Source organism: Loxodonta africana, chromosome 1 (assembly GCF_030014295.1).
Source record: "Loxodonta africana isolate mLoxAfr1 chromosome 1, mLoxAfr1.hap2, whole genome shotgun sequence".
In the NCBI taxonomy this organism is placed as follows: domain Eukaryota; kingdom Metazoa; phylum Chordata; class Mammalia; order Proboscidea; family Elephantidae; genus Loxodonta; species Loxodonta africana.
The window spans coordinates 56,689,605-56,761,120 of NC_087342.1; the positions used below are offsets into that span (position 1 = coordinate 56,689,605).

Here is a 71,516-nt window from a genome sequence, read left to right on the forward strand (position 1 = left end):
AGCTATTAGATCTATGCAGTAAATTAGACAGTATCACTTATCTTATGCCAAGAGTGCTATTTTATCTCAGATTCCAGAGGCTTGTGTAGCCTGTGTGTGCTGGCTGGGTCCCTGCCGAGGTTGCCCCAGCGGGTTAGGGCTGCATCCTGTGCTTGCCTTGTTTTGCTCAAGCAGCTTTGTCCTAAACTCCACCTCCTGTGCTGTGGCTGTCACGCCAGGGGGTCAGGGTGCTGGCGCTTTGTTTGCCTTCTTTCCCTGAAGCGGCCGCTTCCTAAATGCTGCAGCCAACCCTGCTGTAGACATGCCACAGGGTCAGGGGTGCGCCACTTTGCTTGCCTTCTTTTGCTGAAGCTGCCTTGTCTCAGGAAACTACTATCAACCCCGCCGCAGTCATGTCAAAGGGCAGCTCCAAGGAATCGTCGCTGCTTCTGCTTCTGCACTGACTCTCCCTTGCCCGTGGCTCAGACTGATTCTTTCTGTGTTTGCCTGATGCTCAGGGATTGTAGATTATCACATATGTAATCGATTCACTTGTTTTTTTGGGTCTTTGTTGCAAGAGGGTTCAGCAGAAGCTTCTGACTAGTTCGCCATCTTGGCCCCGCCTCCCAGGCTGTCATCTTTATGGAAGCAGATGGCCACATCTTTCTCCCTCAGAGCAGCTAGTAGTTTTGAACTGCTGACCTTTCGGTTAGCAGCCTAGTGCTTAACAATTTGTGCTACCAGAGCTCCTATGACAAAATTAAGCCATAGCTGGACCACGTACATATATTCTGGGGTATGTATATTTTGCCAAGAGTGATACTCCTGTACTTGCTGTGTGTCTATAAGTCGTATTTCAAATTCTGCTCTGAATGAACTTAGCAGCTTTTCCCCATCAGGCTCATTGCTCCTGAGAGATCTGTCCCCCAGCTGGTGTTGATTTCTCCCTGCAGCTCGGGGAGATCCTTAATCTTGCATGTTCTCCTTCTCTGTTGTGGTTTTTTTGTTCGTTTGTTTTTCTTTACTGAGATTTTAAAAGAGATTGTGCCTGTTCCCACTCACCTTTGAAAGATTTGTCATGTGTCCTTTCTTAAGCAGGTTGTGTAAAAATCAATTACTTGAGGATAGCTGGGGTCACAAGGAACAATTCTGTCTCCAGGGTCAGAGCCTTGATTTTGACATCCTTTCCTGTGTTGAAATCAGGGTGAGGGCCCCACCGACAAAAGCATTTGTTATTTGGGATGTGGAAAATGTTTGGAATCATCTTGATTAGCAGTTTTTCTCCAGGGCTGGTAAAGTAACTTGGTCTTGCCTCCTGCTCTGAATTGATAAGGAGCTGGAGACACTGGCCCAAACACACTGGCCAGTGGTGAGAGCAATTCCTCAGGGCCTGACTGCCGCTGTTGACCTCACTTTTGCAGAACCTTGCAATGGGCAGGCCTCTTGGCTTCTCATGGAGAGTGAAAGGATTGTATCTGCATAAGTGGAATAGAGAAGGGTGACAGAGTTATCTACTGAAGGTTGTTGTTTGGAGAGATACCAATATTTGCCGAATTGAAAGAATGGGCGTATGGTTTGGCGATTCCTCAAAAAGTGAAGCACAGAATTACTGAAACCAAAACCAAACCAAACCCATTGTTGTTGAGTCGCTTCCGACTCATAGCGACCATATAGGATGGAGTAGAACTGCCCCATAGAGTTTCTAAGGAGCATCTGGTGGATTTGAACTGCCAACCTTTTTGGTTAGCAGCTATAGCTCTTAAGTACTATGTCACCAGAATTACCACATGACCCAGCAATTCCACTCCCAGGTATATACCAAGAAACCAAACCCGTTGCCATCGAGTTGATTCTGACTCATAGCAACCCTATAGGAAACGTTGGTGGTGCAGTGGTTAAGTGCTATGGCTGCTAACCAAAAAGTCGGCAGTTCAAATCCACCAGGTACTCCCAGGTGTGTACCCAAAATACTTTTAAAACAGAGACTCAAACAGACCCTTGTACACCAGTGTGCATTGCAGTGTTGTTATTCACAATAGCCAGAACAACCCAAGTGCCCACTACCAGATGAATGGATAAACAAAATGCTGTATACATATGCTGTTGTTGTTGTTAGTTGCCATCAAGTTGATTCCGACTCATGGCGACCCCATGTGTGCAGAGTAGAACTGCTCCATGGGGTTTTCAAGGCTGCAGCCTTCCAGAAGCAGATCGCCAGGCCTGTTTTCCAAGGCGTCTCTGGGTAGGTTGGAATAGCTGACCTTTTGGATAGTAATCAAACACTTAACATTTGCACCACCACATGCATACAATGAAATATTTTTCAGCCATAAAGAGAAGTGAAGCTTTATTATATGCTGCCACAGGGATGAACCTTGAAAACAGTATACTGAGTACAATAAGTCAGACACTTTTTTGAAATACCAAGAATAGGGAAATACATAGAGACTAGAGTTTATTAGTGGTTACAGGGGGGCAGGAGGAGGGGAAATGGAGAGTTATTACTTAGTTTGAGTTTCTGTTTGGGGTGATGGAAAATATTTGGGTATGGGTAGTGGTGAAAATTGCACGAGATGATAAATGTAATTGTCATTTTAACACTTAAAAAATGTTAAAATGGCAATTTTTTGTTATATATACATAAAAACAACCAAACCCATGACTCATAGCGACCCTATAGGACAGAGTAGAACTGCCTCATAGGGCTACCAAGGAGTGGCTGGTGGATTTGAACTGCCGGCCTTTTGGTTAGCATCCAAGCTGTTAACTACTGCACCACTAGGGCTCCTTATGTGTGTATGTGTGTTTATATATATGTATGTGTATGTATATGCATACATATATGTATATGAACGCCCTGTGCCCCTGCACCCCATGCAAACACTGTGTACTATAGGCAGTGCACACTAGTCTGCACCTCTGCACACCCACACCTTGTGTGGCTTTCTTCAGTGAGCATACTTTCTCCAGTAGTTGACTTTTACAGAACCATGATTTTCTCCAGTGCTTGCTTACCCCAGAGCGTGCTTTCTCCATTGACTGACTTTTGCAGATCATGGTTTTCTCCAATATTGGACTCCTGCAGGGTGTGCTTTCTGTAGTGTTTGACTCCCACGGCAGTGCTGTTTTCTCCACCCTGGGCTTCTTCAGAGCGTGCTTCCTCCAGCTTGCAGTTCCAGCCATGTTCAGCAACCGGCAGCTTCCCTGGCATCTCAGGGGCAGATTCCCAGCAGGTCAACAGGCCAGGCACCTCAGTGACTTCCCTACCTTGAACCATAGCCTTGACCTCTCCAGCAAAGTCTGGATCTCAGCTAGGGGTCTGGGGGCCTTTTCTTCCATGGGAGCTCTAGCTCAGCCCTCAGGGTAATGACTGTTCCTTATAGCTGTGACTCCTGTGTTCTTTAGAATTCTCTTTAACGCCCACCAGCCAATTCCCCGTTACTTCAATCCTCGTTAACAATTCTTTATATTAAACTTCCCCTGTTCAAGCTACTGTACGCCTCTTGTCTTCTCATTGGTCAGTGCCCTATCTCAGGGTTTCTCAAGATCAGGAGTGGTGACACTTTGGAAAATTCTTTGTTATGGGGGCTTTCCTGTGCATTGCATGCTGTCTAGCAGGATCCCTAGTCTCTACCTGCTAGATGCTAGGAGCACCTTCACAGTTGTAACATAAAAAAAATATTTCCAGACGTTGTTAAGTGTCCCTTGGGGGACAAAATTACCCCTGGTTGAGAGCCACTGCCCTATCTCAAATCTCCCTTCCATCTCTTCTTATTCCATTTCCCTCTCACTTCTCTCCATGACATTTTCCACTGCTGCGTATTAAATTTCATGTTTATCTGTTCGGTGTGTGTCTCTCTGGATAGAATGTAAAGTACATAAATGTGGGGACTTTATTTTGTTCTCTGCTATAACTCCAGTGATCGGCTCCTAACTGGTGGACGGTTCGAACCCACCCAGCGGCACTGCAGAAGATCTGCTTCCATAAAAATTGCAGCAAACAAAGCCCTGTGGAGCAGTTCTACTCTGTAACACACATGGCCACCATGACTTGGAACCGATGGCAATGGGTTTGGTTTTTTGGTATAGTCCCAAGAGTGCTGCCTGAAACATTGCAGCAGCTCAATAAAAATGAATGAGTGAGTGGGTGTGAGGAGTGAATGTGGAGAAGGCAGGAGGAGAGTGAAGCGCTCTCCAAAGAAAAGGAGGAGATGTAGAGAAACACAGGAGGAAGGAACCAAGAGGCCAGAGGCCAGAAAAGCCTGCCAGAGGAAGGGTGGGGGTGAGGAGGCAGCTAGCAGTGCAAAGGATTGTGGGGTGAGTGAGATGCCTAATTGGCGCTTTGGTTAAGTGTTGCCATGTGGTGGACAACAGAACCCTCCTTTTACCAAACCTGTAATACATCACTCAAAAACCATTGAGTTGATTCTGACTCATAGCAACCCTATAGGACATAGTAGAACTGCCCCATAGAGTTTCCAAGAAGCGCCTGGTGGATTCAAACTGCTGACCTTTTGGTTAGCAGCTCTAGTGCTTAACCACTACACAACCGGAGTCATCTAATGAGCGTTTTTTTTCAGAGAATGAAGGCAAATTCTTTTTCCTGCCACAAGATGGCACTAGTTGAGGACAGACTCTTGAGGGCAGTCAGCCAAGCCGTGATGACTCAGATAAACACGTTAATCCACCGAGAACCTGAGTAACATAAATGCCAAGGACACTAAACCGGTTCGATTACCTACGTTGGTTTTAAGGTTTGCTTTCTCCCTGTGGAAGCGTGAGGACAAGTGGCTGGTAATGTAGGTAACATTGATTACATGAGAGTAATGAACAGTGCAGAGCCCTAATGAACACACACCACCACCTCATTCACAGTTACTTTTGAAAAACGAAATACTTTGTTTTTGCTCAACTGGTCTCATTCATTTAAATGAAATGAAATAATGGGTGTGAATGTACTTGCTAAAGTGCAGAGTTCCATAAAATTGGGGAAACATCTTGTTTGAGTTCTACTTTCAAATAAGGCTTTGAACAGGAACACATCAAAGTGTTTGTTGACCGTGAAAGTGAAAAGGGCTTTGTGCACCCTGGGGAAGGGATTCTGCACCTTTCTTTAATCCTTTAAGGAAGGAAGCCCTTCTCTTCTCCTCCACTTGGGGGTGCCACTGCACAAGACACAGAAACCTTTCTCCCTTTCCCCTGGATACAACCTCGTGTTGAACTGGAGGGTTCTCTGGGGCCAGAGAAGCTTCTGTCTACAACAACTCACCCAAAGTAGCCTCCTCTAGTGTGTATAATCAAACCTGTTGCTGTGAAGTCGATTCTGACTCATAGCGACCCCACAGGACCAAGAAGAGCTGCCCCATAGAATTTCCAAGGAGCAGCTGGTGGATTCGATCTGCCAACCTTTTAGTTAGCAGCTGTAGCATGTAACCACTACACTGCCAGGATTTCCCAAGTGCGTATAGGCAACAGAAATACGGATGCGGGGTGTTAGGAAGATGAGATGGGTAATGCTGAAGCTGTTTCGGTTTTCTGTCATATAAACGCATGCTTCTTAACACACTGTTGATATTTTTTCAAGTGGCCTCTGACAATATTTTCCATCTCAGGGTGAGAAATATAAGGTCCTTTCGACAAATACAGACCACAAACAGATGCTCTATGCTCAGAAAAGAAAAAATTGAAATGAAACACCTCACCATTGTATGGATTGCCAGTTTCTTTTGTGAAGGATGGTTTTAATAAGGGGTGTGCTATGTAGAGGAGCCCTGGTAGAACCGTGGCTGCTAACTGAAAGGTCGACGGTTCAAACCCACCAGCTGTTCAGTGGGAGAAAGATGTGGCAGTTTACTTCTGTAAAGATTACAGCCTTGAAAACACTACGGGATAGTTCTACTCTGTCCTGCAGGGTCGCTGTGGGTTGTAATGGACTTAACGGCACACAACAACAACCCCAACAGCAGCCCTATGTAGACAAATAAGAGCAAGGGCTCTACCTTTCCTTTCTTATCCTCTCCTGGTTGCAGGGGCACTCACGAGCTGCGACTTTCTCCAGGTCATGATGCCCTTCATTTCCCACAGAGGCTACATATCTCAAGAGATTCCTGCCTTGAAAATTGTCGCATAAGAATTAGGTACCGGTTCAAGTCTAGGACTTACAGCCTTTTAGTCAGGGACTGAAATCCCAGCTCTGCTACTTACCCAACCACTTATTGAAGCTCTCTGAGCCTCTATCATATGAAAATGGTGTGAGAGTCCACATCGTTCATTTTGGGAGGTGTCGTAGTCATCTAGTACTGCTATAACAGAAATACCACAAGTGGATGGGTTTAACAAAGAGAAATTTATTTTCTCACAGTCTAGTAGGCTACAAGTCCAAATTTAGGTTGTCAGCTTCAGGGGAAGGCTTTCTCTGTTGGCTCTGGAGGAAGGTCCTTCTCATCAATCTTCCCCTGCGCAGGAACCCTGGGTCCAAAGGATGCATTCTGCTGCTGGTGCTTCTTTCTTGGTGGTATGAGGTCCCCAACTCTCTGCTTGCTTCCCTTTCCTTTTTACATCTTGAGAGAGAAAAGGTGGTGCAGGCTATACCCCAGGGAAACCCCCTTTACATTGGATCAGGGATGACCGGGGTAAGGGTGTTACAATCCCACCCTGGCTCTTTAACATAAAATTACAATCACAAAATGGAAGACAACCACACAATACTGGAAATCATGGCCTAACCAAGTTGACACATATTTTGGGAGGACACAATTCAATTCATGACGGGAGGACCTGTAAAAATAAAAATACGTACCCTCCAGACATCCTGTAGCCTGACAACTGGAAGATCAAAACCGTCCCAAACTTTTTAGGAAATAACATGCTCGTAAATGACTAACAGACAGGATTATTGCCACCTGTGACCCCCAAGTGTTTTATGCCTAAAGGACCAATTCCTCAGGTCCTCCTCCCCACTGTTGAGACCACGTGACCACCAACTGCCTGTGTTTATGACTATGCCTTGTTTGAGCATCAGAATTGACTGGGTGGCAATGAGTTTTGTACCCTATTTTTAGAAATGTTAGCCCTTATATAAATCTTTAATTTCCTTGCTCTTGCTACATAAACCCTTGACTTTCTCCATTGGTGGAGCTTCGATGCTGGCCAGTGCACGAATCATTTGGTCCTGCTCCAATAAATTCATTATAATTTTAAAATTTGCCTTAATCTCTGAAGTCTTCTCAGAACTAAACAGTATAATGTGTGAATAATTAATTATAATATAATAATTATGGTGTTAATTATAATAGATTAATTACAATGCATGCATAATTATAGTACACAGAAAGCACTCAGTAAAGGGTAGTGATTATTAAAATTATTGTGCTTTAGCATGGATGCATTTTTTTTCTATCAAGTACCTGCAGTCAAAGGAGCCCTGGTGGTACAGTGCTCAGCTGCTAATCAAAAGGTTGGTGGCTTGAACCCACCAGCTGCTTAGCGGGAGAAAGATGTAGCAATCTGCTTCTGTAAAGATTACAGCCTTGGAAACCCTATGAGGCGGTTCTACTTTATCCTATAGAGTCACTACGAGTTGGAATGAACTCGACGGCAGTAGATTTGGTTTGGTTTTTGTTTTTGCTGATTGAATCAGACACGACTAGATATCTACTCTGAATTCTTGGGTATTTTTAATGATAAGGGTTGCTGCCATAGGTTGGGGTAGCAAAGAGCATAATCTATTACTTTTATCCCCCTGACCTGAACGTCCAACCATTTTCCTACTCCTCCTTCTCTCAACAACTACTGTGTGATGACCTACATTGTGTCAAAACAACTAAGTCATGAATCAAATCATTGATTATTCCAGTGTGTGTGGGAGGTGGGTGCAATCATAAGAACATTACAAATAAATTCTCTTTAGGCTTTGAGAAGTAACTAAATATCTTATTATGTATGGGTTGCTCATTAATTCAACCTCACAGATAAGTCCTGGGGGGAAATTATTATTATTATTTTTTGTTCCAAAACCTAGTTCTGCCTTCCTACCTCTGGTTCTGCACAAGAGATGAAAGAAAATTCTTAAAGCAGTAGAAATATTCTTATGGCCCAGTGACAGTTTAATAATAAAACACTTTTAAGATGTCTTCCTGATTGAGGCTGTTTGGTAATTGACTCACCTGACAATTACTGGAGTTGTTTCCACTTTGCTTGGTGAAATGCTTTACCCTCACATCACAGAAATGTATCTTGCCGTAGCTGTTAACCACTATGCCACCAGGGATTCTTCTGTCCCCTTAACCAAACCAAAAAACCCACTGCCATTGAGTCAATTCTGACTCATAGCGACCCTATAGGATGGAGTAGAACTGCCTGTTAGGTACAGTTTCCAAGGAGCACCTGGCAAATTTGAACTGCCGATGTTTTGGTTAGCAGCGGTAGCACTTAACTACTACGCCACCAGGGTTTCCACCCTCTGTCCCCTTAGCCTGTCTAATTTCTCTTCTTAACACTAATCGCATCGAAGATACAGATAGATAGATAGATAGATAGATAGATAGATAGATAGATAGATAGATAGATAGATAGATAGATAGATAGATAGATAGATAATTGTAACTATACCTTTAAAAAAAAAAAAAAGCCATAGCTATATAGAGGTCCTTTGGTGGCACACACAGTTTGTACTCGACTAGTAACCTGAAGGCTTTGTAATCTGCTTCCATAAAGATTATAGCCAAGAAAACCATATGGACCAGTTCTACTCTATAACGTATGGGGTCGTCGTGAGTTGGAATTGAGTCGATGGCAACAGGTATAAAAGCTATTGCTGTAGATATGTACATATGTTTATTTACATTTTGTCGGCCTCTCTGACTAGAACATAAGAGATTGAGGACTTTGGTTCACTGGTGTATCCTCACAGCATAGAAGAATGCCTGGCACAGAATATGTGGTCTGTAAATACTAGTTGAATAAATGAATGAATACCAAGTGTACCTAAGAACTGACTACTGTGATGCAAAAACTAATAAGACATGGTTCTGGCCTTCTAGAAGCTCACAATCTGGAAGAATTGGACCCAAAAGGACTATGGTGTTGTAGAAAGAACTTTGACACAATTAGTGCTTTTTAATCCAGAGAAGGCTAGACCTACAGAGCCATTCGTAAATTGTCTTCCATATTTGAGGAGATGACCGTGTGGAAGAGAGATTGGACTCATTCAATATGTTTCCCAAGAACATACCAATTGGTAGAAGGTACAGAGAAATAATTTTGGCTCAACAAAAATCTCAGAATTGTCTGAAATAGTTATGGAAGACTGAGCATCTTTGGGGTATTTAACCCTAGCCTAGAGCAATGTCTATCAGGAGGTGCTATCAGTTGCAATGATTCTCCAACCTGAGATGTTTTTAGAAACTCACTTTCCTGAGACCCTTTCCAGACATACTGAATCCGAACCTCCAGGAGTAGGTTCTAGGAATCTCTGTTTTATGCTAATTAGGGTTAGGCGATGAGGCTGTAGCTTGTCTGCAGACCATTGTTAAGGAACCATTGGACTGGGGATTCGGATGTCAGAGGAGGAGTTGGACTGAATGAGCTCAAACTTCTAAACATAATATTTTATAGTTCCAGAAGGTCGTTGAAGTTACTCCCCTCTTAATAATGGCAATAGAAGTAGGTGTAGCCTATGCTAGAGCTTAAATTACCAAAATAGGAAGCCAAGTCAAGAATGTCAGTATGGCCAATCTCAGATCAAAAGAAAAAAACGATTTAGGAGATAATATTGGAGCCATTATTCCCAACCCCTGAGCATAAAGAATGTGACCCAGCTGGAGCTGGACTCACAAAGACTCATAAAAATCAACTGGGCCCTGAGATGTAAATACAATAGCTAAGACAATCTGGAAAAAAAAAAAAAATCTCTTAGGGAGACAGTCACATAAACAGGGCATAAAAGCCACTACTTTGTTTTAATATTTAGTAAATAGTTATAAACTAACAAGAGGGCAGTAGCCACAATGAAAGGCCTAGGTCCAATATTTGCCCCTCCCCGAAAATATGCCAGACAGTTCCGAGCTGGGCTATCGTTCAAAATGGACACTTGTCGTGAATGACCAACATCCAAAAAGAAATTGGGGGAGTGAGACAGAGCCCCCACAGTGCTGTATTCTTTACCTGGCTCCCTCCCCTACAATGTTGTATTGAAAAATTGTTTCTTTTGCTGGGCTCCCCAGTTCCCCCAACTTTGCATTTGACTTGGAGGTTGTATGTAAACCCCATTGCGCCTGGGTAGTATGGTTAAGAATGTTGCTGAAGTAACTTGCATGAACCCCCTACTTGTAAACTCCTTTAAAAGTATCTTGCCTGCCCGCCCTTGGTGAGCAGTCTTGGCAGCAGCAGCTCCAGTTGACTCCTTTTCCTTGTGCTCCCACCTCAGTGCCTTGTTTATTGGCCAATAGGAGTCATGCTGAGCAGAAACCTTGGGTGTCTACCCAAGACCTCGGGTGTCTACCCGGTAACACCTATGTTTCCCTCCCCACAAAAAACAAAGTCCAGGAAAACAGGGGGAAAAAAAGTCTGGATGGTAGTCTGGTAGATATTTTAAGCAAATGTGGAGTAGAACTTTGTACATTCATTCTACCCTCCTGCAGAGGGTAGAAATGACTAGCCTTCAAATTCTCATTCCCAAATAGCTCACCTTCCAAATTACTGTATCGTGGTCAGGCTTGTAATGAATGTGTTCTATATACCATATTCCCAGCCCTTCTGGCTTGGAGAGGAAATGGAGCTAATGGGCTGGCTTCTTTTAGGGAGAATTACCAATGAGGAAAATGTGTCTGAGCCCAGCTGGAGAAGAAGGATTCCCCCTCAACCTAATCCTCACGTTACTTCCTGGGTCTTTTCGTGCCTTGTTTCAGACTTGGGGGAGGTTTAGCAATTAATGTGGGGTTATTTGCTCACCTTTCTCAGCCTTTAATGCAACAATTTTATTGTGGAACTTGGATAAGGTGGGGACACTTATTACTCAGGCCTGGTGATCTACTTCTGAAAAATTAGCCATTGAACACCCTGTGGAGCATAGTTCTACTCTGACACACATGGGGTCTCCGTGAGTTGGAGTCCACTAGATGGCAACTGGTTTTTTTTAGTTTGCATTGATTCATCCATAGTAAATGCTTGATGAATGCTACCTCTTGTGATTGTTACTTATTAAGTGCCAGAATCAAGTAAGAATACAAAGATGAGCAACCTGCAGTACGTGCCCTAAGGAGCTCAGGGTCTAGTTGTGATGACACAATCACAACAGTGTGATGAGAATTCTCCTAGAGTCCTCCCCACACGTGGAGGGAGAATGCACAAAGACGTGTGCCTCTGGTGTCCTCAACTCAGTCTGAGCAGGGATTATGTACAAGACTCCTCACCTGCCCCACTCTGGTCATTGACTGGCATGAGTTGGTAGACATGTTGCTTTTCCTTTTCTTTTTGTTAAAAAAAGAAAATTGAGGAAAGGCATATGCTTGGGCTCCAGGGTAATGAAGAAAAAGACAGGAGCGTGCAGGGAAATGCATGATGCTCTTCTCTCATCCGGTCTGAGGGGCTGGATCTACAGGGAGGAGGAGTACAAGCAGAAGGTTCAGGAGGCTTTTCTTGTAAGAGCTGGAGTACCAGCAGAGTGGTGTGACAAAATAAAGCACAGATAGGAGGGACAGCTATTTTCCCACCTTCCTCCATGGACCACAGGGCAGGCTGGAGAGGCAAAAGGGCCTGGAAGGACTGAATTCTCACAGGGCATCTGTTGCTGGCACAGAGATCAGGTGCCTTCCTCGAGGGAATTTGGGGCATTGTATATCCACTTGAAAACCAAAACTGAAGTTCACCCATGGAGCTATTGTTGAGCACATTTATGGTTGCCCTTATGGACCCATAGGAATAACTAGGGGGACAATTTGAGGATGACCACCACCTATCTGTCAGTTTGTCATACTGTGGTGGCTTGTGTATTGCTGGAAGCTTTGCCACCGGTATTTCAAATACCAGCAGGGTCACCCATGGTGGACAGGTTTCAGTAGAGCTTGCTAAGATAAACTATGACAGGTATGGTGATCTAGTTCTGAACGTTAGTGAACAAAAACCTTATGGACTACAACACAGTGTTGCCTGATATACTGCTGGAACATGAGTGCCCTAGGTTGGAAGGCACTCAAAATATACAGTGGTTGCAACGGTGAACTCAAACATACCAAAGATCGTGAAGATGGCACAGAACCAGCAACATTTTGTTCTGCTGTACATGGAGTTGCTGTGAGTTGGAGCCAAGTAGATAGCAGCTAACAACTATGATGACAATTTAAGGGTAAACTGAGGTCTTGGGCCAGCAGGTTAAGAAGCTAGTGAAAATCGTGTCTTTATGATAATTATTTTGTATCACAGCCTGGGGAGGCCACAGCCATTTGTGTTCTAGGAACACTGAGAAAGGAACCAGGAATGTATGAGAGAGGCCAAGGAGGGTGAGGCAGGGAAGCCTGCAAAAAGGAGGACATTTTGAGATGAGCTTTGAAGGGTGAATAGGAGTTTTGGGTAGGCTGACATGATTGGGGAGCATTTCAGGCACTGAGGATTTTCTCTTGCACCTTCCCTCCCTTCCTCCAACATCCAGTCTCAGCCCAGTGCTGACCCTTGCCCTGCTGTTCTCCTCTAGATATTTGTGGAACAGCACGGTTTTTGGGGTCCCTCTCCAGCCCAGTTTTCCCACCAGTATGCCCTGGAAGGCCAGTGTAGGCTGCTGAACCTGTCATTTGCCACTTGGCCCTAGGTGGAGCTTGGGGTTGACCTCAAATGCTAGAGCAGAGAGACGCTCTAGGAACTTCTCTGTCCTTCTATATGTTCACGTTACATATTTACATATGTACACTGTTATGGATTGAATTGTGTCTCCAAAAAAAAAAAAAAAATGATGTAGACGTCCTGGTCCCTGTACCTGTAAATATGACCCAGTTTGGAAAGAAGGGTGGGTCCTAAACCTAATCCTTAAAAAAGAGCAGAATACTCTGGTGACATAGTGGTTAAGAGCTACGGCTGCTAACCAAAAGGTCGGCAGTTCAAATCCACCAGGCACTCCTTGGAAATCCTATGGGGCAGTTCTCTGTTCTGTAGGGTCGCTATGAGTCAGAATCAACAGCGATGGGTATAGCCACTGAGACACACACGGGAGGATGCCACATCAAGACAGGTAGATGCATCTATGAGCCCAGGAAGACCAAGCTACTGGAAGCTGAGACAAAGAAGGAACTCCCCTAGGGCCAATGCCCTGAATCCAGACTTCTAGCCTCCAGAACTGTGAGAAAACAAATTTCTGTTCTTTAAAGCCACCCAATGTGGCATTTTTTGTTAGGGCAGTCCTAGATAACTAAGCACACACATAAAAACCAGTTGGTGTCCAGTTGACTCCAACTCATGACAACCCCATGTACGTCAGAGTAGAACTGCTGTGTAGGACTTTCAATGGTTGATTTTTCAGAAGTAGATCCCCCCAGGCCTTTCTTCCGAGGTGCCTCTGGGTGGACTTGAACCTCCAACCTTTTAGTCAGTGGTGGAGTGCATTAACTGTTTGCACCACTGAGGGACTAAGACACATACTGGCAGCACAATCTCTAACTAAAGACCCCGGTTTCCCTCTCCCACTGCCATCACTGCGGCAGAGGAAACAGGGTTGGGGTATGGGTGGCAGAGATGGCTAGAGTCCCAAACAGCTGCAGGGAAGGGCAGATGGCAGAGGGGAGCTGAAAGGAGATAGCCAGCAGCATACCACTGAAGACACATTTTAAGGATCCACTGAAGCCGGGCTGAGATGGTTCTCCCTGGGAGTCTTCAAGCGCGGAGCAGCAACAGCAGCCTGTCAGATTGATCCCTCTGCTGCTAGCGGAAGGGGTGATTATTTTTGACCAAAGGTGTCAGGAATCACAGGAATCTAATGGGCTGCCCAGTGTGAAGTATCAGGCTTGGGAAATCCAGCTGTACCTTTGCCCGCCTTCCAGGGGCACCACAGGAGCGCATCCTTCACTTTCAACAACACGCAGTTCTTTACATCTGTACCGGGGAGCTTGGCAAGCACGTGCAAAGATTAGAAGATGTTTTCTTCCCTGTCAAGCCTCCAATGGCCTGGATTTGCGGGGAAGTCCTGAGTTAAGCGTAGGGTATGTAGATCATGGTGACCTGGGTGGTCTTTCACATATGCCTACACAAAAATGAACAAATGGCAGAAAATGAAAAGCTTCGGTTTTGCTAAAGCAAAACGAGAACTGTCTGTGCAGTTGCACTGCGGTTCAGGCAGCGAATGGCTCAGTCACACATTTAAACTGAGATAAGCACTTCCTGTTCTGTTGAGAGGCTTCCCTGCTGCACCTGTTCAGGGGACCTCAGGGACTTCGCATCCTTGTACTCACGGTCCTGCAGATTTGAGCTGTGGACTATGCTCATTTGCCCCACCGTGTATTTGTACATCTTTCACCTGACATGTGGAGGAATTAGAGAGTGCCCTGTAGATGACCAGAGCCAACATCAGCTCATTAAGCTTGCCAAGAATCATTAATTATTGGCGCTGTCTTTAATGCTCTCTGCCATCAGGCACACATCACTGTTGCTCTGACAAGTTAATGAAAATACTTAATTAAAATCAGCCTTTCCTCTGTTTGGGGGCCGATCCAAGAGCTGTCCTGTTTCCCACCACACTGCAGACCCATCACTGAGTGAGCCTGGGAAGGCCCCAGCAAAGGACTATGGGGAAAACCTAGAGTGGGGCCATTGGGCTGGGACTCTGCAGGGGAAAAGAGTGGCTGGCTTTCTTCATCCCAGGTGGGGACACCTGGTACTCTTTCCCGATGCTCCTGTCTGAGAACATCAGTAAAGCCTAGAATGTGTCGTTGAAACCAGGAAGGCTTGTTAACAGGCAACATAATTTCAGTGGGAGGAATAGTTCCCACAAAACCCTATTGTACTGAGTTCAAGTTGACTTCTTTCTGCTGTGCTAAACTGAGATTCAAGCACATTAAGAAGGAAACAAGTATAGTTTGTGAGGAGCAGAATTCTAACCATTCAAAAGCCAATTAATGTCACTGAGGGCATGTTTGGGCTGGCTGATACAATGGAGCGGCCTGGGTTTTTGCTTTGTTTAGTAGTAGTACAGGCACTTTCTTCCAAATAGGTTATTTTCTATGCCTGAAAAAACTATTAAAAATGGAAGTTGGGTTCCCAGGCTAGCCCACAAAAGCTTCCTTGACCCACACAAAACTGCACTGCTGTTGTTGTTGTTGTTAGGTGCCATCAAGTCAGTTCCGACTCATAGCAACCCTATAGGACAGAGTAGAACTGCCCCATAGGATTTCCAGGGAGCGGGAGGTGGATTCAAACTACTGACTTTTTGGTTAGCAGCTGTAGCTCTTAACTGCTACCAGGGCTGGTTCGTTGGCTCTACTGGAAACACATGGCATGTTCCTGACCTTGTAGCAATGGCAGCCTCTGTACTCTCAAGAGGATGGCCCAACCCACTTGTTCCTGGAAGCAGTGGCCTGGCACACATTCGAAATGAAAATGAATTGAATGGATCAAATATAGTCCACTCTTTCATCTACTCTGCTTTGAGAATACCCTGGGGAGAGCATCCATTCTTTCATCTAGTCTTTGAGAATGCACTGGGGAGAGCACCCATTCTTTCATCCATTCTTCTTTGAGAGTGCACTGGGGAGAGCACCCATTCTTTCATCCATTCTTCTTTGAGAGTGCACTGGGGAGAGCACCCATTCTTTCATCCACTCTTCTTTGAGAATGCACTGGGGAGAGCACCCATTCTTTCATCCACTCTTCTTTGAGAGTGCACTGGGGAGAGCACCCATTCTTTCATTCACTCTGAGAATGCACTGGGGAGAGCAGCGAACCAAACCAGGTCCCTGCCCATGAGCACCTTACATTCTAGTGAAATGCCACCCTGTCCCAGCCACTGAGCTAGGAGGCAGGGAGACTAAGATGAATCAACCAGGATTTCTGCCTTGAAGGTTTGGTGAAGAAGGCAGATGAATAAATCAGCTATTCCAATACCATGTGAAATTTCTGTGCTCAGTCAGGGTCTGCCAAAGCTGCTTGGTGAACACAGATGCTCCTGGTTAGAAAGAAGAAATCAAAGCAGGGAGCAAGGTAACAATATCCGAGCAGCAGTTCTTGAATCGGGAAAACTCACAAAATAATAATTATAAAAACTGTGAGTTTCACTTACATGAAATATCTAGAATAGACAAATGTATAGAAACCAAAGTTTATTAGTAGTTGTGGGGAGGGGGGAGAAGAAAGGGGGAACATTCTTTAGGAAGCACTGAGTTTCTGTTTCTGGTGATGGGTATTTGGCAATGAATACTGGTGATGCTTGCGCGATATGATTCATGTATTTAGTGTCATTAAATTGTATTGTGAAAAGTCTTAAACTGGCAAATGTGGTGTTATATGGAGCCCTGATGGTGCAGTGTTTCTAACCACTGCCAGTTTCGCTGCTAAGTGAAAGGTGGGCAGTTCAAACCCACGGGCCACTCTGCAAGAGAAAGACGTGGCCATCTGCTTCCATAAAGATTAAAGCCTTGGACACCTGATGGGGCAGTTCTGCTGTGTCCTGTAGTGTTGCTATGAGCCGGAGTTGATTCATCGGCAATGGGTTTGGTTTCTTTTTGGTATATATATCTTTAGAACAATTTTTAAAAAGCTGAGTTTGCAAACACTTTATGTACTTTCAAACTGATTAGATCCTCACAGCAGCTTTGTATTTATTGTCATTTGAATTAATAAATTTAAATTTATTTATTTAAATTAATAAATTTGTATTCCTTATCATCCAATTTGTTTAAAACATTAACTGAGTGCCTGCTATGTGCCAGGCACTCTAGAAGGCACTGGGAGAGCAGTGAGTAAAACTAGGTCTCTGCCTATGTGCACTTACAGCCTAGTGAAACGCAGAGGCACTCTTGCCTGCCCTTGACTGGCTAGTGGTCACACAGCTAGTTAGGGAGGCAACTGTATTACAAGATAAGCCAAGCCCATTGCCGCAGAGTAGATTCTGACTCATAGTGACCCTATAGGACAGAGTAGAACTACCCCATAGGGTTTCCAGGGAGCGGCTGGTAGATTCAAACTGCCAACCTTTGGGTTAGCAGCTGAACTCTTAACCACTGAGCCACCAGGGGCGTCTGCTCAACCACCAAGCCGAGGACACATTTTCCTGACACTTTCCCCAGCATTCCCCAGGTAACTCAGATTGTCCTATTTACACAGCATCAACACCAACAAACAGGTGTTGTCACTAGACAGGTAGCAATGTGAGATTATCAGCAGTGCTAAGATGAGGGGAGATTTCAGATCCCAGAACGATGGTTTGTGTGAAAGGGACAAATCCTGGAGAAAAGGAAATGTTTCTTTTTATGCCTTACTAATATTGACACCTTGGAAAGGACTGATTTACACTAGCTCACAGTGTGTCCTCATTATAGCTTGTCCCATCCATCTATGATTGTTAGTGTTTTTAAGTTTGGAGTCATTTTGATTTTCATCAATATATTGTTGAAGCTCAGATGGTGGGTTTACTTGGCCTTTATTGTAGGCCTACACGCTGTGATGGCAGCTCAAATGGTCTCCACTGGACGACTAACCTAACATTTGGCAGTTCAAACCCACCCAGTGGCTCCGCAGAAGAGAGCCCTGGCGATCTTCTTCTGTAAAGATTACAGCCAGGAAAACCCTGTGGAGCACGTTCTACTGTGTCACACACGGGCTTGCTATGAGTTGAAATCAACTCGAAGGCAACAGAACTGGCCTGGGTATACACAGTGGCGCACTGATGAATGTTCAACAGCTGGCTCTCCTGGAAAAAAAGTATGCAAATATATATGTACATAATGTCATTATAAGTTTTATACAATAGACAATTATAAATATACAACATTCTTTGTTATAAATTCCATTTGGCTCATAGAGTCTCACAGAGTGCTTTTATTGATTTTTGCCGAGTCTTTGTATCCATGTTTAACCTATGGCTGCAGTTCAACCACGATTTGACAAAATGAATGAGACTACAAATAAATGTTTGATTACAATCCAATTCAGCAAAGAAATCACTCAGCTCGTTAGCAAATGAGAGTACAACTTTTCCTCACTTATGTACTCATGATCCGCCATTTTGCATTTACGACAATAGTAAAAAATCTACTATCTGAGTATTTTGCACATTAACAACGTAGGTCTGGCAGTAATGAATGACGAGGTATGAGGCAAGAGTAATGCTGGCTGTGATGGTTAATCCTGAGTCAACCTAACTGGGCCATCATTCTCAGTGTTTGGCAGTTATGATATAATTTAGCAGTTATGTAATGATGTAATTTGGCAGCTGTGTAATGATATAGTCATCCTCCATTTTGTGATCTGATGTGGTCATCCCCCATTTTCACATAACACCAATTTCGCATAACAACCTGGTCTTTGGAACCTAACCATGCCAATAAGTGAGGAGAGGATGTAGTACCAACATGGGTGCTGGTGGATGCTTTTGTTTACTTTGAATAAGACAATCGTGAAGCAGTGATGACCTGTGGGAACTTGACTCCTTCATTAATGATGTGAATGATTACTGAATCAGATCAAGGTCCTCAAGCACTAGAGATCATATTTCCTCAATTTTTTGATGCTATTCACAATGTGATAGCCACAGATATGAGACACTTTTAAGTTTAATCTGTGTCATTAACATTTTTTTCCATCACCTTCTTAAGTCTAGACAAGCAGCATAAGAAAAAATCAAGCCTTGATTTGTAACGTTTGCCAATTTCTGTGGCGTAAATACTCCTACCACGGCCAATTTCATGCTACAAACATGATGTCACTTAAACAGTTGGGAAGAGATGCTCAATAGCTTATCATTATGTAGTGTTTTCATGATTCAGGTATAATAGGTGTAGTCTCAAGAACTCAGATATAGCAAAATGTAATAAAATAATTATGAAGAGATGAGTTTTGAGTATTTATCATTTATTTTTAATACAATTTATTTAATTATAAGTGTACCTGATTTAACTTTTAAAAATTTTTAATTTTGCTTTCGGTGGAAGTTTACAAATCAAGTCAGTCCCTCATACAAAAATTTATATACACCTTGCTATATACTCCTAGTTGCTCTCCCTCTAATGAGATAGCACACTCCTTCCCTCCACTCTCTGTTTTCATGTCCATTCGGCCAGCTTCTGACCCCTTCTGCCCTCTCATCTCCTCTTCAGACAGGAGCTGCGCACATAGTCTCATGTGTCTTCTTGATCCAAGAAGCTCACTCTTCACCAGTATCATTTTCTGTCCCATAGTCCAGTCCAATCCCTGTCTGAAGAGTAGGCTTTGGGAATGGTTCCTGTCTTGGGCTAACAGAAGGTCTAGGGATCATGACCTCTGGGGTCCTTCTAGCCTCAGTCAGATCATTAAGTCTGGTCTTTTTATGAGAATTTGAGGTCTGCTTCCCACTGCTCTCCTGCTTCCTCAGGGGTTCTGTGTTGTGTTCCCTATTAGGGCAGTCATTGGTTGTAGCTGGGCACCATCTAGTTCTTCTGGCCTCAATGTAGTCTCCGGTTTATGAGGCCCTTTCTGTCTCTTGGGCTTATAATTACCTAGTGTCTTTGGTGTTCTTCATGCTCTTTTGCTCCACGTGGGCTGAGACCGATTGATGCGTCTTAGATGGCCGCTTGTTAATGTTTAAGACCCCAGAGGCCACTCTCCAAAGTGGGATGCAGAATGTTATCTTAATAGATTTTATTATGCCAATTGACTTAGATGTCCCTTGAAACCATGATCTCCAAACCCCCGCCCTTGCTACACTGGCCCTCGAGGCCTTCAGTTTATTCAGAAAACTTCTTTGCTATCAGTTTAGTCCAGTTGTGCTGACCTCCCCTGTATTGTGTGTTGTCTTTCCCTTCACCTAAAATAGTTCTTATCTACTATCTAATTAGTGAAAACTCCTTTCCTTCCCTCCCTCCCCACTCTCGAAACCATCAAAGAATATTTTCTTCTCTGTTTAAACTCTTTTTCGAGTACTTATAATAGTGGTCTCGTATTTTTTTTTATTTGTCCTTTTGCAACTAATTTCACAGCATAATTGTAATTTAATTTTTAATAATGGATTTAACAACTGGCTTGCAGAAGTCCTGGAAATTTAATAACTGGCTCTCACAAGCTGGTACAACCTGGCTCCAGCACACTACTGCCACATATAGCTTCCATTTTGGTGGGAAAGATTAGTTACTTATTGTAAGATGTATGACGCTTGGCTGCTGAAGTGAAAACATATACATAGTGCCCAGTACATATATGTTAAATGGATGAAGACATTTAGAAGAATATCTATTTGCTGTATTGAAAATGTACCCTGGTTTATTACCAAATCATGTATGTCATACCACATAGAAAAACTACATTTTAACTAGCAAATAGTCCCTGGGTGGTGCAAATTGTTGAGCTCATGGCTACTAATTGAAAGGTTGGCAGTTCAGTCAACCCAGAGGCATTTTTAGAAGGCCTGACGATCTGCTTCTGAAAGGTCACAGCCATGAAAACCCCATTGAGCAGTTCTACTCTGACACGTGGGGTCGCTGTGAGTCAGAATCAGCTCAATGGCAACTGGTTTGGTTTGGTTTTGGTTTAACTAGTGAATGCCGTACTTAATGTAATCAGTCACTGTCATGGACTGAATTGTGTCCCCCCAAAATATCTGTCGACTTGGCTGGGCCATGATTCCCAGTATTGTGTGATTGTCCACCATTTTGACATCTGATGTGATTTTCCTATGTGTTGTAAATCCTATCTCTATGGTGTTGATGGGGTGGGATTAGTGGCAGTTATGCTAATGGGGCAGGACTCAATCTACAAGATTATATTGTGCCTTTTATATTATATCGTGTCTTATATCTCTTTTGAGATATAAAAGAGAGAAGCAAGCAGAGAGACATGGGGGACTTCATACCACCAAGAAATCAGTGCCAGGAGCAGAGCATGTCTTTTGGTCCCGGGGTCCCTGTACCTGAAAAGCTCCTAGACTAAGGGAAGACTGATGACAAGGACTTTCTTCCAGAGCCAATAGAGAGAAAATGCCTTCCCCTGGAGCTGGTGCCTTGAATTCAGACTTCTAGCCTTCTATACTGTGAGAGAATAAAACTTCTCTTTGTTAAAGCCATCCACTTGTATTTCTGTTATAGCAGCACTGGATAACTTGGAGAGTCACTTTTTTTTTTTTTTGCTGTTGTGTGATTTTCTGTCCTTCTTCTAAAGGCATAGTTTGATTTCTGAAACTGCCTCCCACAATTTGACCCTACCTTGTTCAGTTTGGAAGAGTCACCATGAAAGAGCTAATTTCAAAATACCAGCTGGTTCCAAAGGTGGCTTAATACAGTGTCTTCTCAGGTAAAAAAAAAAAAAAAATTCCAGGTAAGCAGCTGCTAATTAGCTAGCAGGGAGCCACGTTCTGGAAGCCAGTCTTTGGGGACCTGTCTCATCAGCTACTTCAGGTTGTTTACAGTCAGAGACACTCACTTTTATCTCTTCAATTAATTAAGGGTGGAACCTTCTCAGCCCTGCTTTTGATTCACAAAAACCGAGCAACTTCCCCTATGCTTGCTGAGACGTTGTTCTTCTGTGAGTGATCTGTTGGTAGAGTCAGGAAGGCAACAACAGAAGGGAGGCTTGGAGCTGAGAAGAAGTCACTGCTTTGTGAGCCCAGAAAAAAGGTTGCCCTCTGTTGGAAGATGGGCAGGGACACACGGAGTGAGACTGTTCCTCTGTCATTCATTCATTCTTACTCATTCACTCATTCACCTAATGAATAAGTACCAGGTGCCTACCCAGAATCTGAGAAGTGTGAACTTTTCTAAAAATTAAAAAAACTTGCACTGATTTTTTCTTTGTTTGTTGTTGTTAGCGGCCCGTGCGAGGCAGCTCGAACTCGTGACGACACCATGTACAACAGAACAAAACGTCACCCAGTCCTGTGCCATTTCCATGATCATTGGCATGCTTGAGTCCGTTACTGTGGCCATTGTGTATTTTGAGTGCCTTCCAACCTAGGGAGGGTCATCCTGCAACATTTTATCAGGAAATATTCTGTTGTGATCCATAGGGTTTTCACTGACTGTTTTTTGAAAGTAGATCACCAGGCCTTTTTTCCTGGTCAGCCTTAATCTGGAAGCTCTGCTGAAATCTGTCTACCATGGGTGACCCTGCTGGTATTTGACATACTGGTGGCATAGTTTCCAGCATCATAGCAGCACACAAGCCACTACAGTATGAAAAACTGACAGATGGGTGGTGGGACTTTTTCTCACAGAAGCAAAATATAGTTATTGTAAGAGACACTCGTCTGTCATTTTTTCCTATTGTGGTGGCTTGTGTCTTGCTGTGATGCTGGAAGCTATGCCACCAGTATTTCAAATACCAGCAGGGTCACCCCTGGTGGACAGGTTTCAGCAGAGCTTACAGACTAAGACAGACTAGGAAGAAGGGCTTGGCGATTTACTTCTTTAAAAAATTGGCCAGTGAAAAACTTATGAATAGCAGTGGAACATTGTCTTACATAGTGCTGGAAGATGGCACTCAAAAGACAGCGGCTACAACAATGAGCTCAAACACAGCAACGACCGTGAGCATGGTACAGGACCTGGCAGTGTTTTGTTCTGTTGTACATGGGGTCACTATGAGTTGGAACTGATTCGATGGCACCTAACAACAACTGCAAAAGGCAATCCCAAAATACAGATAAGTGAAAACCAAAAAAAAAGTGTCTATAATTCATTTTCTCAAAGATATTCACTGTTAAGTCTCCCAGACTTTTTAGTGTATATGCAATATGCCGCTGCACAATTGGTATCGCACTTAACATAATGTTGTTTTTTTACTTTAAAATATACAGTAAAGAAAAAGATTTACTTTTAGTAAGATTTCTGTCTTCCCCCTTGGGGGGAGTACAAAATGTTCCCTGAGACTACACTGTCTTAGAGGGAAATGATGCTTCCTGTGTCCTGCCCACCTTGTAGAAATGCAGATTTGGAATGGAAGAAATCCAACAGTGGAGAAGCCTGGCAGATTCCCTAAGTGGAGCGATCACAGCTAATATCATCAGTGATGGGACAAGTCAGAATCATGTTCATGTGATGAGATACAACTCAAAGAACACCAGCTTCGTAGGTAGGCAGTATGCGATCAACAAAGCCCTGGGATTAGAGGGGCCCCACGCTTGGCTTAATGCTCTAGTACTGCCATCTTGAAATTCTTAATAATTTTTGAACAAGAGGCCTCATATTTCCATTTTGCGCTAGGTCCTACAAAGAATATAGCCGGTCCTGAACACAGCATCACTTCTATGATATTCCTGCCAAAGGCATATATCATGAATCTGATCGTGAGGAAATGTCAGACAAAACCAAACTAATGGAAATGCTGCAAAATTAGTTTCCTATACTCTTCAAACGTGTCAAGGTCATAGAAGTCATTGAAGGACTGAGGGACTGATTCAGGTTGAAGGAGATGAAACAGACATGACAACTAGCCACAATGCATGATTCTGTAGTGGGCCCTTTGGCCATAAATGGTGCCACTGGGACAACTGGTGAAACCCAAATGGAGTCTGAGGGTTAGGTGGTGGTAATGTGTCGTTGTTAATTTCCCCATCCTGATGGTTGTATTGTAGATACGTAGGAGAATGCTATTGTTCGTAGAACTTCCAAACTTAACTACTTGGTGTGATACGGTGTTATGTTGGCAACTTACTCGTAAACGGTTAAGGGAAAAAAAGCTCTTAGTCCTCTTTTTTCAACTTTCATTAAGTTTGAGTTTTTTTTTTTTTTTTTTGGAAGTGATGGAGAGAGGCTAGAGTGTTGAGGGAGAGAAAGGGTCTCTCTACTAATGTGGCATTTAACCAGAGACTGAATGAAGTGAGGGAACGCACTTCTAGTACTCTGGAGGAGGAACATTCCAGGCAGAGGGAACAGAATGTGCTAAGCTTTGAGGAGGGTTTTGTCTGGGGTGTTTAAGAAATACCTAAAACAGAAAAACCCAGTTGCTACCAAGTTGATTCTGACGCGTGGCAACCCCATGTGTTGCAGAATAGAACTGTGTTCCACAGAGTTTTCAAGGCGGTGACCTTTTGGAAGCAGATTGCCAGGACTTCCTTCTGCGGTGCTTCTCAGTGGGTTCAAACCACCAACCTTTTGGTTAGTAGATGAGCGCTTAACCATTTGCACCACCCGGGACTCCTGAGAAAGAGCTGGGAGGCCAGTAAGGTTGATGTAGAGAGAGGGAGTGGGAAAGTGGTCAGAGCTGAGGCCGGAGACGTATTGGGGGTCAGATCAAGGTGCTGGTAGGGACATTGGGTTTTATTCTCTGTGCTGGGGAGACAGAACAGGGTTTTGCCAGAGAAGTGACATGACCCAACTTACATTTTACAAGGATCACCCTGGCTGCTGTGTGGATAATATACTGTAGGAAGACAAGGGTGAAAGCAAGGAGACCTGTTAGTAGACTGTGGTGAAATGAGTTTGTGACCTTTGCCTTGGTTTTTTGGAAGAATAGCTCGAGAGATTTTTCCCCTAAGCCTGAGGAGTTACCTTTGCCCTAGTTTTTTACCCCAGAGGATTTTTTTATTTGTCCAGATTGATGTTTCCGGGGTAGGCTATAAACAACTGGAGGTTTGATACATTTTGTCTGGCCGTGGGCTGTAGCCTGCCCTGTGATTGGTGTGCACCTAGCAGGGATTGGTCTATACATAACGCAAACAAAGTTACCATAGACTATGCAAATGAAGTGTCTATGACCTACCAAGAAGGGATCGGTCAGTTTGCGGCCCTGGTGGGAGGACCATACCTTGAAATTGACAGGGAGTTTGTGTATATATACAGCCAACCCCACAGAGGTTTTTCAGAAATGAAGCAGACAGAAGCAGAAAGGAGAATGAAGAGAGAAGCAGCAGAAAGAGAAAAGGCAAGGCAGTTCTTAAAAGAGACATAACATGGGTCAGGGGCTGTAACACTAAAGATGGCAACAGGCCTGGAGGGGGCCTTGCAGCAGAGCCAGCAGTAGGGAGGCTGAAGACAGGGAGGCCTGTCCTGAGGGGGCCAAGAGAAGTCCATCCTCAGGGGGCTGACAGGAGGCCTGCATAGCCAAGAGGGTGAGTCTATGGCAGAGAGAAGGGCCTGCTTCCTTGGATGGCAGAGAGGAACTGAGAGAGCTGCCCTGCACTAAAGAAGGGAGATTTTGCCTACATGTTTCTTGATCTTGATCCTGATCCTGAGTTGTAGCCTGTTGATCCTGATCCCAAATATACCCTTTTACTTCCTTAATAAACCACTTACCTGTAAGTATGGTCCGTGTGTTCTGTGTGGCCTTTGCAATGAATTATGAAACCCAGCAGAGAAATAGAGAGTGCCATGGGAGGAACGGGTGGTGTTAGAATTGCTAAAAAGAGTGGTGAGCGGAGGTACGCCTGACCTCCCCAAAAGGATCAACTTTGGGCTGATCCTGGTCATTATCCTCCCCTGATTTGGGTTCTGATGCTATTACTACTACCGTTTCACAGAGACCATGGGGATACTTCATGAACAGCTGGGCTGCAGAAGCCCCCAGGAAGGCTGGGAAGAGCCACTGGGCTGCCCGCAGCACAGAAAGCTGGGATGTTTCAGTGCCCAGCAGCAACGGTGCCATCCCTGCTCACGTCTCTCATCCCAGGCTTCCCCTAGAGACCTGCCAAGAAGTGCTTTGACCAGAAGCTGCTTCCAAAGGGCAGCTCTGATCATGACTGGCCAGGAACATTGGAAAGCCAGCTGGTTGCATTTTTAATCTAATTTTTCTGTCATTTGGTACGAGTGTGAATGTGTCCTTTTAAATGAACTATTATTGAACCAAAGACAGTTCAGGGAGGAACATTATAGCCATCAGAGCTCATCTTGTTAACTGGGGCTGTCTTATGAGCACTTTAGTCCTGTGCAGAGCATACATTCTGAAGGCCCTTGCAGGAAAAAAGGGATCTTGAGATTTTATCTAGTCTTACCCAAGGAAGAAACCTGTGTACTGACTCATAGATCTTTGGAACTGAGAGGGGCATTGGTGAGGAGTGAGTCAGTCCTATCCCCTTTCTGGACCCACTAGGTGAGTGACAATTTTGTTGAATTTGTTTTGTCCCAAACTTCCCTGAAACAGTTATCAAGTTCTAATGAGAGGAAGACCCTGTACTAGTTTCCTGGGTGGCCGTAGCAAAGTGCGACGAATTAGGTGGCTTACAAGAACAGATTTATTGTCTCACAATTCTGGAGACTGGGAATTCAAACCACCATGTTGGCTGGGCCCTGTTTCCTCCTAAATCTTTGGGGGAAGATCCTTCCTTGTTTCTCCCAGCTTCCGGTAGCTCTAGGTTTTCCTGGCTTCTAGGTGCAGCGGCACTCCATCGTTGCGTGGCTCTGTGCGTCTCTTTGTGTTTCTTCTCCTCTTGTGTAAGGACACTTCTCAGATTGGATTAGGACCCACCCTACTCCAGTAGGAGCCCTGGTGGCTCAGTGATTATGAGTTCAGCTGCTAACCAAGAGGTTGGCAGTTGGAATCCACTAGCCGCTCTTGGAAACCCTGTGGGACAGTTCTACTCTGTCCTATAGGGTCGCTATGAGTCGGAATCGACTTGATGGCAATGGGTTTGGTTTTTTTCTACTCCGGTAAGACCTCATGTTAACTAAACTGATAACATCTTCAAAGACCCCTTTTCCAAAGAGGGGCTCATGCACAGATCCCAGGAGTTAGGACTCCAGCTTATCTCCTGTGGGATACAACTTGATTCATAACAGACCTGAACTTACGTCCTGCGAGTTCATCACCTCTGTCTTGTCCTTCCTCCTTGGAACACTCAAAGGTCTCGAGAACATACCTAAAAGACAATTTTAGGCTTCTTTTGTGTTAGTACAACAACAATATTTTAATATAACATGATTCTTTTCAAACATTAATGCATGTTTACAGTATTATGCATTTTTTAATCCAAGAATAGGCTCATGCATGTAGAGCAACATTTTAAAAATGTTTCTCCCCTACCTTTAATAAGCACAAGAGCTTGGCTGCTAACCAAAATGTCAGCAGTTCGAATCCACCAGCTGCTCCTTGGCAACGCTATGAAGCGGTTCTACTTTATTTGTCCTGTAGGGCCCCTATGAGTCTGAATCGACTCAATGGCAATGAGTTTTTTTTTTTTTTTTTTAAAGTGCATTTCAAATACGATCCTAAATCTCCGAGATAGTTAATCCCCAGTTTACAGAGCAGACACACAGAATGGTTAGAGGATGGTTTGCCTGGGATAGAGACAAAGCCTGTGACCTTGGCACAGGAGGTAGCTAGTTAAAGGAGAGTGATTTGCAGATCAGGCCAGGGGATGGTACACTGCCAAAGAGAACTCTTTCCACTCGTTTTGTTAGCTTGATAATGACGGAACTGGCCCATTTTCAGCCCACGGTTCTCTTATATTTGCTGAGTGGATGATTTAGTTTCAAATTTTGTTCTGAAGAGATTTATACAACTCAAAGGATACAGATGAAAATGTTATCTCCTTCCGTAATAATGTATAAGATGATAACTCTCAGGCAGATGAAGCCCTGTTAAATTCTCAAAACACACGAAAAATATTTAAGCCTTAAAATAATAGCACTGTCATGCGTTGAACATTTCAAACAATTTTCAGGAGAGATTAGGAACACTGCAGTACCTTGCTCTGTCAAAATTATTGACATTTCCCGTGACCACAATTTATCTTTATGTCTTCTTTTCCTGACAGCCATTCATAGGCATATTTACTTAGAAATCATACTTCCAATAAATGTTTGTCAGAATATCTGGGTCTTGACTATACTAACCATGTGACTTTAAATTTCCATGCAGATTAATTGTGCTCATGCGAAACCTGTACGTAGACCAAGGGGCACTCATTTCACCATACTTATTCAATCTGTATGCTGAGCAAATAATCCGAGAAGCTGGACTATATGAAGAAGAGCATGGCATCAGGATTGGAGGAAGACTCGTTAACAACTTTCAATATGTAGCCAACGCAACCTTGCTTGCTGAAAGTGAAGAGGACTTGATGCACTTACTGATGAAGATCAGAGACCACAGCCTTCAGTATGGATTGCACCTCAACATAAAGAAAACAAAAATCCTAATAACTGGACCAATAAGCAACATCATGATAAATGGACGGCATATTGAAGTTGTCGAGGATTTCGTTTTACTTGGATCCACAATCAATGCCCATGGAAGCAGCAGTCAAGAAATCAAACAACTCATTGCACTGGGCAAATCTGCTGCAAAAAAAAAAAAAAAAAAAAAAACTGCTGCAAAAGACCTCTTTAAAGTGTTAAAAAGCGAAGGTATCTTCTTGAGGACCAAGGTGTGCCTGACCCAAGCCATAATGTTTTCAGTCACCTCATGTGCATGTGAAAGCTAGCTAATGGATAAGGAAGACTGAGGAAGAAGTGATGTATTTGAACTATGGCGTTGGCAAAGAATGTTGACTATACCATGGACTGTCAGAAAAACAAACAAGCTTGCCTTTGAAGAAGTATAGCCAGAGTGCTCCTTAGAAGTGAGGATGGCGAGACTTCGTGTCATGTACTTTGGACATGTTATCAGGAGGGACCAGTCCCTGGAAAAGGACATCATAGTTTGGTAAAGTAGAGGGTCAGCAAAAAAGAGGAAGACCCTTCATGAGGTGGATTGACACAGTGGCTGCAACAATGTGCTCAAGCATAACAACCACTGTGAGGATGGCACAGGACTGAGCAGTGTTTCGTTCTGTTGCACATAGGGTCGCTATGAGTCAGAACCCACTCGGTGGCACCTAACAACAACACCAATATGAAATGTGTTACTAATCATCTCCATGAACAACTGCTTCCTTTGCCATGAGACCAGAAGAACTGGATGGTGGCTGGCTACCATTACTGAACATTTTGATCAAAGACTTCTTAGAAGAATCCTGGTACAGGATCGGGCAATGTCTCATTCTGTTATGCGTGAAGTTGCTATGAGTTGGAAATGACTTGAGGGCACCTAACAACATAACAACAGCATGTTAATATTCTTATCTGTGGGTGTAATAATAGCTTCATTTTACCTTAAAGGGTAGCTACAGGAGCCAAATGTGAAAGGATTTGTAAACTGCAAGCACTTTGTAAGTTATAAACTGATATACAAAGATAAAGGAGCCCTGGTGGTGCAGTGGTTAAGCTCTTGGCTGCTAACCAAAAGGTCTGCGGTTGGAACCCACCAGTGACTCTGCAGCGGTCAGCTTCTGTAAAGATTTATAGCCTTGGAAACCCTATGGGGCAGTTCTTCTCTGTCCTGTGTGTCACTGCGAGTCTGACTCAAGGCAACGGCTTTTTCAAATACAAAGATGAGATGCTATAATGTTATTATTGCTGTATGTATTTTTATAGCTTATGAAGTCAGGTAGGAGGAAAATGTCTGTAATGTTATTATTTTCATTTCAGGTATTTAAGGTCTGGAGAGATGACGTTATTTATACAATAATGTCTTAGAGAGGTGGGATCTGTATTACGCTTGGGTTTTTGAAGTCTCAGTCCAGTGCTCTTTATAATATAATGCTCTCTCTTTCCAAAGACTTCTAGATTTCCAGTAGACCATACTGTCAAGCATTTAATTACATACTTTGGCTAACACAGAGCTAGAACCCATGAGGAATACAAAATAAGCAGAAGGCATAGTCCTGTCCTCAGATTACCCAGAAAGCAAAAAATAAAACATATGTGTCAGCTAACAAGCTACATAGCAATCTTGGGGCAATAACTTTCTAGCTTTCCACCTGAATTAATCAGTTACCCTCTGAAGACAGGTTGGTGATCTCAATAACAGTTTTTTTTTTTTAAATAAACTCAAAGTAGACTTAGAGTCTTTGAAACTCTTCTTTTTAGTTAGTTTGGCACAGATGCTATTTTTCTTTATAATTTCTTCTACAATTGTCTTGGGGAAAAGAAGAAAAAAAGGTTTTCTAGTCCGAGGTTGATGTTGTGCTCCACAGCTCCTGCTAAACGTAAAAGGTTATGATGGAGAATGTTTGTGAATTTGTTCACTGATTTAATTAAAAACAGCCCATAATATTAAAATCTCCCCTGGAAAAGTGAAAGCAAAGTGGTTAAGAGCTCAGGCTGCTAACCAAGAGGTCATCAGTTTGAATCCACCGGCCGCTCCTTGGAAACCCTATGGGGCAGTTCTACTTTGTCCTATAGGGTTGTTATAAGTCGGAATCGACTCAACGGCACACAACAACAACAACGTTAAAATCTTCCCCGGAAGAGTGAAAGCCCAGTTTCTGCAGATCTTGCGTTTGCAACTGTGAAGGGGTCTTGAAGCTTCAGTTGTGTGTCTTTAGAGCAACTTTCTGGGAAGTGGCACGTGGGGTCTCGGGAGAGTGAAAGGCCTTCTTCACCTTTCAGCTTGTCATTCAATCTCACAGTAACTTAGGTAGCAAAACCTCTCTGCTGGAAGATAAGTGTTAAAATTCTGTCTTCCCTAGGCACCAGGGTAAAAGCCTTTGCAAAACTTACATACATAACAGATATATGTAAATGGGGATGGGAGGAAGGAGGAGAGGCAGGGAGAATGGAAGAACACACAGACACACTCGTCCTCCTGTCTGAAATTCACCGGCTGCCTGCTTACTACTGAAGCTCATTAATCAGAATGTCAGCTGTCTAATCTTAAGGGAAACTCAGGTTTTCTGTAAAACATTTTTGCTTTTTAATGAATCAACTTTAAAGAAGAAGATCTACAGTTATGACTGACCCCACAATCCAGTTCTGAGAGACTGTATATTAAGCGCAATCAGAATTTCCGTGAGCAGTTTGTCGTCGTTGTATGCCGTCAAGTTGATTCTGACTCATAGCGACCCTATCTGACGGAGTAGAACTGCCCCATAGGGCTTCCAAGGCTGTGATCTTTACGGGAGCAGATCGCCAGGTCTTTTTTCCTATGAAGCAGCCGGTGGTTTCGAACCGCCAGCCTTTTAAGTTAGCACCTGAGTGTTTAACCACTGAGCAACAACGGTTCCTTGAGTGGTTAAAGGAACCCAGTGATGAATTAAGTTTGTGAAGTACAGGACTTTTTTTTTTTTTTTAATTAAAAAAAATTTTTTTTAAGAATCACCCCCTCATTTTTTTGTTTTAAGTTGAGATTTCCATGCATTTGATTGTCTTAAAAGAAGAGACATAAATCAGCATATAGTGCTCCCAAACCAAATCCCAGCACTAAACTACACCAGTATAAAGGCCACTTTCAATGTTGTTTGACGAGCCATCCATACAAAACTGGAACCCCAGCTACTGAGAAAGGAGAGCCTACTTCCTCATCTTAAAACCAAGGCCTGTTCCTGTAATCAGCTCATGGCCTCCTTTCTCTTCTTTCTTCTTCCTACCCCCTAAAAGCTCACTCCCCACCCTGAGGTAAACTAGGTGATTTCAAGCTTTCATTTCTTCCTTTTAAACCACCTTTGACATTCTTATTTACCTGATTTCACAAGTGTCTACATTCTGTACAGGCTGTGTGTGTGAGAGATATGTCTATGTATGTATGTGATACATGTCTCTCTGTGTGTTTTTGAGTATGATATTTGTCTACATGTCTATCTGTGTCTTTGTGTGTGAATATGTGTGTCTGCATGTTATATGCGTGTCTCTGTGTGTTTTGACCCTGGTCTTTTCTCTCAATAAAACCAGCCATCTCCATAGGTACTTGAGACATGTGTAATACAACCAAATGTTCCCAAGCTTTACTGCTAAGTGGATACCAAGGAGATCACATTACCGTGAATACTGAACTCCCCTAGCTCGTTAACCCTTGTCCGTATCGGTACAGGTCCTGAGCCCCTTTCTCTCCACCAAAATCTCCCCCCATGATTTCCTCAAGCCTCCAGAGGGAGCGCACTTGAGCTCAGAAACAAGTCAGCTTGGTTCCTTCCCACTGGCCTCTTTGCCAAGTGTCCTTGCAGGGCTGCCTCCCTGGACACTGTACTTAGCCCTAGTGATGCAGCCGTCCTCCTGTCTGCCCCAGATGCTGCTGCTCTACGCTCCTCAGAGTGGGAAGAACACGCTTTCCTCACTCTGCCCCTGTGCTCTGACAGGACTTGCTCACCAGGAACCCTGTCAAATGCTTTTTTTTTTTTTTTTTTTACTAGAGAGAATGTCCTCGGTTCTTGTCTTCGGTGTAGGAAAGAATTCAAACACTGAGACAAATAGTGGCAAGCGAGCAGAGGTTTATCAGCTAGCAGAGAGTTATTAGCGAAAGCACACTTGACTAAAGAGCGTCAAGCGGACTACTCAGAGAGAGAGAGAGACTGAGTGCCCCAATATAGTCGTTTTATTAGGGTTTTATACCCTTTTTCTCCTATCTCTCCCTGTTAACGTTTAATTGTCAAGTCAGGCACCCCTGTAGAGACCATTTCCTTGGCATATCATTTAATTATCAAGTTAGGGACCATCTTATTGAGGAATGTCACCACCCCCTGTCTTTTTCTCCTCCCAAGTGCAAGCTCTCCCCCTCCCTCTTACACTTTTACTCATATCCCTCTCAGGCCTGGTCTAATGCTCATGGGGCCTGGTGAAAGAATACAAATAGAAGCCCACACCAAACGTCAAGTTAACAAACTCTAAATAATCAATATTCTATCCTCTCCCATGACGAACTTACCTTCATGACTGGAAACACCAGGTTCAAGTTTAGAATTCTTGTTCCTTATGGTTCGGCACCCAAATATGACCACGCAGAAAGAGCAGTCATGGCCTGTTCCCTTTCTCTTCCCATCTCCAGATCGATCCCATCAGGAGGGGCTGCATGTGGACACCCCAGGCCAAACACCTAAGCCCTGTCCTGCCCCCTGGGAATTGCTGCCCCGTGACCCTGCTTAATGTGATCTGCTTAAGGAGGTGGGTCTGAGAAGGAGGGCTGTGTGGATCCCGGGAGTGGGCTGGTGCCATTTGGGGAACTCTGGCTTCCTGGACACACAGAGTGTGGTCAAGAAGGGCATGGCCTTTAGATGGACATGTCCTCTTGGCCCTGCAGACTCCCTGCCTCATGGGCACGTGGGTGGTCTGAGGCCAGCCTGGCGCCCATTTTCCCAAATCCCTTTTCATTCCTCCCCTAAGTGGCTATGCTTGGATTCTTCTCTCTGCTCCTTCAGACAGAAAACGAAGGCCATCAGGAAATACTAAGAATAGTAGTAGCAAACATCTACACAGGAATAAGGTTCCCAGCTGATACAAATGGTTTACACTTGAGTACTAACCAAAAGATGCTGCAGAAGAAAGACCTGGAGATCTGCTCGCATAAGACTATATCCATTGAAAACCCTCTGGAGCACAGTCCTACTTAGAAACAACTCAATGGCAATGAGTTTGGTTTTACCTATGTGTCAGGCAACTCTCTGTTTATATGCATTAATTAATTTAATCCTCATAACAGCCCTAGGAAGTTGGAACGAAACAAAAAACCAAACCCTTTGCCATTGATTTGATTCCAACTCATAGCAACCCTATAGGACAGAGTAGAACTGCCCCATGTGGTTTCCAAGGAGCACCTGGTGGATTGAAACTGCTGACCTTTTGGTTAGCAGCCAGAGAGCTCTTAATCACTACACCACCAGGGTTTCCAAAAGGAAGTCAGAACAAATAGTCCCATTTTACACATGCAGAAACTGATACGCGCATCCAGGAGAATGAAATGAACTGTCCCTCAAATGCCCTTAGGTTTCACCTGCTTCAGGAAGAAATATGAAATATCAAGGACAGTTGTTATGGATTAAATTGTGCCTCCCCTCTTCCCCCATGTATGTATTTGGATCCTAACACCTATACTTCTGGATGGCATACTGTTTGGAAATAGGGTTTTCTTTGTTATGTTAATGAGGCCACACCAACGTAGGTGTGTCCTAAACCTAATTAGTTTTGAGTTTTTATTAAAAAGAGGTTAGACATAGACACGCACACACAGGGCAGATGTGTCATGTAGGATCATCTATGAGCCAAGGAACCAAGGAATGCCCAGAGCTACCAAAAAGGAAGGAATCGACTTGGCTGAGACCCTGATTTGGACTTTTAGCCTCCAGAACTGTGAGAAAATAAATTTTTGTTCTTTAAAGTCACTGACTCATGGCATTTGTGGTATAGCAGCACTAGGAAACTAAGACAACAGGTTTGGACAAATCCCCCTAACAGTTAACTCCCCTTACTTCACTATGTCCTTCAGATAACGATTCGCGAACCTGGGGCTCCCTCCCTTCCACCAATGCGCTGGATCACGGGGGCAGACAACAGTGTGAGCTGATGTGCTCGCAGAGCCAGGGCAGGCCTGTGGCAACATTAAATTTTTCTTAAGGTTCTCTTTAGCCTCGAGACTTGGGGCTGTAGGCAGCTTGCTGCTTAACCAAAAAAAAAAAAAAAAACCTGGTTGTCTTCGACTCATAGCAACCCCATAGGACAAAGTAGAATGACCCCATAGGGTTTCTAAGGAGCAGCTGGTGGATTTGAACTGCTGACCTTCTGGTTAGCCGCTGAGCCACCAGGGCTCCTGCTTACTGCTTAAACCAGAAATCTCCATGGTGCCTTACTGCCATCTAGAGGTGACATATTGGAACACAGATTCTTGATAAAGCAGAACAGAACAAAGCAAAACAAATGTACCTGCAGTCCCATCCTAAAGCAAACTGGTTTAGTCTGAGCAGTTTAGATCAATATAATGGACTTTAAATTGCTTTCCTCAGGATGCCCAATTTTCCATTTTTAAAACTGAGTTATCATCAAACAATACTATTGAAGTTAGCAATCTCAAATTTGGCAGCTTTCAAAATAAAATAGAAAGATTTATGAGAGAGAGAGAGAAAGAAGAGAGTAGCATGTTTTGAAAAATAAAACCTTTGCAGTTGTAATCCATCATTGGACACATGAGGAAACTGGAGCTCCTAATAGGTAACGGGTTTCTCAAGGTCGAATTGCTATTAAGTGGTGGTAGCAATATTGGAATACAGATTTTGTCTGTTTTTGTATTACAAAATGAACGAATCACTTTAAATCAATATAAAACTTGAGATTTCTTCCAAATAAATGGCTGGTGGTCTTTTACTGGCTCTGCCCACACCACCCACAATCCTCTGGGAAGGAAGGGCCAGTGAGCTGCTTCTCCGCATAGACCGCCATGATAAGGCTTGGGCTTGGAGTGGTCTCCTCAGCAGCAGTGTTAGATTTACACTGCTCTGTTTTTTTTTTTTTTTTTCTGTGTATACATTCTCCGTCAAACAGCACACGTTTGTCAGAGGTGGCTGAGATCAGAGGGAGATGTTAATGATAGCAGAGAGGAATGGGGACAACTGTCTACAAGGAAGACGACCACAAAAAGACCTTATTGGCACCATGTCTTCCACCACTGTTCTAAACCTGGGAGGTGGAAGGAAGCTGTTCTTGGTAAGTAGAGAGGTGACCAAGATGGAGGGGCCACAGGCAAGGAGTATCCTCAGGCAGAGGCCTACTGTCTTTCTGTGCCCTGGACTCCCTGGGGAAGTCTACCAACACTTCTTAGAATAACAATTTCCAATGCATAAATGGAGATTCATGGGCTGATGAGGGAAATATTTCCTGACAATGTCATAAGTAAAGACTAATCAACAGAAAAGGACATCACGGTTGGTAAAGTGGAGGCTCAGTGAACACGAGGGAAACCCTTAAAGAGATGGATTGATACAATAGCCACCATAATGGACTCAGACCCGCCAACGATCATGAGGATTGGTGCAGGACCAGCCAGTCTTCTGTTCCGTTATATGTAAGCCATGAGCCAGAGCTAGTTCAACAACAGCAAACAACAACAGCAATCATTAAGGAAAATGTTCCACACTGCCTCACTTAGATGCCTCCCCTGCTTACAAGTTAATAGCGTTACTAGTGCTTGTTCAACCTTGGTGGCGCAGTGGTTAAGAGCTTGGCTGCTAAACAAAAGGTTGGTGGTTCAAATTCACCAGGCCCTCCATGAGAACCCTCGGGGGCAGTTCTACCCTGTCCTATAGGGTCATTATGAGTTGGAATCGACTCGGCCACAATGGGGTTCAACATGTAAAAGTTTACTTCATTGACGTCAAGCCGATTCTGACTCATAGTAACCCTACAGGACAGAGTAGAATTGCCCCCTAGGGTTTCCAAGGCTGGAAGAAGTACAACCAGAATGCTCCTTACAGGCAAGGATGGCGAGACTACGTCTCACATACCTTGGACATGTTATCAGGCAGCATCAGTCCCTGGAGAAGGATACCATGCTTGGTAGGGTAGAGGGTCAGTAAAGGAGAGGAAGACCTTCAGTGAGATGGGTTGACACAGTGGCTGCAAAAATGGGTTCAGTCGTAGCAAGGATTATGGGAATGGCACAGGATGGTGCAGTGTTCAGTTCTGTTGTACATAGGGTCGCTATGAGTTGGAATCGACTCAATGACACCTAACAGCAACAACAAATCGTTACAGAAGCTGACTGCCACATCTTTCTCCTGCAGAGCAGCGGGTGGGTTGGAACTGCTGACCTTTCACTTAGCAGCTGAGCGCTTAACCATTGTACCACTAGGGCCCCTTATATCTAGGCTCACTCACATAAAGCCTTCAATCTATGTAGGCTTGATGGCCACTGTGACCAGATGTCCACACTGTGACTTTTCTGTAATAAGTCCTCCTGCTGCTGTGGACTGAGGCAGGAAGAGGCTGTGTTTTGGGCTTAGCAGGGTGGCTGTGGCTATGGCAGGGGAGGAAGATAGCCTCCTAGCTGCAGGCCAACTCAGAAAGCTGTCCCCTCTTGTTTAATTCTCCAAAGCGAGGCCTGGTTGTAACGGGGTGGGGCCGGGAGGAAAGTAAGAAATTATGGGGACACAGGGCAGGCAGATGGTGGAGGAGAGGAGAAAAGGAAGGACAGCTTATGGAATTCATTTGGAGTTTTAAAAAAGCTAGCTATCTTAGTGATTCCTTATGTCAAAGGGTAGTTCTCCCAAGATGATTCAGACACACCCCCTGTTTCCCCAGTTCCATCCCTGTTTCCAAGAAGAAGTGAAGGGATTTTTTTTTTAAGTACATGGGCTATAGGCAATGAATAAAATCTACACAAACTCAGCTCTTCCCAGTATTTGACTTATGTCAGTACACAAACCAATAAATTCTCCAAAGGGAGCAGGAGTACAGCCTGTTGGAAAGATCTCTTGGTTTTTAAAACATTCATGACGACCCCATGTGTGTCAGAGTAGAACTGTGCTCCGTAGGGTTTTTGATGGCCGATTTTTCAGAAGTAGATCACCAGGCTTTTCTTCAGAGGCACCTCTGGGTGAACTCGAACCTCCAGCTTTTTGGCTAGGAGCTGAGCATGGCAACTGTTGGTGCCATCCAGGGACTCCTCTTGATTTTCAAGAGTCTTTATTTGTTTTTAGATGATAGCCACCAAAATAATTTGAATAAATGAGGAATAGATAAGAGGAAGTAAAATATTTTGCACTTTAAACACTTTATTTCAGTAAATTTTCTTTTTGTTTTTGTCATACATAAACATTTTTATGCAAATGTAACCATAACACCTTTTAATATAATTTATATTGTCTCCATGTAACGTTATACATGTTTTCTCATGATGGCCTGTAGTCTTTGTAATTATCAAGTAGCTGTACACATGGAGATAATATTCCATAGTTTATTTATCATGTTGTTATTGTTGGATATGTATTTCTTTTCCCATTTTTTGCTATTTTGAAATATTTCCTTCATAGAACTTTCTCTTCTTTTGAATTGAAAATAAATCGTAAGGATAAATTTCCAAGAACTGTATAAATAGATCATGGAATAGGAACATTTTATCTAAACCAATATATATTCCAATCTTCCAATATGTAATATAATCCTGCTTTGTGAAAGAATGGTACAATTTGACAAAGCTGCATCGCAAATCCACCAGCACAAAGCCCTGTCTTTAAAAAAACCTTTGTTAATTTAGAGGGTATAAAACCAAACCTGCTGCCATAGAGTTGATTCTGACTCACAGTGATTTTATAGGACAAAGTAGAAGTGCCCCATAGGGTTTCCAAGGCTGTGGCACAGTGGTTAAAGCTCTTGGCTGCTGATCGTAAGGGCGGCAGTTCGAACCCACCAGCGGCTCCAGGGAAGAAAGATGTGGCAGCCTGCTTCTGTAAAGATTTACAGCCTTGGTGACCCTGTGGGGAAGTTCTACTTTGTCCTGTAGTGTCACTATGAGTCGGAATCAACTTGATGGCAATGGGTTTGGTTTTGATCTGGTAACCTTTATGGAAGCAGATCACCAGGTCTTTCTCCTGCGGAGTGGCAGGTAAGCTTGAGTGACTTTTGGTTAGCAGCTGGCCACTTAACCACTGTACCACCAGAAGGTACAGAAGGTTCTTTTTAAACTAGTAACTGATGAGAGTGGACATTGCCCCAAATATCTGTTTGTTATTTGTATTTTCTCTTTTTGAGAATTGTCTCTTCGTATCTTTCCTTATTTATCTAGTGGGTCCTTCATGTTTTCCCAATACCATATTTTTACACAAATAATGCACACCTTCTATGTCTGTTTGCCAACTGCGCCCTTCCCCCATGAGATATTTTCGTAAGTGCCACTATGCCAGTTTGGCATAGCGTCGCTTATAAAAAAAATTGGCATAGCGGCGCTTACAAAAATACCTCGCAAGGAAGGGAGGGTACAGTTGGTAAACAAATGTAGAAGGCATGCATTATTTTCTTAAAAATACAGTACATTGGAAGACTTCTTTATAGATACTAACCCTTTGCTATTCATATCTGAAGCATCTAGTTTTATTTTTTATTATAAAGTAATATACTTTACGTGGTCAAACATGTCAATCTTTTTATTTGTGATTTCTCCTCATGTTTCACATCTGAGAAAGCTATCATTCTCCACAGATTTGTTTAATGCATTATTCTCATCCCTGCTTTAAAAAAAACAATTTTGAGTATTTAAAAAAATATTTAATCCCTTAATCCACCCGCAGTTTTTTTGGTGTCTGGAGGTATTTCTCAAAATGAGGGCTGTAGACCATTTGCATCAGAAACACTTGGGGTACGTGTTAAAAATCCAGATTACTCCAACACCCCAGATTTACTAGCCCAGATATACTGAGGTGCCCTCATTCTCCACCATCAGGGTGTGTGTGGTCAACTTCCATTCGTACCATATCTTCTCACAAGACTTTCAGGATCAAGAGATTCTTGGCCAATAGACAAAATCAGAATCCCACTACTCCCCAGTGGATTTGAATGAAAACTAGCAATAAAATCAGGTGCAGCTCCAAGAGGAGACATTGGACAAGAACCAAGTTGGGTCTATAAGGAGTTGTACATGTGATGGCAAATGTGTTGATGCCCTACCAAGTTCACCAGCATCTTACCATATCAAGCTGATCGATTCTCCACTATCTGAATAACCGGACATCTTTTATTCGAAAAATTCATATTTTCCACTTTGTTTTTATGCTTCCACTCCGACAGTTTGATTCAATAATAAATACATGAGTCTTTCTGTTGAAAAATAATGAATCTACTGATGTGACCCCAGTCTAAACATGAGAGAAAATATTGGACAAACCCAAATTGGGGGACATTCTACAAAATATCTGACCAGCACTCAAGACTGTCACAGTCATGAAAAACAAGGAAAGACTGAGAAACTGTCACAGACCAGAGGAGACCAAGGAGATATGACAACTGAATGCAATGTTTTCTCTGTGCTTCTGTACCTTTGTCTGTAGGGGTACAAAGATGGACAGAATTCAGCCTCTGCCCGCAAGGTATCTGCTGTAGAACTGGACCAAAATACACATGCTATTTGCTGTGGAGGGCTGCTCAGAGGCAGGACTTGAGCCTACCTCTATTCCATGAATCTGGGCTGGGCTGAGGGATCATCTGGGCTTTCCAGGGAGTGTGTGATGGTTAGTTTTATGCGTCAACTTGGCTACACTATGGTGTTCTGTTGTTTGGTGAAACATTAGCCCAGATTCTGTTATGAAGTATTTATGGGATTAAATCAGTCAGCCTTATGTAAAGAAATTACCCTCTATAATGTGGGTGAGCTTCATCCAATCAGTTGTAGGCCTTACAAGCAAAGAGTTTCCCTAGGGTGTGTTCTGTTTCTGGACTATACACAGACATTTTTGCCAGAACTCCTCCACTCTTCATCCTTCCTTTAACCTGACCTATGGATTTTGGGACACAAAACCAAAAAACCAAACCTATTGCCTTCAAGTCAATTCGGATTCATGACAACCCCATGTGTTACAAAGTAGACTTCTCCATAGGGTTTTCTTGGCTGTGATCTTTATGGAAACAGATTGCCAGGCCTGAGTGGGTTTGTGCCACTGGGTGGGTTTGAACTGCCAGCCTTTGGGTTAGTACTCAACTCACTGCCATCGAGTCGTTGAGTGCAAACCGATTGCACCACCCAGGAACACAAAACTACAGGAATCTCCAGCCTGTTGTCTGAACTATAGATTTTGTACTTGCCAGCCCTCCTCCCCCATAAGTGAGCCAATTCCTTAAGATAAATTTTTCTCTATATACGTACATATATACCTTACTGGTTTTGTTTCTTTAGAGAGCCCTGACTAAGACAGTATGCTATCATGGACACAAGAGATAACCCATCCTGTGATAACACGGGGGTGTTTCAATGGAATTTTGTGGTTTCTACTCTACAGACTCCACAAGCAACCTTTCTCGTATGAGATTAGAGGCCAGGGAAGAGTAGTAGAGGCAGACCTATATTTCCTGGGGAGGCTGCTAGGTCTGAGGCCCTGAAGAGACAGCCTCTAGTGTCCAGGGCCCCAGCTCACCTGGCAGGCTGTGTGCCCCAGGACCCCTGAGAAGCAATGCCAACCCAGTTAGCAGTCCTGAGACCGCTCTCCAAGGTCTGTTCTATTCTCTGAGCACAGCTCACTGGCCCCAGCTTGTGATTGTTTCCCTGGCCAGTGGCCTCGCTTACTAACAAAGTTTGCTGGAGTTTATTTCCTTGTGAAAACAAAACTTACAGGCAGGAACACCAGGTGGAGTCGGGAGACAGGCCTGGGTTCTAACCCTTGCTGACCTGGCCCTCACCTTTGTTAACCAGAAACAACCATAACCAGTTCAACCAGCCCCAGGTGCTACCACCTATAAAACTTACTTAACTGGTATTTTCCAAACCCACATTCTCCTGAGACTTCATAGTAGAGCCAAGAATCCTTGAACCTGTTACCAACAAAGAAAGGACATGTGACCCAATCAATTTTGCCTCCACTTCGAAAGGACCTGCCTTTGCTTAAATGACAACTTTTCCAGAACACCTTCCTTTTTTTAACCCAACTAACTTCCTCATGGAAACCCTGGTGGCGTAGTGGTTAAGTGCTACGGCTGCTAACCAAGAGGTCAGCAGTTAGAATCCACCAGGCGCTCCTTGCAAACCCAGTGGGGGACTCGACAGCAGTGGGTTTGTGTCTTTTTTTTGAACTTCCTCATAGCTTCTATATAAGGAAACTACTGTCTTTCCTAAATCAAATCCTTGGTATTCTTGTCTTGAGTGACAGACTTCCATGCTGCCACAGTTTGGTTTCCTCCCAAATAAAACATTTGTTAAAGTTTTTAAAACTGACTCCATTATTTAACACCTTGCTTTTTGGACCTCACCAAGCAATTTTAGAATACAGAGCAGTAATGTGGGTTGAGACTTTAGGTCTCTGAGAGCCTGTCTTTACTCCTTTAAATGGAACTTTCCAGAAGCCCTAGGGACCAGAGGCGAGAGGTTTAAGATGGAGACAGGGCTCTAAGTCCCACCTCTGTTTTAAGCAGAGCAACTTCATTTCTCCCTGGGCTTTTGGAGAAAGAATTCCAAGAAATTCGAAGAAAGAATTCCAACCTTTAACAGCGTGGTAAGCCACCCAAATTGACTGTTGAGAAGTTCCCACCTTCTGTGACTGAGAAAATAGAAGGGGACATGGTGCTTTTAAAGATAAAGAATGTATACAGAGCAAGCAACTTGTTGCCCTTTCCCACCATCAAACAAACCAGAGCATTTCCCTGAACACCAGTTGCTCGAAGTGGTTCCCTGATAGGGCTGGGCTTGAGGCCGAGCTCTGAGAGTCCCTGGCTCCCCGCCCGAGGTCTCCGGTGTGACTCACTACCACCCTGAAGGCCACAGAGGAGAAATTGCCAGCTATCAGCCTGAAGTGGGGGATTTTAGAAGGTGGGGCTACTTTCTGTACGTTGATGTTTTAAGGCCAGGAAAATCTTATCTAAGCTCACAGAAGTGGCTTTCTCAGCACTGTTTCTAACAAACTTCCTTTTAAGGATCTTAAATCTTCAAGCATTATAAGGCCTGAATTTGCTGATTGGTTACAACTGTCTTAAGGCCTAGAGTTTGTGCGGGTTACAGGTTGGAAGTATTTAACTTTGTATGGTCTCCATCTTTCCCTGAGATTATAAACAAGCTAACCAACTAAATCAGTTCTTTTTTTTCTTTCTCCCCACAGTTGCCATTGAGTCGATTCTGACTCACGGCCACTCCATGTTTGTCAGTGTAGAACTGTGCCCCATAGGGTTTTCAATGGCTGATTTTTCAGAAGTAGATTGCCAGGCCTTTCTTCCAAGGAACCTCTGGGTGCACTTGAACCACCAACCTTTTGGTTAGCAGCTGGGTGTTTGTAGCACCCAGGGACTTTAACCAGTTGCTTAAACATTCAAATCGTCTGGGGTGGGGGCAGGAAAAACACTCATACCCAGGTCCCACCCAAGAGTCTGATTCATTGATCCGGAGTAAGGCCTGGCCCTTTTGTTTCTAAACTTCCTCTCCACTGCAATTCTAATGTGCAGACAAGCTTGAGAAGAACTGGGCTGAAAGAGACATACTGAAAAGACCAGCAAGAAACACACACACTAAATTTAATGTCCTGAAATGTGCCTGTTCAAAAGTACCATAATTTCATCTCTCCTTGTGTAAGACGTCGTGGGGAAAATGTTTGCCTTTAAGGAAAATGTCCTCTGACTCATGGGAATGATCGATTTAAAGAAAAACTAAAATAAATGTCAAAGTCTCATATATAAATGAAGTTCGTGCTCATGTTTTCTCCACAATCCATTCCTGCAGTTGAAATCGCATAACAGGCTGTCACAAATGGGATTATATTTTCCCACTCTACTTGTTGGTGGACTCTTAAGGACCAAGCATCACATTACTTAATCAAAGACACAAGTAGCAATATGCCAGAAAAACAGGTATTCAACAATTAAAAGTTCTTTATTTCCTATTGTAAAATGATGGTTTAAACCCTGTAAGTGGGTGTAAAGTGTTGTAAACAGGGATTATGCAAGGGTTGCCATGAGTCTGGATCTACTCAAAGGTAACTGGAAAAAAGAAAGAAAGAAAGAAAAAAAAATCCCTAAACTTCTAGTAAATGGAGATGTGCTGCAGAAATACAGCTCCACTGTGCCATAAATTTAACCTAAAACTAAATAATGCCAAGGAGTCCCTGGGGGATGCAAATGATTAATGTACTCGGCTGCTAACAAAAAGGTTGGAGGTTGAAGTCCACCCAGAGAACTGCCTCAGAAGAAAGCCCTGGAGCTCTATTTCCAAAAAATTAGCCGTTGGAAACCCTCTGGAGCACAGCTCTACAGTGACACACACGGAGTCAACACGAGTTGGAACTGACTTAGCGGCAACTTTTTTTTTAAGATAAATAATGCCAACTTAATCCTCAGAACGTCAAGTATGATATTTAGTTGGCATTCTGAGAATTAAGTTAATATACGTGGAAGAGCTTGTCTTAGTCATCTAGTGCTGCTGTAACGGAAGTACCACAAGTATTAACAAACAGAACTTTGTTTTCTCGTAGTTCAGGAGGTTAGAAGTCCAAGTTTAGAGCGCCAGCTCTAGGCGAAGGCTTTCTCTGTCCATTGGCTCTGGGGGAAAGTCTTTGTCTCTTTTCATCTTCTGTTTCTTAGCTCCTTGGTGACCTTCATGTGGCTTGGCATCTATCTTCCCCGATCTCTGCTTGCTTGCTTCCTTGCTGGCTCAATCTGCTCTTTTTATCTCAAAAGAGATTGATTTAAGGCTCATCCTACACTAATCATGCCTCATTAACATAACAAAACCCATTCCCAAATGGAGTTGTAACCACAGGTATAAAAACCAAACCAAACCCAGTGCCATCAAGTCGATTCCGACTCACAGCAACCCTATAGGACAGAGTAGAACTGCCTGATAGAGTTTCCAAGGAGCACCTGGTGGATTTGAACTGCTGACCCTCTGGTTAGCAGCTGTAGCAATTAACCACTACGCCACCAGGGTTTCCACCACAGGTATAGGGGGTTAGGATTTACAAAACATATTTGTGAGAGACACAATTCAATTTACAACAGAGCTTATTGAAAATAACAATTACAACCACCACATGTTAAGTACAACTATCTGCCAGATGGAAAACCTGGTAGCATAGTGGTTAAGTGCTACAGCTGCTAACCAAAAGGTTGGCAGTTCAAATCCACCAGGCACTCCTTGGAAACTCTATGGGGCAGTTCCAACTCTGCTATGAGTTGGAATCGACTTGAAAGCAACAAGCTAACGGTTAACGTTATCTGCCAAATCCTGTACCTGACACTGAACTGACCGCATCTCCTTTGATTCTCACATTAATCCTCTGAGGGAGGAATTACTCACGCCTTGTTCGAAGCACACTGCTAGGAAGTGGTGGGGCTAGGGCTGAACCCAGCTCCATCTCACCTCACAGTTCCTTACCTTAAGCTGGCTGTGTCTTATACACTCTAAAGTGCCATACATTGGCATGATATTGTTAGTAGATAGTAGGGTTTTTTTTTTTTTTGGTGGGTAGTATCATCTTGAGCCCTCATGATGCAGTGGTTAAGAGCTCGGCTGCTAACCAAAAGGTCTGCAGTTCAAAGCCACCAGTCACTCCTTGGAAACCCTATGGGCAGATCTACTCTGTCCTATAGGGTCGCTATGAGTCAGAATTGACTCGATGGGAATGGGTTGGGTTTTGGTTAGTGTTATCTTTGAATTGGAAACCCTCGTGGTGTAGTGGTTAAGAACTTTGGGTGCTAACCAAAAGGATGGCTGTTTGAATCCACCAGGCACTCCTTGGAAACACTATGGGGCAGTTCCACTCTGTCCTTTATGTTGCTATGAGTCGGAATCAACTCAATGGCAATGGGTTTGTTTGTTTGTTTGTTCGTTTTTTGGACCTTTGGATGGAGAAAGGTATTCACAGGCCTATTTGGGAGGCCCAGAAGGTTTTAACAAGCTATGGAAGTTTGAGCTGGTGATTTCTTTTTCACTTATGAAAAATTTCTGACGCCAACAGAGATGGTTCATTCTGTTGATGTTGGAGCTTTTGAGATAGGAAAAGATTTTTGTGTCTGAGAGTAAAGGTCACTGTTAAAAGCAAGACCTCAAATTCAGAAGACACTGGACAAGATCGTGGATTCTTCAACAAGTAAATCACAAGGAAAAAATAAAAAGAAGAGAAAAGGAAACCTATTGATTTAAAAAGGTTCAAAAGATGTATTAACAAAAAGTTCTGTGTGACCCTTGTTTGAGTCCTGAATCAAATAAGCCAACCATATAAAAATATTCATTCTGATGTTTGATGATATCAGGAAGTGGTGGGGTTTTTTATGAATGGTAATGAGATTGTGGTTATATTAAGGGGGAAAAAAAAAACCCTTTTCATTTACATATTGAAGCATCTTTGCTCTTGGGGACTAACTGGAAGGTTAGTGGTTTAAACTCACCCAGGGGCACCTCTGGAAGAAAGGCCTAGTGATCGGCTTCCGTAAAGATTAAAGCCAAGAAAATCCTATGGTGTGCAGTCACCATGAGTTGGAATCGACTTGATGGCAGCAGATTTTTTTTTTTTTTTAAATAGAACTATCTAGGAATACAATGGTAAGATACCTGGGATTTGCATTAAAAGAAACTATTGGGGACAAGAGAAATAAGTGTTTGTTGTCGTTGTTGCCCTCCAGTTGCTCTGACTCATAACCCCCCTGTGTATAATAGAAAAAAACGTTGCCTGGTCCTGAGCCATCTTCATGATCGTTGGTATGTTTGAGTCCGTTGTTGCAACTGTTATGTAGGTCCATCTCATTGAGGGTTTCCCTCATTTTCGTTGGCCCTACACTTTACCAAACATGATGTCCTTTTCTAGCTATTGGTCCTTCCTGATGACTTGTCCAAAGTAAGTGAGCCAAAGTCTTGCCATCCTCGCATCTAAGGAGAATCCTGGTTGTATTTCTTCTAAGACTGATTTGTTCATTCTCCCGCAGTCCACGTTATAGTCAATAATCTTCGCCAGCACCACAATTCAAATGCATCAATTCTTCTTCTGTCTTCCTTTTTTGTTGTCCAGCTTTCACATGCATGTGAGGTGATTGGAAAGGTCATGGCTTGGTCAGGTGCACCTTGGTCATCAAAGTGACATTTTTGCTCTTTAAAACTTGAAAGAAGTCTTTTGCAGCAGATTTGTCCAATGCAATACATTGTTTGATTTCTTGGCTGTTACTTCGTGGACATTGATTGCTGATTCAAATAGAACGAGATCATTGACAACCTCAATTTTTTCTCCATTTATCATGATGTTTATTGGTTCAGTTGTGAGGATTTTTGCTTTCTTTATGTTAAGGTGTAATCTATAGTCTTTGATCTTCATCAATAAGTGCTTCAAGTCCTCTTCACTTTCAACAGGGAAGATTATGTCATCTGCATATCGCAGATTGCTAATGAGTCTTCCTCTAATCCTGATGCCGAGTTCCTGTTCATGTAGTCCAGCTTCTTGGACTATTTGCTCAGCATACAGACTAAGTATAGTGAAAGGACACAACCCTGCCACACACCTTTTCCAATTTTAAACCACACAGTATCCCCTTGTTCTGTTCTAAAACAAGATGGGCCATTTGATGACAATTTCTGAAGTTGGGTAGTAGGGACAGGTAGAGAAGTACTGATTGTTAAAACAAAAACCATATTAAGCCAGCAATAGGAATTGATTAAAGTTTATTGAATATACGATTTGCAAATTGGGATAACATTTTGACTAGGGAGTCAAAATTGTTCCAAAGATGAAAGAACCTTCAAAGATTCTTAGGCCCCATATTATGGACATTTGGCATGGAAACAAAGCCAGAGCAGTACATTTATATAGTAAAAATTAGCCCTAAAACACGGCTTCTAGTCTGACCTTGGAGTTTCTGTTTCTTGAAACTGACTGCACATAGATAATTCTTCAAAAGAGCCAAATGCCTAAGGCAAAAAGGTCTTCACTGTGCTACTATGCTATACTATTTGGCTTAAAAGGGGCTTTAGGAAACCAGCTCTCTCAAGGCTCAAGGTTCAAAAGGAGACCTCAGGGCAAGGGCCTGGGTGGGTCACCCCAACCTCCATGGACCCCCAAAATCTAGATTCTAGGAGAGTTCATACTGTTTCCTATGATAAACTAGCCAGTGGGGAGGGAAGAAGGGAGCAGAGGGATTGCATTGGAAGCATTTGCCAATTTCCTTGGTGCAGCTGCTGTCACCGATTTCAGGCTATCAAGGGTTTAACAGGAGTCTTGCAAAATATCAGAATATTTAACACTCAGCTCTTGGGAGCTGGCAGGAGCTATCTTCAGAACGCCACTGTTCCATTCTCTTTATTTTGTGTATTTGAAATTATCCATAAGTTTTTTTTTTTTTTAAAGCATACACTGACAAACACTTTTCTTTTTATTCTGGAGCTTACAGCTTGGTGTTGAAAAGGACACTTGGTTTTGGAAGAAGTGGTCCCAAATGAGTCCCATTTCTGCAGCTTACTAGCTGTATGACTTTAGGTAGGCTCATTACCTTCTCTGAGCCTGGTTCCTCAATGGTAAAATGAGAAAAATGCCACCTCACAAAATTGCGGTGAGAATTACTTGAAATAGCATAAATGGCTTTTAAAAATATGAAATGTTATTATCATGGTAATTATAGTTGCTGATTATCAGACCAAAGACTAAAAGAAAGTAAATGAGATTAAGAGGAGACCTCAGATAGCTACTAGAATGTTCTACAATGCCTTGGTGAGTCCCCTGGGTGGTACAAATTGTTAAGATGCTTGGCTGTTACCCGGGAGATTGGAGGTTCAAGTGTACCCAGAGGGGCCTCAGAAGAAAGGCCTGGCGATCTGCTTCTGAAAAATCAGCCAGTAAAAACCCTATAAAGCACAGTTCTACTCTGACACACATGGGTCACCATAAGTCGGAGCTGACTTCACAACAACTGGTGATACAGTGCCTTGAAAGCTATAAAAACCATTAGTGGGTTATTAGTGAAAACTTTTTAAAGGCATTTTTAAACCCCTTTATGAAGTCACTAAGAAAGGCATTGGCAGTGTGTTGATTGGCAAGGACATTCAAGTGACTGTGCGGCATATGAAGGGGCAGCAAGAACTGGAGTCCACTAAAGAAGCTTGAACAAATGGAGCATGAAGACCAAAAGGTGAGGGCGACTGATATTGAAAACCACTGTCCAAGACCACGGAGTTGGATAGGAAATAGGGGACTTTGGATGCGTCTTTCATACGGAGGGACTGACAGGACAAACGGACATCGTCCAGACCATATACAAGAATAGAACTCTGGCCCCAACCTGCAGCATCCAGCAAGGGAGTCAAACCACTATCCACAGCTACCAGACCAGGAAGCCTGACAGCAATCCCTGTAACAATGGGACCAAAATGGCCAAGATGCGATTAATAACTGACAGCTTCCTCAATTTCTGTCCCTGCTTCCAACTTAGAACCATCCAAAAAACCAAATCCAATGCTGTCAAGTCGATTCAGACTCACAGTGACCCTACAGGAGCGGCTGGTGGATTTGAACTGCTGACCTTTTGGTTAGCAGCTGAGCTCTTAACTGCATCACCAGGGCTCCTAGAACCATTCAGAGAACCATTCAGAGAAAGCCAAATATGCTCCCTAACCAATCCCAGACTCTAATCAGGCCGTCCTAAAGTCTCCCCTTCTTTCCACTATGAAGCTTTCCCAATCCCCTGCCTGCTTTTGCATCTCTGCCAAATGTAAGTGAAGGTGGCTGACTTCCTTGCTATAGCAAGTTTTGAATAAATAACCTTTGTTTGTTCTTCTTTGGATGTTCGTTGTCTATTTCCACAAAACAACGCAACCAACTACCATTTATTCTGGTGCACGCTAGTAAAATCATGTTAAAGTAAGGACTGTTGTCAGTCTAGGTGGGCAACGAAGTCACACAGGATCTGTGTGTAGGGTGGAGGAAGGATGTGAATGAAAGGTGAAGGGGCAGTGTCTCACTCATTGGCCTGGGGGCTGGTTGTTGGCATCAGCTTGGAAATCAATCTCTTTCTCCTCTGATGAGTCCTTGCTTCGGGATGAGCACCCCAGGTCCAGCTCTAGAGATGATCCACGCTTACCCACCCTATCAGCAAGACTCTCCAGAAGGATATTCCAAAGGAGAGGCCGGAAGGATGTGGACATGAACACCAGTGGGGCCAGTTTGGATTTGACATTTCTCCTATCAGGGTCGTTTTCTTCTATAAATAAAAAAAGTGACTCCCACATCTCCAAAGTTGATGCTAGATGGAGAGCTTCCTAGGGAGAGGAGCAAGAAGACCCTGAGGTCTGGCTCCTGTCTCCCACATCCCCTTCCCTGCGGAGATCAATGGGCAGAAGATAACTGCCTAGATGGCTGTAGCTGCCATCACCATGCTGACCTCAAATGGACCTCAAGGGAGTGCCATTTGACCGATAAAATTCTACCCCAAGGTGGGGTTGGATGGGTAAATGAATTAGTCCTCTACCATCTGTGGCGTTGTAAATCCTCTCTTCATTTTACTAGGCAGTTCCTAAAGAGGGAAAGAACTCCCTGGGTGGTGCCAATGGTTAACGAGCTCTGCTGCTAACTGAAAGTTTGGAGGTTTAAGTCTACCCAGAGGCACCTTGGAAGAGAAAGGCCTGGCAATCTCCTGAAAAATCCGCCACTGAAAATCCTATGGAGCACAATTCTAGTCTGACACACATGGGGTCATCATAAATTGGAATCAACTTGATGGCAGGTGGTACTGGTAAAGAGGGAAAAGCTTCCAGGACCAAAAAAAAAAAACCAGAAAAAAAAGGCAAACATAATGATTGAGTGATAGAAGATGGGTGTGATGTTTTGGGGACATCGGGAATGTCCTCCTCCACAGCTAGGAGTTGACCTGATTTCAAATTGGGCCTTTTCCATTCAAATGCTCTCCTTCCCACTACCGTGAGATAGTGCCAGCCACACTGGCAGTCAATTTCTCTCCCAGGCTTAGCAAATCCTAACGCATCCCAGCTGACCTCTCAGCTCACACAGAATATCTGGTGTGTCCCACTCATCCTGTTTACCTGATGATGAGGCAGAGTGACTTGGCCTACCTTATCTTCTACACACACTAGTCATGATTTTCTCTGCATCCCTGCCCTCAACCTTCCCAAAATCCTCACAGTTCCTACCCATGAGGATTCCAGGTGAGAAGAGGAGAATTCACACTATTGTGTACCAGGTCAGGTGTTTGAGCAGAGATGTGTGCGAAGTGCCTGGGGAGTTAGAACAAAGAACCAAACAGGCTGGCAGCTCAGGAAGCAACTGAGATAGGAACCTTTGATTTCACCGGATAAGTGAGACAAAAGAGATACGAAGGACTCGCCCTGTCCAAAATGGGAATTGTAAGTATTACCACCTTCAACGCCTGTCACTCCCCTCGTATTCCCTGATTTAACAGAGGGCTTCAGCACCCAACAGTACCACAGAAGAAAGGCCTGGCAATCTGCTTCGGTAAAGAACACAGCCAAGAAAGCCCTGTAGAGCTCGGTTCTACTCTGTAACACATGGGGTTGCCATGAGTCAGAATCAACTCGACAGCAACAGGCTTAGATATTTTTGCTTGTTGGTTTTGTTTTTGTCATCTGCTTCGTTGCAAGAACGAGAGATTGACTCTCACACTTGGTTCTCTTTCTCACCACCCACACGCAGTCAACCACCGAATCCTGTTGCTTCTGTCTTTTTGCTGTATGCAATCCAGCCACTTCTCCCTGACCCCACAGCCACCACCCTAGTTCTAGTCACTCTCATTTCTTACATGCTTTTTGCAAAATAGTCTTTGGGTCTCACCGCTACCCGTGCTGACGCAAAGAAGGAAATATTACTATATCACTGCCTGTTTGCCTCAGGAGAATCCATACTTGTTGCCTTTGGTTCAAAGCTCTTCATAAACTGGTCCCTTTCTCCCTGCTTTGCCACTCACTCTCTCTCCTCTTGCACGTTTATCTGTGTCAGCTGCCATAAACTAGTTCTAGTTCTTCCCGCCCCTGGGCCCTTGCACATGCTGGTCCCCTTTTTTTCAGCTACTCTGCTCCTAACACGTACTATCCTTTCTAGTCTCAGGCGGGACTTCACTTTTTCCACAAGCTTCTTTGGCTCTGGCCAAGCTTTGTTTGGGCACTGTCTTAGCTATCTAGTGCTGCCATAACAGACATACCATAAGTGGGTGGCTTTAATGAACAGAAATTTTTTTTTTCAAAGTTTAGTAGGTGTTATGGATTGAATTGTGTCTCCCAGAAATGTGTGTCTACTTGGCTAGGCCATGATTCCCAGTATTGCGTGGTCATCCTCTATTTTGTGATCTGATGTAATTATCCTATATGTTATAAATCCTAACCTCTATGATATTAATGAGGCAGGATTAGAGGCAGTTATGTTAATGAGACAGGACACAAAATCTACAGGATTAAATCTTGAGTCAATCTCTTTTGAGATATAAAAGAGAAGAGTGAGCAGAGAGGAGAGGGGTCTCCTACCACCAAGGAAGAAGAGCCAGGAGTGGAGCGTATCCTTTGGACCTGGGGTACCTGCACTGAGGAGCTCTTAGACCCAGGCAAAGATTGATATCAAGGACCTTGCCCCAGAGCTCTCAGAGACAGAAAGCTTTCCCCTGGAGCTGGTGCCCTAAATTCAAACTTTTGGCCTCCTAAACTGTGAGAGAATAAATTTCTATTTGTTAAAGTGATCATTTATGGTATTTCTGTTATAACAGCACTAAAAACTAAAATAGGAGGCTGGAAGTCCAAATTCAGGGCACCAGCTCTAGGGGAAAGCTTTCTGTCTCTGTTGGCTCTGGGAGAAAGTCCTTGTCTCCTTTCAGCTTCTGTTTCTTGGAGATCTCATATAGCATGGCATCTGTCTTCCCCTGCCTGTGTTTGCTTGCTTAATCTGCTTTTATATCTCAAAAAAGTTTGACTTAAGAACCCTACTCTAATACTGGCTCTTAACATAACTAAGAAAACCCGTCCAAAATGGAATTACAGAGGTTAAAATTTATAACACATACTTTGGTGGGATACAATTCAATCAATAACAGACACCAACAATGTGCTGTTTAGCTTAATCCTGTGGTGGAACTTCCCACACTTTCAGTATTTGCTCCTCTCCCTGCTAGGTGAAACTTGAAGCTGCATTTTTTCACGACTGTAGTACCAGCATCGGCACCGTCCACGGCACATGGGAAGCACTCAATGAAGATCTGTCAACTGAGAGACGTTCCACCACTATTGCCTACTGAGGGCTTGCCATGTTCCAACTTTGGTGCTGACATGATCCTGAAAACAACCCTGTGAGATGAGTCCTGCTTATCATCTCATTTTGCAGATGGATGGTGAAATGACAGGCCCAAGGTCGCACGGCCAATAGACATTCGAGTCAGGTTTTAAGTCGAGAACATTCTGTCCCCTTAACCATTATTCAGTCTTGCCTCAAACACATGGCTGAATTTAAAAAGTGTGGTGAGGTCAGAAAATGGCATGCCACTCAGTACATTTCCTGTTTCGAGTGTATGGGTGAAGAGAAAGGGCGGGCCATGGAAAACGCAGACGGTAAAGGGCCTCCCCTGTTGCCACTGAGTCAATGGGATTCCAACTCATGGCGACCCCATGTGTTACCCAGTACAACTACTCCATAGGGTTTCGTAGGCTGCAATCTTAACAGAAGCACATCTCTAGGACCTTCCTCCATGGCACTGCTGGGTATGTTTGAACCACCAATCTTTAGGTTAATAGTTGAGCATAAACTGTTTGCACACCTAGGGACCTGGTAAGAGGCCTAGATGTCTCCTAGTTACAATGGGGGACTAACAAAGTGCCTAAGGAACACAATGACATCGTTGGATATGTCTTAGAAAGATCAATGCAGAGAATGGGAAGCCTAGGGGCAGGAGGTGGCAGCTGAGGTGTAGGGAGGGCAGGGCAGTTAGAAGCTGTTGCTGTCATCTAAGCACAGGTGAGTGGCAGCATTGAGGCTATGCCATTAGGATTGGGATATGGTAGAATGGAAGGCCATTTCAGAGGTGGACTCAACAAAGCCTTGTGCCTTAGTGTAAGGTTAAAGTAGACAGAAAGGTCCTGGATGACTAAGGTCATTCTTGCTTGGATGGTTTGACAATACAGTTCATCAAGGTAGGGAAAACAGGAGGAAGAGGGACTTGCTAGGTGAGGTGAGCTAGGGAGGAGATAGAAACGATGTCATGGGATACAGCATTGACGGATGTAAAGTCAAGAAATTTACTCAAGAAAGAGTGAGGAAGCAAGAAGAAGGAAAAGGAAACAACACAAGAATGCAAGGGAGTGAGAGGGAAGGAGGGAGGGAGAGAGAGATGTAAATAATAATAAAATTAAATTAAGCGGGCTTGAAAGGAAAGCCGAGTCTGCCCTTCCTTCACCTGATTTTGGATCACTGGCCTCTCAGAGGGTGAGCGCCTTGCCTCTTGGAGGGCAATTTAGTGTTTGGAGACAGGCATTTTTCCTATCTCAATGCTAACCAATGAAAGTGTGAGCTGTCCTAATGCTGGATGGAAGAATAGGCCCTGTGGCAACGTTTGGCCTGGCCACAGCCTACCCTTCAGTAAGATGCCTCCCTAAGTGATTTTTCAAGGGTAATTTTGACTCATTTATTTTGTTGCATGTTGTCATGGATTGACTTGTGTTTGCCCAAAATTTGTGTCCATTTGGCTAGGGCATGATTCTCAGTATTGTGTGGTTGTCCTCCATTTTGTGATCTAATTATCCTCCATTTTATGATGAGTTGTAAACCCTAACCTGTATACATTAATGAGGCAGGATTTGTATGGGGTGTATTTTTACTTAAGTGATACCCTTACTTAACTCACACCCTTACTCAAGTCACACCCTTGCTTGAGTCACACCTTTTATCTTAGATAAAAGGGGAGAGCTGAGCAGAGAGGAGAGGGACCTCACTATCACCAAGAAAGGAGAGTCAGGAGCAGAGTGCATCCTTTGGACCTGGGATCCCTGTGCAGGGAACCTCCTAGACCCAGGGGAAGATTGATGTAAGACACAGGGAGATATCAAAGGAACACTGGGCCCACAGATGTTGAAAGGAGACAAGGACCTTCCCCCAGAGCCAACAGGGAGAGAAAGCCTTCCCCTAGAGCTGGTGCCCTGAACTTGGACTTCTAGCATCTTAAACTGTGAGAGAATAAATTTCTGTTAAAGCCATCCACTTGTGTTATTTCTGTTAAAGCAACACTAGATAACTAAGACACATGTGCTAATCTAACTTTAGACCTAACCACTGCCCCAGATGTAGTGTGTTCTAGTTTTAACCTTGTGAGTTTGACTATCTTCAGGACAGTGGGTAGAACTCAATGAGAATACGGATCATTCCAACCAGGCAGACGTTTAATCAGGTAAATTCAGGTTCTAAGTTCTTTTGGTTTCACAGAGTCTCTGTTTTTGAAGTATATGGATCATTCTTGTCTCTCTTTGCTGGTATGGAATAAAGGAACCAGAAATATGGAATGATAAAATTTAGTGCTAATCTCGTAAACATTAACAGATTCAAATCCTTCTCATTTTACAGGTGACAGGACCGAAGCCCATGGAGGTGTAAAAGCCTGGTAAAATCACAGCTGGGCCCAACGTATTATTAGTCAGGGTTCTCTAGAGAAACAGGACCAACATTGTACATAGTCCCTAGGTGGCACACACAGGTTGCACTTGGCCGTTCAGACCCGTCCAGCAATGCTGTGGAAGAAAGGCCTAGTGACCTGCTTGCATTAGGATTACGGTCAAGAAAACCCTATGGAGCAGTTCTCCTCTGTAACATATGGGGTTGGCACAAACTGAAACCAGCTCAACAGCAACTAACGACAAATACATATACACATAAGAAGTTCTTCTCTTATAAACCTGTTTTTGCTCTTAAGGCCTTCAACTAATTGGATGAGGCCCACCCACATTGTCAAGGGTAATCTCACTTTCACAATAACATTTACGCTAGTGTTTGACTAAAAGCCTGGGCACCATAGCCTAGCCAAGTTGGCACGTAAAATTAGCCATCACATGCAATACAAAGGCCATTCAGTTCTACTCTCTCTATTCAGTGACCTTTTAAAAGAGTTTCAGATCAGGAAAAGCCTAGTGGATGCAGGATTATTTGTGTTTGCTCTTTACCAGATCATGGTAAAATTTCTTGTTTATAAACCAGCCTCTGTGTTTTATACCAGCCTTGGAATTCCATCTTTGATGTTGTTGTGGTTGGCTGCAGCCGTGTTGGCACCCGATGAACGGCAACCCCGCGCACAATGGGATCTGACCATTGTGGTTCATTGGCTGACTTTTGAAAGTTGATCACCAGACCTCTCTTCCCAATCTGTCTTAGTTTGGCAGTTCCACTGAAATCTGTCTAACATCAGAGCAACACCCAAGTCTCCACTGACAGATAGGTGGTGGCCACACATGAGGTACATTGGCCAGGAATTGAACCTGGGTCTCCTGCACGGAAGGTGAGAATTCTAACACTGAACCACCACTGCCCCCAGGTTTTTAATACCAAAACCAAAACACCAAACCCATTGCCATTGAGTCAATTCCGATTCATAGTGATAAAATGATTAAATTTGCACTTTAATAAATTTTGCATTAAAGTTTGTGGATAAATGAACAAATAGCCTGACTTTGGAGTAAGGGTGAGATGAGCTATTAAAGAGAAAGTCCCTGTATGTGGAGCTGGTGTCATTGGGACCCGGAGGGTTCTCGTGGAGACTTGGGGATTTACTCTTAAGCAAGCGTGAAGTTTTTGGAGCACAGCCCCAAGAAAGAAGCTGTTATTTGAAGCCCCTGTTTTATGAAACACAGATGTAATATTGATGCCCAAAGCCACTTAAGGAGTCATTCTGTGCAGAGTCCCCAAGCAATTTCTCGGACAGGCTCGGAGATTTGCAAAATGGATTTTATTCAATTCATGTTTTGGTTCTTAATCCCCCTTTACGCCAAATACTTCAAATTTTAATTTGGTATTTCAGAACGTATTTAAACAAATTCCAAGAGCTTAATGGAAAATCAAAATCAAATTAAATAAATGGGTTAACTGTTTAGCTGCTAGGTTTTGCTTCAGCCATTACAGGGTTAGGAAAACCACAGAGCAATTTATAACTAGCACATCTGCTATGGAAAGAGACCTCTATGATCAGCCTTAGCCTCGTGGGCATACTTAACCCATCTCAAGTGACACATGGAGAAAACATCTGTTCTTTGACAAATACCTACACAAGAACAATTCAAGTCACAAACCCAAATCAATATCAAATGCACATCCTAGTGCATTTTGAGTAGAAACAGGGATCTAGCAATGTAGAATTCATTGCAAGTCAGAAAAGTTTAGGTACCAGGCTTAATTCTCAGAAGTGAGTTACATGCCGTCTTAAAATGGAGCAAATGGTACAATAATGCCAAGAATTAAAGGAAGAGAGATCTGAGAATGAAGACATCTTGTTTTCCTGACTCACTCTTCTCTTCAGGGTCTCTAACGCTTTCAAACATCTCTTGATGTTGTTGTTGTTAGCTGCCGTTGAGTTGGTTCTGACTCCTGGTGACTCCATGTACAATGGAACGAAACGTTGCCAGGTCCTGTACCATCTTCACAATTGTTGGTACGTTCAAGTCCATTGTTGCAGCCATTACGCATCTTGAGTGTCTTCCAACCTAAGTGGCTCATCTTTCAGCACTATATCAAATAATATTCTGTCATGATCCATAGGGTTCTCATTGGCTAATTTTCAAAAGTACATCACCAGGCCTTTTTTCCTAGCCTATCTTAGTCTGGAAGCTCTGCTGAAACCTGTCTACCATGGGTGACCCTGCTGGTACTTGAAATACTGGTGGCATAGCTTCCAGCATTGTAGGAACACGAAAGCCACCACAGTATGACAAACTGACAGACGGGTGTTGGAAAACATCTCCAGGGCTCTTTACTGTATTTCCTCTTCCAGCCCCACCCCCTTTCCTTACTAGCTATGCTGTTATTACACTTCATACTACCATTGGTACGCAAAGTTCCTGGAAACATCATTTCCGCTCAGTTCCTAAAGTTGTTTTTGTGCTCTTTTCACCTACCCATCTTCCATTTCCTTGATATACTAAAGGGTGGTCTTGGTTGGTGGTGTACTAAGCAGACTTTGCTGGAGCAACAAACAACCTTAGATGTTAATGGCTTATAAAAACAAACATTCATTTCTTGGTGGCTCAGCTGTGTCTCACCTGAACTCAGCTGGGCTCTGCTAGACTTGACTAGGCTTGTTGTCTCCAAGTGTCTTTCATTCTGAGACCCAGGCTGAAGGAGCAACAGCTACCTGGGGCATCCTTTTCTCATGGAGGATGACAGGAGTGCAAGACAGGAAGTAAAAGATACAACATCTCTCTGCTTAAACCAGCATGCTACTCTGTCCATCATATTCCACTGGTCTCAGCAAGTCATATGGCCGAGCCCAAAGTCAACGGGATGGGGAAGTATGCTCCATCCTGGGTATGGGAGAGAGCATGAATGCTAACTGAGGAATAGTAAAACCTACTACAATTAGGAGGGGGTGGGTGCAGGGGTCTTTTCATCTTTTTCTGTATAAAGAAAAATAAAATAGTTCTCCCACTCCCACTAGGGTAGGGTGGCTGTGCTCTAATTTTCAGTGCTCAAGGAATACTGAATATACCAAGAGGTGCCAGAAGAACAAACAGATCAGTCTTAGAAAAATACAACCAGAATTCTCCTTAGAAGCGAAGATATTAGGACTTCAGCTCACTTACTTTGGACAGACCAATCCCTAGAAAAGGACATCATGTTTGGTAAAGTTCAGGGCTGGTGAAAATGAGGGAAACCCTTCATGAGCTGCATTCACACGATAGCTGCGACAATGGACTCCAACATACCAGCGATCATGAAGATGGCACAGGACTGGACAACATTTTGTTCTGTTACACACATAGACGCCATAAGTAAGACCCAACTGGATGGCAACTAACAACAACAACAACAAGGTTAGGGCCTCAAGTTCTCTGGAGAAGGTAGACTGAAGTGTAACCAGTAATTATACTTGGAATTCACCATGTAACTGCCATGAGCACTGGCACATTAAGTCTATTAATGTAGTGAGCACTCATTTCAGGCTTTGCAAATGATGTAATGTTTTGTTTTTAACTGTGCTTAATTTCTATTTCAGTTTGTTTTGAGCTCCCATTTCAAAGAGTTGCAGAAACCTGATCCTAGAGACTTTGGGGATGGAGGAGGTGGTGTGGGGTCAGATGGGGTTGTCATCTGTCTATACTGGCATGTTCTTTGCACCCTTGTTCCTGCTGGCTTCTGGCCGTTGATGTGTGCAGTGTTACTGCTGTGTCCCCTCATCTCGATGGGGTGCTTTGAGTCTGGCACTGCCTCAGCCACTCCTGTACCTTTCTTGGGAGCATGGAAAGTACCCAGCTGTGCTGGCCAAGTCCCTTTCTGCCTTGATATGTCACCCAGCAGTTTCTTCCCTACTGCTTGCCATCATGCTGAGCACAGGGGATGTTGGAGTCTTTTGCTTTCTGCCCTTGGGTCTTTAATCCTAGTTGGAGTCTCTAGCAGGCATCTTTCTTTCTGAGGCTTGGCCCAGGATGGAATAGGAGGTGGGCAGGAGGCAGGACTCTTTTTGGAATCACCCAGCAATGATTCTATAAGTCTCTTCTCCCAACCTATGGAATTGTATCTCGGCTCAGGCGAGGTGACCTGGCTTCACAGAATCTTCCCAAATACATTGTTTGTGGTATTTTATACTCTGATTCATTCACCTTCACTGCTAGCGAAGATACTGATTTTGAGGCAGGTGAAGTAACTTTCCAAAGTTGACTGAGTTAGGAAGTGGAAAATGAGAGTTTATTAGATTCAAAAGCTGGCATTCGCAATTACCACAGGACCCAGCAGTTCCACTCCTGGGTATATACCCCAAAGAATTGAAAGCAGGGACTCCAGCAGATGGTTGCACACCAGTGCTCATTGTAGCATTATTAACAGTAGCCAAAAGGTGCAAACCACCCATGTCCACCAGCAGATGAATGGATAAACAAAATGTGGTAGGTACTTACAATGGAATATTGTTGAGCCATAAAGAGAAACAAAGTTCTGATACATGCTATGACATGGATGAATAGCAACGACTGTGACAATAGTGCAGGACCGGGCAGTGTTTCGTTCTGTTGAAATAGGGCTGCTGTGAGTCACATCCATGACATGGATGAGCCTTGAAAACATTATGCTGAGTGAAATAAGCCAGGCACAAAAGAACAAATATTGGATGATTCCATTTATAGGAAATATCTAGAAGAGGAAAATGCATAGAGATAAAAGTACATCAGTGGCTGCTGGGGGTGACAGGGAAGGCAAAATCAGGAGTTACTGCTCAGGAGCCCCTGAGTTTTTGTTTGGTGAAATGAAAAACGTTTGGAAATGGATAGTGGTGATGGTTGGAATGTAGTTAATGTCACTGACTTTGCACTTAAAGATGGTTAAAATGACAACCAATATTGTGGTGACTCGTGTGGGACCAGACCAAACATAATTCCTGACTCAGGATCTCCTGTGAGGTGGTAGGGGTATGGCCTCAGTTGAGGGGGCAAAGGTGGAAACGGGGCATTTTCCACTCTAGTTTCTAAATCTACAGAGTACAATCCAGATGGAGAAGGCCTGACACTGGATCCACAATGGTCCAAGACAGTGGTGAGGCCAGACAGAACTCATTCATTGCTCAGGTTTGGAGTGCTGAGAACAGGCTCAGTCCCTGTGGGCTGAGCAAGCAGTGCTTAAAGATGACACTGCTCCTCTCACTTTTGAAAAGACCTGGTTAATGTAAACAGTCATTGTGTCCCTCTGATCTCTGCCTCAAGTGGTGCTTTTTCCATTTCAAGAGATTTTGGCCTATTGCCGAGCACTGGAAAGTAAACCTCTGTGATTTGTAATGAAAGCCAGATTCTCTCTCTCTTTCTCCTTCCCTCCCTCTTCACACCACCCCCTCTCTCCCTCACACACACAGATTTCCTGCATAAATAATCGACTCAGGTGAGACACCCCATTCTCTTAATTCTCTGTTTGAACCACGTAATTTTCTCCTCCCTCTCACTCTCGGTTCCTCCCTCACTTGTCTTGCATCGTGGTGGTGTGCCCAAATATTATTCTTGCAAGATAACGTCACCAAGGACCAGGCAGTAGGAAGCTGCTCAGACATATTTACTCTTTTGCATAACTGTTTGCCTTTTTCAGCCTTTACAGATTTTGAAAGAAATTGGGAGTTGGGACTGTCCCTGATATATGACTGTTTGCAGATTATTTAGCTTCTCTGAACCTTGTAAAATGGGAATAATAATACTAACATTATCATTAGGACTATTGTGAAGATTAAATAAACAGCACATTTAAAGAACTTTGTAAAGAGATTGACATACAATAGGTGCTTGATAAATGATAGCTATTTTTAGTAGAAAATGCAGGAGTAGTAAACTTGTGAGGCCATAAAATTACACTTAGAATCGTATATGGACTTCATTTACCTAGTCAAATCTATTCATTTTATAGATGACAGAATGAAGGACCAAAATCAAGGTGAGGAGGTGCCCAGTTCAGTACTCTTTCTGTTATAGCATAAGTTTTTGAAAAATTTCTAGTTTTGGGCAAAAACCTTAAACATAATGACAGTTACAATTGATTGAAAACATATTGTGTGTCTGTCTCCTCACAGCAACACATTAGTCTTCACAGCAACTCTATGAAATCGTTGTTAGTATTTCCATTTGTCAGACTACAAAACTGAGTCACAGGGGGCTTAAGTGACTTGACTACTCAGGTAGGTCAGACTAGAAAGCTACCAATCTTAATGAGCATTCAAATAATAAGAAATACAATGGCAAATAGGAACACAGAGAAATGTTTATTGGTAAAAACCAAACCAAAGACCCATTGCCATTGAGGTGATTCCTACTCAGAGTAGAACTGCCCCATAGGGTTTCCAAGGAGCGCCTGGTGGGTTCAAACTGTCAACCTTTTGGTGAGCAGCCAAACTTTTAACCACTACACCACCAGGGTTTCCATGTCTATTAATAAAAAAACCCAGTGCTGTCGAGTCGATTCCGACTCATAGTGACCCTATAGGACAGAGTAGAACTGCCCCATAGAGTTTCCAAGGAGCGCCTGGTGGATTCGAACTGCCGACCCTTTGGTTAGCAGCTGTAGCACTTAACCACTACACCACCAGGGTTTCCTGTCTATTAACAGTAGCAATTAAAGAAGTGAAAGCTGTGGTTTTTGTTTAAATATTTATTTCAGGTAGACAATGAGACGTAGGTCTATCATACTTTGCGAATGGGAGTTGAACCACTTGGCACCACCTCTCTGGAAAACAATGTGCAATCTGTAGCGAAAGCTGTAAGCGTTTCTCCATGCTTGGGCCCAATAATTCTACCCATGATAAACTCTGCCTTAGGAAACCATCAGAAATGGAGATGAAGATCATATTCAAGGGTGTGTACCATCTTTGCTTTTTGCTGCAAAAACTGAAAACAATCTGGATGTCCCCCAACAAAGAAATACTTAAATGTATCATGGTGTATCCATAAAATGGACTATTGTGTAGCCATTAATAAGGTTTTATAGAATTTTTGATTCTATGGAAAATAACCATGACGTATTGGCTAGGGGAGAAAAGGTGGGATCTAAACTAGCTGGAAGAAATATATAAATGCGTTTATGGTAGTTCTGGCCGGGGTATGAGCTTATGGGCAAATGTGAATTTCTACTTTATATCACGCGGTTTGACCTCTCTCTTTTTCACTAAACTTGCTTTCAAATGACTTCTCCCATTTCCAAAATCGCATTTATTCTCAAAGGGCAAAGATTTGCTGCCTTTAATGATATTTTGTAAATGTAGAGAAGAGTGTGAAGAAAACTGGGGGAAGGTTTTCAGCGCATTTTGAGCACAGGCATATTGCTTGGAATAAGGGGACCAGGGGATCTCTTTGAAGGAACAGCATTCATTCTGATGTATAATGTCTGGCGTATCACAAAATCAGTCATGGTACTTTGATAGTTATGTCCATAGTTGGGAAAAAAAGGTGGCTTATTCTATTGTTCTTTTGTTTTGTTTTTTATAAACTTTAGATCAGTGAACCATGTGAATGCAGTAATTAACCAGTCATCTGGAAAGTTCCCGTATATGAAAGTAAATATATATCTAGACAAAAAAAAAAAAAAACAGTTCATTGAATGGTTTCATATAAAACAGAAGTATTTCTGCTTACATAAATGAGGAACTACATGCCATCTGAAACTAAATTGAGGAAAAAAATGTGATTCTGAAGAATTTGTCTTGCTCCCAAATATAGAATATGAAAATCAAAGATTATTGGCTCTTACACACAAGGCTGTGTCTCATTAATTAAAATAAAACTTAGAAAGGCGACGAATTGGGAGCGAACAGTTGCTTTTCATAAAGTTTTGCTTCACAGGCCCTTTAAATAGATGGCTTCTCTTGTTCACTTTTATTTTTATTAGCGTATTTTGGATGGGGAAGGAAAATTTTTAGATTTAATATCTTGCGGAATTGCTAATTTATCAAAAAGAAGATGTAGCTTATGGAATTGAATGTTAATAAATCAGAGATTTTTTTTTTAATTAGCAGTATTTTTTTTATTGTCCTTTAGGTGAAAGTTTACAGCTCAAGTTAATTTTTCATTCAAAAATTTATGCACATATTGTTTTGTGACATTGGTTGCAATCCCCACAATGTGACAGCATGCTCCCCTTTTCCACCCCAGGTTCCCTGTGTCCATTCATCCAGTTCCTGTCTCTTCCTGCTGTCTTGTCCTGCTTTTGGACAGGAGTTACCCGTTTGGTCTCATATATTTGATTGAACTAAGAAGACCGTTCGTCACGTGTGGTTTTTTCTTGTTTTTTTTTTTTTTTTTAATAGGCCTGTCTAATCTTTGTCTGAAAAGTGGCCTTCGGGAGTGGTTTCAGTTCTGGGTTAGCAGAGTGTCTGGGGGCCATAGTTTCGGGGGTTCCTCCAGTCTCTGTCAGAGCAGTAAGCCTGGTCTTTTTCTGTGAATTTGAATTCTGTTCTACATTTTTCTCCTGCTCTGCCTGAGGCTCAAGAAATATTTTTGATTGACAAAAGCTCAACTGCACTTGCCATTCCGATGGACATTCCATAAATATTTGAGTACCTCCTATGCCCACTGCATACATAGCCCTCTGCTGGGTCCTATAAGTTCAATAATTATGCGTTTCCAACTACAAATTGGAAGCCTTATTCTGACAAGGGCGGGGGATAGTGGTACAGAATACTTGTAAAAGTGTTTTATTGTTCATGCTATAATCATATGAATTTATACCGAAACCAAACCCACTGCCATTGAGTCGACTCTGACTCCTAGTGACCCTATAGAACAGAATACAACTGCCCAAGGCTGTAATCTTTACGGAAACAGACTGCTGCATCTTTCTCCCGTGGGGCGGCTAGTGGGTTTGAATCGCTGGCCTTTTGGTTAGTAGCTCATCACTTTAACCACTGCACCACCAGGGTTCCTAATGACTTTATAGACATTGCTAAATCTTCAAACATGCATTTATTAAATAAATACATTGGGCCGAGTTCTAGAAAGTGTTATATTGATCATAAACAGGTGCCAGAATATACGGCACAAAAAAAAGGGTTTGGGGTGATCAAGTTGCAGAGGGTCTGAGAGAAGTTTTCATGCAAGAAGTATCTTGAGGAGTGTACCTTGCAAGAGGCAAATACTAATCTGGCTATAGTCTGGATTAGATCTTACTTTTAGTGATTTTATTAGTCAGCTATTAGTGAAATACTGTTGTGTAACAACCCTCAAAATTGCAGTGGCTTACAGCACAAACATTATCTCTTGTTCACAGGTTTGTGGGTTGGCTGAGATTCAGCTGATCTTGGCTGGGCTCAGTTAAGCATGGCTCCAAGTTGCAAGTCCACTTTGGGCCTACTTCATATATTTCATTCTGGAACAGGCACTGCCTGGGGTTTTGTCTTCTCATGATGATGGCAGAAACACAAGAGACCAAATTAAATCATACAAGCACACTTAAAGTCTCTGTTGCATTACTTCCACTAACATTCCATTGTCCAAAGGAAGACATATGGTCAAGCCAGAAATCAATGTCACAAGGAAAAATACTGTATTAATTCTAGTGAGAGACACTGCAAAATCACATGGCAAAGGTCATGGATGTGTAATTGTATAGCAGAGAGAGGGCGAAGAATTTGAAACAATAATTTAATCTACTGTAGCCACATATTAAAAAAAAGTGATAAAATAAAAAAAAAATACTGTAAGAACCCCTCAAATTATAGGAACTGAATGAGAAATACAGATGTATATAACTGTCTTTATAGCCTGAAATGAAAACACTTATAGTCACTTCTAACACCGTCTTTAAGATTTTGGAAGTTGTGATAGGCCTGATGCTGACTAGTAGATCTTCACGAATGGAAAAAAATGAGTAAACCCACGTTAAATAAGAACTTGACTTGGAAGAAAATCTTTTCTACCTGGGAGATAAAATACTAGCAGAAATTACCAGAGGAGGTAGAATATCCATTTCTGTGTCTTTGGGGAGAGAGATCTTTAGGGAGAAAGCTTCAAGGAGATCTTTAAGGAGAGACAGTTATGTCTTATCAAGGGGCAGAATGAACCTTTCAAGTCTTTTTCGGTTCTATGTTTCTATGATGTCAGTGTTACTTCACTTCCCCAAAAAACCCCAGCACTGGCCAAGCGTCAGAATGTCACAAGTGAAAAGACCCATGACGGTTCTTGGAAGTTCTTCTTTTTGGTTTCTCTGAGAGGAGACTGGTGTAGAAGTCAAGCCTGGAGTCCTACTTATGGATTGTGGGATGACTTCAAGGACATCATACATGAAGAAGGCAAAAGGTCATTAAAAAGATGGGAAAAAAAGACCAAAATGGATGTCAGAAGAGACTCCGAAACTTACTCTTGAGTGTAGAGTAGCTAAAACGAACAGAAGGAGTGATGAAGTAAAAGAGCTAAACGGAAGATTTCAAAAGGCAGCTCGAGAAGCCAAACTATTATAATGAAATGTGCAAAGCCCTGGAGTTAGAAAACCAAAAGGGAAGAAAAAACACGCTCAGCATTTCTCAAGCTGAAGGATCCGAAGAATAAATTCAAGACTTAAATTGCAACATTGAAGAATTCTGTGGGCAAAAATTTGAACAATGCAGGAAGCATCAAAAGAAGGTAGAAGGAATACAGCCACTGTACCAATAAGAATTGGCCTGAGGCTACCAGTAGCCATATAACAACAAAGTGAATTTAAAAAGGAAAAAAAAAAAAGTAATAATCACCCAATTGCTTCCAAATAACTAAATATGTTTTTTGTATTTTTAAAAAGCTACATTTATTAAATTCTATATTAAGTGCTACAGTTACTAACCAAGAGGTCGGCATTTCGAATCCGCCAGGCGCTCCTTGGCGGACAAAAGAAGGATTGGCGCCTTTGAATTGTTGTGTTGGAGAAGAATATTGAATATACCATGGACTGCCAGAAGAATGAACAAATCTGCCTTGGAAGGAGTACAGCCAAAATGCTCATTAGAAGCAAGGGTGGTAAGATTTCATCTCTCTTACTTTGGACATGTTATCAGGAGGGACCAGTCCCTGGAGAACAACATCATGCTTGGTAAAGGAGAGGGTCAGCAAAAAGGGGGAAGACCCTCAATGAGATGGATTGACACAGTGGCTGCCACAATGGGGTCAAACATAGCAGTGATTATAAGGATGGCGCAGGACCGGGCAACATTTTGATTTGTTGTATGTGGGTTTGTTTGAGTCAAAATCGAGTCGATGGCACCTAACAACAACAATGGCCTCAGGTAGTGCTGCCAAGAACAGGTTGAAGCCCAGGTGAAAAAATTTCTCAGATGCCCCCAACTTAGGAATTTTGGCTAAAAGATCTTTATAAAGAAATACTTATCAGTAGGTCACATCCTCTGGCCCCGGGGCCCATTGCAGAAGTCCGGCAGGTTATTTTCACAGGCTTCATCACCTCTACCACCTCTCCCAGCCCCATCCGCACACATTTGGCTCAGACTGGCCTGGAAGTCTCTGGAGGGCGAAGGCAGTGTCTTGTCCATTGTTGTAGGATGCACAGTGTTAAGTATAATGGGTTGTGAACTGTATGACCTTAATAAATAAATGTTTGTTGAATAAACAAATGAACACATCCACAATCAACCTGTACCTTCAATACATGCCCATCAACCGCATCGTCAGGTACTTCACCAATGATCAAATCATGGACTAACAAATTTACGTAAGGTATACAGGAGACCTGGTGGCGCTATGGTTACATGCTCAGCAGCTAAATGAAAAGTTGGTTATTTGAATCCACTAGCTGCTCCATGAGAGAAAAGGTCTGGCAATCTGCTCCCATAAAGATTTACAGTCTAGAAAACCCTATGGGACAGTTCCACTCTGTCCTGTAGGATCACTATGAGTCAGAATCAACTCGATGGCACACAACCACAAGAGCAACAACATAACGGTTAAACCTGTGATCGAGGAGGAGTTATATCTTCTAAGATATTAACCCTGTTTGAGAACCAGGGGTCTGTTTTGAAAGCTGTGTCGTGAACAACACAGCCTCAATCATCCACCACAGGTCACTGGTTGAAATTTAGTTAAGCTTTTATGTATAATCCCAGTTATCATCAAGTCAACTCCGACTTCTAGTGGCCCTATGTGTGTCAGAGTACAACTGTGCTCCATGGGCTTTTCAATGGCTGTGATCTTTTGGAAGGCCTTTCTTCTGAGGCATCTATGGCTGGACTCGAACCACCAACCTTTTGGTCAGTAACTGAGCATGTTAATTATTTGTACCACCCTGGATTCCAAGCTTTGAAATACCTCTCACCTTATGTACTGAAAAGTTTTATTTCCTCTGTCAAAGCGTACAACTAGATTCAGTGGAACTTCCTCATAAGTGTTTTAGATCAAACTTGGCCCCTTGTGGGTTCTGCATGGGAACCCACCAAAACGTCACTGGCGCCTTCATAAAGATGGCCAGGCTTCCTGTAGGCCAGACGTCTACCTGGGCACTTCACCCCGTGCATACCACAGAAGTTCAGCCTTGGCTCTGACCTGGCCTCAGGCCAGCAGTGTCACTAGTTCCCCTGCCAGGCTCCCAGTGGCTGAGTTTCTTGCCTCTGAAATTGCCTCCCTCTGTTCTTGATTCCTTAACCTGGACTTACGTCCCCAGAGCTCAGAACTCACTATTAGTCTGTCTGCCAATCACTTATCTGGATAGATTTCCTAGATTTTGTGTCTCAGATAACAGAATTTAAGTCCCAATTGTCAACTCTTTCCTTATCCATGAACTTTAGATGTTATTGTTGTTAGCTGCCGTCAAACTGGCCCCAACTCATGACGACTCCATGCACAATGGAAGGAAATACCGCCTGGTCCTGCACCATCCCCATGACTGATTGTACATCAGACCATTGTGGTCCACAGGGTTTTTACAGGCTAATTTTTGAAAGTACATCTCCAGGCCTTTCTTCCTAGTCCGTCTTAGTCTGAAAGTTCTGCTGAAACCTGTTTGGCATCACAGCAACACACAAGCCTCCACTGACAGATGGGTGGTGGCCACACATGAGGTGAATTGCTGGGAATTGAACCTGGGTCTTCCACATGAAAGGCAGGAATTCTACCACTGAGCCACCAATGCCCCCTGAACATTAGATAGCAATTTGCATTTGCAGTTGTGCCTGTAAGCTCCAATGCGTGGGGGAGCCGAGGAGGCCATGTAGAGGAGTGAAGCTGGTGAGCAACAGGAGGGTGGGGGCTGGCGGGGGCACTGCACAGGCCTCGCGGCCTTTCTTTTGCTTCCCGGCTTTGGTAGATACATGGGCTCAGAGCAGTGTTTCTCTACTATGAGACAAACAGCAGTGCTAGGTGCTCAATGGCTACTCTCGTTTCAGTTGCAATAGATGGGGGTGGACTATGGGGAATGGAGGGAACATGCCTGCACGAAAGGGACAGAGACTCCACAGCTCCAGCCAATTCTTCCCAAGTCTTTGTTTGTTTGTTTTCAAGAGAAGGCAGAAATCTGGATTTTTCTGTGAAATATCCCAACTTTTAAACCATACTTGGCTTATTTAAAAAACTCTGAACACAAACAGAAACCTACACACCAATGTTCATTGCAGCACTTGTCACAACAACCAAGAGATCTGAGCAACCTATATGTCCATCAACGGATGGATGAAATACGATTCATATATCCAATGGGATATTATTACTCAGCCATAAAGAGAAATGAAGTCTTGACACATGCCACACATGGACGAACCTCAAAAACATGCTGAGGGAAATTGGTCAGTAACCAAAGGACTAATACTTAGGACTTCATGTATATGAAATAAGCAAATATATAGAAACCAAAGCTCATTAGTGGTTACGGGTCAGTGCCGGAGGATGTTTTTGCTTGGGGACACTGAGTTTATGTTAATGTTGGTGAAATAATTAGAAAAAAGTTAGGGGTAATGGCTGCTTCAACAGGAAGCGTAGAATCAATGTCATTGAATTGTCCATGTAGAAACTGTTGAATCGGCAAATGTTTTGTTGTGTATATTTGTACCACACACACACACAGAGTCAAACAGGAAAGGCTTTTGGACAATGTATAGTTTCAGGCAATTCATACCCCTGGTCTTCATCTGTTAGGCAGAAGCAAAGATTAAAAAACAAAATTCTATGCTGGCCGCTTAAAACAGCTTGCGGGCTGTGTTCAGGCCTGTGGGCTGCTGGTTGGAGAGCTCTGGCTCACACAGGCTGCTTATAACACAGTTCTTATTGCTCACCGCACTATTATCATCCTCGTTTTACAGGCAAGCGGCCACACGTCCACACCAGTGCATGGAAGGGTCAGAATCTGAATCCACGTCAGACACCACCTCCATGGATCTTCCTACCACCTTAACTGGTTTCCTGGTGGCTGAGCTGTCTCAGAGGAGCCCCTCGGCGGTGCAAGAGGTTAACGTGCTCGGCTGCTAACTGAAAGGCTAGAGGTTCGAGTTCACCCAGAGATGCCTCGAAAGAAAGGCCTGGCCAACTACTTCTGAAAAATCAACCATTGAAAACCCTATAGAGCACAGGTCTCCCAATGCGGTTGTTATGAGTAGGAGTGGACGCTACTGAAAGTGGATTTTTTTACTGGTGCTTTCTCACCTCACATCCTAATATGCTTACGCCTGGAATAACAGAGCCTTCATTCTCCCTTCCTAAACCCTTGTCTGTTAGACCCTAGAGGTCTGTCTGAGCTCAGACCTCTTAGCTCTCTCCAGTGAAATATATCCCACCACAGCTGGAGCCTTGGGGGCCACACATGGTGGGCTCAGAACATCTTATATCTCCACGGAAGGTGTGTGGTGGTCCCTATCCAAACTCATTAGCTGTGAGCAGTCTGGGATGGTTCACAGGAGGTCTGGGACACATGAGGCCTGGGAAGAGGAAGCCTAGCTTGTTCTCTCACCTCCTCCTCCACCTTGGATGTAACCTCTTCTTCCCTGCTTTCTCTGGTGTGAAGGTCATCCACCACACTGACTCTGTAATATGAACTAGGGTCCTGAGGCTCTGAGTGCTGGTACCACTTTTGCTATTATATCATAGCATGATTTAGGGCCTTTCCCTTCACCTCACTGGGACTCAGTTTCCACATCTATAAAGTGGGAGGCTTAAACTAATTGACACTCTTTCAGAAAACCCAACTCAAGCAGGCTTAGGCAAAAACTTGAAATTATTGACTCATTGTCTTAGTTATTTAGCTATAGCAGAAACACCACGAGTGTTAGCAAACATTTATTCTGTCACAGTTTAGGAGGCTAGAAGTCCAAATTGAGAGCACCAGCCCCAGGTGAAGGCTTTCTGTCTCTGTTGATTCCGGGGGAAGGTCCTTGTCATCAGTCTTCTCCTGGGTCTAGGAGTTTCTCAGAGCAAGGACCCCAGGTTCAAAGGACTTATTCCACTCCCGGCTTTACTTTCTTGTTGGTAGGAAGTTCCTCTCCTCTTTGCTTACTTCTCTCTTTTATACCCGGAAAGAGATTGATGGAAGACACAACCTAATCCTGTAAATTGTGTCCTGCCTCATTAACATAACTGCCTGTAATCCTGCCTCATCAACATAACTGCCTCTAATCCTGCCTCATTAACATCATAGAGGTTACTATTTACAACACATAGGATAATTACATCAGCTCACAAAATGCAGGACCTCCACACAATACTGGGAATCATGGCCTAGTCAAGTTGACACATATTCTTAGGGGACACAGTTCAATCCATGACACTCACCAAATTAAAAGTAAATAAATAAATAAAGGAAGCAGGGTCTTGATCCCAGGGTTGAACAATATTTTCAGGAACTGGACTCTTACATGTCTCAGCTCTGCTCTCCTCCTCTTGGCTTCATTTCAAGGCACCACGTGGTGGCAAGAAGGCTGTTGGTTACTCCAGGAATACAACCTCCCAAATTGAAGCCCAGTGACAAAGAAGGAAGTGACTTATCTCTAAACAGTAGCAGCTAAATGCTCGTGGCCTATCACTGACCTAGACTGTGTCACATGCCCAAATGCAATGCTCTGATTGGCTAGAACTGTGTCACATGCCCACTCCATGTGAAACACACATGGACTGAGTGTGCAGGAAGAATGTTTCTCAAGGAAAGTCAGGGAATAGCTACCCAAAGGAGGGCAAATGGATGCTGGGTGCTAAAACTTCATTATTGATTAATTTTCATATGTAGAACGTTAACATGCTACAGAAAGTCAAAACTGTACAGAAAGCTATATACAGAGAAGTATCATTCCCTCCCATATTTCTTCTACCTCATTCCCCTACCATCCGTTGTAGGAAATCAACTACATTTTAAAAATTCCTTTGTTTGTTTTGTTATGTTAAACGTACATGTACAAAAACATTGGCCATTTCAACAACTTTCACATGTACAATTCATT

General features: G+C 43.2%; 1 pseudogene; it reads left to right on the forward strand.

Moving 5' to 3' along the window:
• Positions 1 to 34,999: 34,999 nt before the first annotated feature.
• LOC135232746 (large ribosomal subunit protein eL39-like) lies at positions 35,000 to 39,623 on the forward strand (annotated as a pseudogene).
• The last annotated feature ends 31,893 nt before the right edge of the window (positions 39,624 to 71,516 follow it).